The 60948-nt window shown below is 45.2% G+C and overlaps 2 protein-coding genes across 3 annotated transcripts; one reads left to right on the forward strand and one right to left on the reverse strand.

The window, feature by feature from the left end:
• Positions 1–10501: 10501 nt before the first annotated feature.
• Positions 10502–11814, forward strand: LOC308240273 (EOLA-like protein; the record flags this gene model as incomplete). Its single annotated transcript, XM_080653157.1, has 2 exons — positions 10502–10590; positions 11526–11814. The coding sequence occupies 2 exons, from the start codon at positions 10502–10504 to the stop codon at positions 11812–11814; spliced, it is 378 nt and encodes a 125-aa protein (XP_080509283.1).
• Positions 11815–17961: 6147 nt separating this feature from the next.
• On the reverse strand, positions 17962–60167 carry TMEM185A (transmembrane protein 185A). 2 transcript variants are annotated; one of them, XM_080653869.1, is made up of 8 exons: positions 59963–60156; positions 33388–33564; positions 31819–31859; positions 31058–31265; positions 25532–25615; positions 21365–21541; positions 20705–20828; positions 17962–19620 (listed from the first exon to the last, which is right to left on the reverse strand). In XM_080653869.1, the coding sequence occupies exons 2-8, from the start codon at positions 33544–33546 to the stop codon at positions 19376–19378; spliced, it is 1038 nt and encodes a 345-aa protein (XP_080509995.1). In that variant the 5' UTR covers positions 33547–33564; positions 59963–60156; the 3' UTR covers positions 17962–19375. The 2 variants fall into 2 exon arrangements, with proteins under 2 accessions (XP_080509995.1, XP_080509994.1); XM_080653868.1 differs by lacking the exon at positions 31819–31859 and having other exon boundaries at positions 59963–60167.
• Between the last annotated feature and the right edge of the window lie 781 nt (positions 60168–60948).

Consider the following 60948-nt stretch of genomic DNA (forward strand, 5'->3'; position numbering starts at 1 on the left):
TAAGGAAACCCTTTTTACCTTTAAGACACTGTTCAAAAGGCCCTCTTCTCTGAAGCATTCTGCAGCCTCTCCCAGCAGTTCCTTCCTCTCCATGTTCACCAAACCTCATTCTGCCTGGTTTTACACTCTGCAGTTCACAGGTCAGCTTGGAAGGTGCACCCTCCCAGCCCTGAGTAATGTAGAGGGGAGTAGGGGAGTATGCACTTATGTACCTGTACCATCAAGGAGACTCACAGGGAGGGCACCTTCTGACTTTAATCTGCTTGGTCTTATGCTGTGTACCCAAATCTGCCCTCTCCCTTTGGGTACACTCCAGCAAGTGCCCTGGAAAAATATGCACTTCTTGATCCAGCAGTGGCCTGATGCACAAGATGCGGACCACAAGATGGAGCAGGTTCTGCCCATGCAAAGGCAGCTGTTGCCCTATGTGTACTACTTAGCATACACCCACTCCTGGGGCACCAATCCCAGGTGTTGGTTCACCCATTCCATCAATATGGGGAGCAAGGACTCAGACACACTGAGGGTCTGACCCCCAGGCACATTACAGGCCTCTGAAGGTGACCCTGGCTCTGCAGGTACCTGAGGGGCTGGTAGAGACTGTCAGGTTGACGTTGCAGGGTGAAAGGACAGCCTGCCCAACCCTGCCTCCTCCCTGCTCCCTTAGTGGGTGTTAGAGCCCAAGCAGCCTTTGGACCCCTCCCTCTCAGCATCAGCTTCCTGAAGGACCCAACCTAAAATGATGGGTTCTAGAATGGTCCCAAAAGATGGTGGTAAGATGGGGGCCTTGGTGCATGATTACTCCTCACCCACCCAATTGGAAATGAGGAACCCATCCTGGGGGCAGGTGGTGTGCAGATAGCCCTGACACAAAGCGATAGCCCAGTCACTGGACCTGCAAGTGGAGAGGAATGTCTTGGCAGGTGAGAAGATACAGGTAGGTGCAACATGTGTGAATGGGTGGAGGTGACTTCTGTGCTTTGATGACCCAAAGGGGGATGAGAAGCTTAGGGAGACTAACAAAGTGAAAACTAAGGGAGAACCCCTGAGTCGTCTCCATAGCTTATAGAGTAGTCCCCATTTCAGGCAATGGACAAAGGTCAAAGCCAAGATTTGACTGGAGTGGCTGAACTTCAAGGATGTTCAAAGACCACTGAATATTCAATCAAGGCAGTTCTTCCATTCCAACATCAGAAGCTCCCTTGGGAAAACCAACATTCCTGACACAAGAAACAGGGGCAACTGGGCAAAGGCCTGAAAAGATCCGGATTTCTCAGATTTCTCTGGAAGGTCTGAGTCTGTGGCAGCAGAGCCCACCCCTTCCCACAAAGAGCTAGTGTACCCACCCCATGCCTGGGGGAGAAAATGAGGCACATGTCGTTCTCCACGGGGGCCCTCCATCCGTGCAGGGAGGGTGACTAACGGTCCCAATTTGCTGAGGGACTGGCAGTGCTACAATCCAGTCAGTCCCAGAAAAACCAGGGAGAGGTGGCAGCCTACTGGCAGGCAGGACCCAACCAGAATGAAGTCACCACACAACACAGGCAGGGCGTGCAGAGCCTGGAAAGGGAAAAAAGGGACTACACCTCCCCTCTCCAGAAACTGCAAGAGAGATCCCAGGGAGACACTGAAGGAAAGGAGCCAGGGACTCATGATGAGGAATACCACTGACAAGGAGTTCACCACAGGCAGGTGGTGGTGGACAATAAAACATGGCCTCCCTGGGGACACAATGGATGGCCAGCTGACCAAGATACAGCCTAAAAAGGAAACTCAAAAGAGCAAATATGGACAACAGGGGGCTAAGGGCAGCTACCGCAATAAACCAGTCATGATGCCTTGCCAAGGTTCTGCCCCTGAACCATGGACAAGGGAGGTGCCTGGGTCCCCAGAGGAAAGAACCTTGCAGCACCATGGCAGGAAGACACTGGAATGATCCCTCATCCCTGCCCAAAGGGACAACCAGCTATGTACTGGGTGAGTGAACATTGGAAAGTGGGCGACCCAGACAGTTGGAGGCTGGGGAAACTCAGTGCCCAATCTGACAATGAGTTGGGAGACTCAGTAAACTGTGTCCCTGTATGCTTAAGGAAGGCCACCTGTGCTGAAGATGTCACAGGAGGATGTCACTGGGTCCAAGGTATAGTGGGCCAGTCCTGAGGATTTCAGTGGTCTTGTGCAAGGAGAGACTTGCATCCAATATACTCCAGAATGAGGTGTTGAGCCTAGTGATATGTCTTCTGAGGAATCTTTCAGAATTAAGACAAAATTGTATTACAGCATAAACTCAACTGGGTAAAGAGAAAATGTATAGAAAAAGAACTGGGAGAATACTCACAAATTGTAAATGTTCTCGCCTCCTGGTAATGTCTCACAAGCATCCTTTGACCTGATCCTTCATGCACTTTCTGTCCTTTCGATGGTGGCCACAGTAAGCATGCAGATACTCAAGAGTCAGCGGAATAGGACTTCTGCACATGGCCCATTAGTCCACCCATTAGTGCCCTGTAACCATGGTCCTGGGCTGGCAACACGTGCTCCAGGTCCACCATACCCGAATCGCCTAAACACAGCAGCTGGACTGCACAGCATGATGTTTGTAAGCCCAACCAGGAGATAGGGAGGGCCCGGAATGTGGGTCGTGGCTTATTTGCTCAGAGACAGTAAAGAACACATAGAGGAAGAGACCAGGAATGATGGAAATAAGTGGCTCCTAGCCCCCACCCCCAATTAAAGTTAATATAACCATTTATAATATGAATGTGGATGAAGGGCTGCCAGAAGTTCACAGAAACTCCCAAGGTGCCAACTCTGCTGTGCCACATTCTGTGAGCAGGCCCTACAGCTAACCAGGGAGTCCAAGTCACCTGTTCGTATCTGCGGGATCCTTGTAGTGCAGCTTCTTTCCACAGTCTTGGAGTGCCAGGAAGACAAAACCAGAATGAAGTACTGCTCTCAGGTTGGACCACTGGATCTGGGCTGTGCTGAGAGGGACAGAGCCAACCAGAGCTGCCCAGGGGGCAGAGAGGAAGGGGAGCAGGGGAGCGTGCATATTGGAAACAGGCCTGAGGCTCAGGAGTCTAAATGGGAGAGTTGGGAAAGAAGTAAGAAGGCTTGGTGTCTTCCCACACAGCCAAGGCGGCCCCTGCCCTTCTGCAGCAGTCCAGGGCACGGAACTGAGGCCAAGCAGTGACCAAGTGAATTAGAGACAAGGAGCTCTTTGTCACAGGCAGACTGCTGGCCCCAAGGGCACCTCCTCATAGGGGACCTCTCATCCCAGGTGGCAGGCAGCCTCCAGCGGGAGGGGCAGCGGGACAGTATCTGACCTGTGGGGTCGCTTACAATTTGGAAAGTCTAGGTGAACAGTGAGTCCAAAGCAGGCCTTCACGGAGAAGGAAATCAGTCTCTGAGAGGCACAAGGAGGGATCTGAAACAGAAACCATCAACGTGGGATTAGGATCCTAATTTCACAATACCTGCCCACAACTTGACACAAAAAAGACAAGCAGCTCAGGAGAGGGATGGGCCACAGGCAGTTCTTGGAGAAGGAAACAGGAGATACTGAGGAGGGAAACTACGAATTTGGGACAAGCAGTTCTGAGCAGGATGGTTCCAAAAAACCTCTGGCAGGAGCAAACTGGAACCCTCTCAGGGCCTCAGAGCCAAATGATGCACACTGGGGTGAAGAGGGACAGCAAACTACAAAGGCAAGTGCTCAGAGGGTCATGGGGGACAGGGAGTTCTCCAGGGAGTCAGCAGGGGGACAAGAAAGGGAGGCAGACTTTTGGCAAGTGCTCTGTGTTCAGGATCACAGCCCCCTCAAAGAGCAGTGACAGAAATGGCACAGATTTCCTAAAAGGAAGATTGGGTGAGTTATGGGATGGAACTGCAGTCTGGGGAAGAAGTGGAGCTTGAGGAGGAGCCTCTCTTCTGCCCTGGGAGGCAGTGAGCATTGTAGTAGTATGTGTGGTGGGAGGCCTGCAGAGGCATGGCAGGTGGCTAGGAGGGAGCAGGAGGAGTCCCAAGAAGGCCTCACTATCCCGAGAACTGCGAGATCTCCAGGGCACCTGTGCAAGGCCAAGCAGTGGAAGGCAGAAGGGGGCCTGGTCTGGCAGGTGAGGTGGACCTACCTTCCTTCACTGGGCTCTTACCTGCCAGGACTTTGTTCCTGAGAGGGGATGGGTAGCAATTGGTAAAGACAATGTCACCTGGCAATCAGAAATCAGACCGTTTTAGGTTTCTGTGCCAACGTTTTATTTGTACTGACAATCAGGATTGAGTTGCAACTGGGTCCCTAAGACAGTGGCAGCCAACACCATCCCACCCCCACCTGCAACGTGGCCAGGCCACTCTTCCTGAGCCCACCCACCTGGCATGGAATTGACCTTGCAGCCACCACCCTTGGAGGTCCCCATCATTAGACCACCCTCCTCACCTTTACTATTCTGCTCCCCAAAGGAGGATCATACACCCTGTTCTCAGCACAAAAGAGTGACAGAAAAGGGAGTCCTTCTGTAGTGCCATCACTGTCTCCCACCAGGAGCCATAGAGTGTCTCTAGCTCATTGGGCAAGTTCTATTTCTTCAAACAGGAGGATTTGGGAGGAACACCACAAGCTGGCCAGTCAAGAGACCCTCTTTCATGTCTTGAAACTCCCACACGAGGGTCTGGATTCCTCAGTGACAGTAGCTGGAAACCATTTTGGGGTGAGGAGTTGAGGAGGGGAGGCCAGCATGGATGGAGTTGGACCTGGTGGTCATTAAAGCCCCCTGCAGCCCTGAAGCCTAAGTCATATGAAGGTAACCTCTGTCCCTCACCTCATGGACAGCATTCGTGTTACCGCCAGCTTCTGCAAGAAGAGAGTAGGTGCAGTTCACTGGAAAAGAAAGGCCTCTGTTGAGTCAACATTTACTATGCAACTACTGTGGCCCGGGCACCCGGTTTACAGAAACCAGTAAGACACAAGCCTTGCCTTCAATGACCTCAGAGCCCCTGAGGGCTCTCAGCAGCAAGAGTTACAACCCTGGGAGGTAAGAGCCCAGTGAAGGAAGGTACGTGGGAAGGTACAGGGTGCTACCAGAACTGGGACACGAATGCCTGATGCTTGGTTGTGGGGTAAAGAAGGTATGCTAAAGTTGCACCTGGAAGGACAGAAGTTTGCCAGGACAGGAGGAGGCAGGCGCTCCAGGCTTCAGGAAGCACAGGCGCCAAAGGCAGAGTCCTGGTAGAAGGCATGCAGATGCCCAGGGTGCAGGGACTCCGCAGCACTGTGACCCAGAGGGCGATGAGGGAGAGCTGGGACCACTGGAAGGCCCTCCTATGACCCCCAGGTGTTTGCCCCTAATCAAGAGACGACTCCACAGGGTTTCCTGTCTGGGGTTGATGAGAATAGGTGTGCAGTTTGATGGCACCTTGGAGGGCCCACTGGAGGAGGAAAGACAGGGCTGTCCAGGCCAGTGGGGGAGACTTAGGTAATAGCACTGGCCCCAGACCATGAAGCCTGACCTCAGGGAGAAGCAGCGGGGACAAGAAAGTGTAGCACTTTTTCTCATTAGGCATTTTAGAGGTAGGGACATGGGCCTTGGTCATCAAGTAAAACTGAGGAAGCGCGAAGGTCAGTGGTCCGGAGGAGTCAAGTGTGGTGGCACTGAGAGGGTTGAGCACATAACTGAGAGCTAGAAGAGAAGAAACAGCCAATAGGAAAGGTGGTTTTGTTTGAGACATGTCAGCTCTGAGGGTCAGCAGGAAACACAGTGGGGATTTTTTCTTCTCACCTGCAACAAAAAAATGCCAATGTAAAGACCTTAGTTCAAGGCACTACCAGGGGCTGGGGTGGGCTGGGTAGGGGCGTGGGTGATCTTGCAGAAAGCAGAGCTGGCCTGGGCATTCAGACCTCAGGTGCAGGACTCAGTCTAGTTGTCCTGTCTGGGGCCTCCATATCCCCCGGGGTCCATTCTCAGGGTCCCCTTAGGTCATTCAGGCCCTGGGCTGCCACTTTGGCGCATGCCTACTGGTGCAGGGCAGACTGAGGGTAGGTGTCATGGTAATCAAAAGGGCACTGTCTGGCCTTGGCCATTGAGTGGAAAGCCACCTGCCAGATGGTTCCCAGTGCCCAAAGGTACATTCTCCCTGTGGCTCCCCCACTCCCTCAGATGCTAATCCTCTTCAGCTCCCTCCTAGTTTCGCCCTGCTCCATCACCAGCTACGTGCAGTTGAGCCCTAAACCTCCACAACAATCCACCCCCTCTGCCATGCTCCAACCCCAAATCCACCTCCACCCTGCAGCTCCACCCCCTGCTTTCTCACAGTTCTGCCCCCAGCTACTCCTGTAGCTCTTTCCCACAGACCATCCCTGCAGTTCCGCCTCTGTTACAGTTCCTGCCTATCTACTCCCAGAGCTATTTCCCATTGGTCTGTCCCCTCTGTCTCCCAGCTCTCCCCACTACCCGCCTCCTCCTTCACCGCCTCTGAGCTCGGCCTCCCCATCTTCCCTCCACCCACTCCCCCACATATCCTCCCCAGCTTTCTCAGAGCTCAGCCCTCAGCTCCGCCTCCAAGGTTTCACGTAGATCCTCCTCCACCAGCTTTTCCACAGCTCCACCAACCCCTTTCCACAGCTCCTCCCCTGCTTTCTCACAATTCTGGCACCAGCTACTCCCCCTCGCTTTCTCCAATGGTTGTTCCCAGATACTCCTCCCCCAGCACCGCATTCACCCAAGCCCCGCCCCCCTGCTTGCTTAGCCCTGTTCACTGTCAGGAGGTCCCAATTAGCCCTGGTCATCTTGTGAGCCTGTGTCCAGTGAGCCCAACAATGTCTCCTAGCAACCGTGGTCTGCATGCGTGTCTAAGTCTCTACCCGACTGCTTACCTGCGCGCCAGCTAAGTGCCTGCAGAATCCTGGCACGTGTGCTGCTACGTCATGGAGTGCTGCTGTGTCCTGGCGTGCTACTTAAGGATGTATGTGTCTATGTGCCTTTGTAAGCCAGCAAGAAAAGGGGTTTTTGTCTCCGCCAGCGCGGGGTAGCTCACCAACGCCAGTGGATGTCAACAGTCACCTGTTAGCAGTCCTGGAGCAGCTGAGAAGCAGCCAGGATGCTGGCCTGCTGCTCTGTGGTCTCAGAGTCCCAGAATCCTCTCCTCATCAGGTCCTGGGAGGCGCTCTTCTGCGCGCTGGCTGTCTCCCTGGGCTGCGGGGAGGAGGAGGACTGTCCTATGTGGTGGCCTCAGCTGGGTCAACCTAGAGCTGAGCCACCTCCATGGCCAGTGGGGCCAGGAGACCTGAGTCTCCAGAAGGGAGCGGGATGCTCAGTTCTTCTGCAGGCCTGCTGGGCCCTCCTACAGATCATACTCAAGGTTTGTGGTTTGCTGTGAAGCTGGAAGCACTCCTGCCCCAGCTCAGGCCACATTTTTCTGTGTCCTCCTCTGGCTACTTTCACTTGCCCACCATCCTCGTGTGTGTGTGTGTGTGGGGGGGGACGTCTGCTGCCTCTGCTCACAGAAATGACTGTAGTGGTCCACACTCACAGGTCTGTCCTCCCTGCTTCCTGCTTGGCCCTTAGGCTGTCACCACCTCAGCCAGACCCCAGGCTGTGCGGTGCTCAGCTGGTTGCCCATGACAACCCTCCCAGTGGGCCTACCCAGGATTACATTGAGGGGAATGAGATTGTAGGATCCCCAAGTCCTTCCCATTTGATGATGTGAGGGGTGGGGGAGTTTTCTCCTCCTGGAGATGGGGCTCTGCTAGGCTGTAAGAACATGAGCCACTTACATTACATGGTTTTCTGTGCAGCTGGCTGGGCCATCATGTGGTCCCTGAACAGGTAAGGCAGGAGAGAGCCACTGCTATGATTAGCAGAACCAAACCCTGAGTAAGGTGCCACATGTGTTTCCCACCAGTTGGAACCTCCTTGGTCCTGGTGGTTTCCAATCCCTGCTGAGTAGAATACTGTTCTGGTATGTGAGCCAACATTGCTGTCTTGACCCTAATGACCTTGACTCATTATCCCTCTTGTCCTCGTGTAGGAGAAGAAGCAAAGGCAAGTGGAAGAGTGTGTCTTCCTCAGGCCACAAAGCAGGTACTCTGCATCGTGAGGCAGGAGGGCACTCAGCCCCCTTCGTGCCTTTACAGGGGCCTCAGTTCTCCCTAGGGATGCCACCCATGCAGATCAGATCTCCTTGTGATTTTGTGGCTTTGATGAGAAAAGGGCCCAAAACTCCATGGCGGAAATGAGGCATAAACCCCAGTAGAACAAATACAAATGGCCAGGCCACAGGGGGAACTTTCAGCCTCTGCCATAAATAATAAAAACCCAGTGAATAGAGAGACCCTTTGTCACCTGTCAAGTGTGCAAAGGTTAAGCACATAGATGATGCTCACAGCCGACAAGCATATGAGGAAATGGTACCCTGGCCTGTGTTGGCAAGGCATACAAGGTGAACTTCTGTGGAACGCCGTTTATTGGTGTGAGTGAGCATCTCAGATGTGCGTGCATGTGACCCAGGCCTCCTGCTATAGTCAATGAGTGTTTGTGGTAGTGTCCCTTATAGTAGCAGAAAATGCAAAGCAGTCTGTGACTCTTCATGAGCAGGGGAAAATCAGTCAATCTTGGGGTAGCCCACAATGCAATATGCAGGCAGAAAAATATAGGCTAGGAGACAATGTAGACATGAAAGAATGTATTTGATGGGCTGTGGATGTTGAAACCATTCTCTACCCTGTGGAGATGTGCGGGAAAGAGCTATGCCTCTGTGGTCGTTTGCCAGGGTGGTCACATGAAAGCACCACAGCTCTAGTGGCTTAAACAACAGACATGTACCAGTATTGTCTCACTGTTGCAGAGGCTGGAGGTCAGTGATGGAAATGTGGGCCCAGTTTGCCTATACTGAGGTCTGAGAGAGAACATGTCCATCCCTGTTCCCCAGCTTCTGGTGGTTTTCAGGCAAGCTTTGGCATCCCTTGGCTTGTAGGTCTCAGCCTTCATCTTTAGAAGGTGTTCTCATGCGTGCATGTCTGTCTATAAATTCCCACTTTAGGTGAGGATATGGGTCATTGGAGGAGGTCTCATTTTAACTTGATTACCTCTGTAAAGTCCTTTTCTTTATGGATAAGGTCCTGGGGTGAGCAAGAGGTGGGGTCCAGAGACCAGGGATAGGAGACCCAGCTAGAGAGAAAGGGAGTGAATGCAGGGGAGCTGGGCACAGGGACTAGCAGGACACTGAGTTGGGAAGAGAGTGAACAGGTGGCAGCTTTTGTCCTCGGAGCCTTGTCTTTGAGAGTGGGTGTGTTTCATAAACACGAGGACATAGTAGCTGATGTCAGGTTTATGTCCTTTAAGACAGGAGGGGAGAGACAAGCAGAGTGGGGGTGCTCATGTGGAGTGTGGTACTGAGGCTCAGGTTCTATGATGATGTGTAGCCACCAGTTCTGACTGTCCTGTTAGGGGCCAGGTACTAGGACTTGGATGAGACTTCGGCCCAGGTTTCTGCTCCTGCCAATGCACGGCTCTGCCCTCCAACAAGGAGGAAGGACCCCCTTCCTCAGGTACAAGAAAAAGAGGCAAGAACAGGGGGTGAGGCAATCAGGACCCCAAGATCATGGGCCATCTCTTCATCCCTAGGTGTCACCTTCTCAACTGTAGAATGGGGTGACAATGTCACTGTCCCACCCAGTTATTTGAGGATTGAATTCTAGGATCCCTGGATCATGCCCATCCCAGGGCCTGATATGGGCATGGTATGTGGGTACTGGTACCAATTGTTCCTATTACTGTTATTCCTTTCTCTAGGCTGCAGTGGGGGCCAGGAGTGCCTGCTGATGGCAGATAGCAGTGGTGCAGCCAGGGGATGGAGGAGGGTGGCTACCAAAGGGGCCCGAGGGAGACACCTGGCAGGATGATCTGAGCTCACACGGTGGTGTCCCAGCTCCCATCTGAGGTTGCATCCCAGGGATGTGCAGCCCTGGAAGAGGGACCGGGGTGCTTGGAGGCCTGCAGTGGCTTGGGGTGAAAAGAGGAGGGAGCTGACAGTGTTGGGGTGGGTGGGGGTGAGGAGAAGCAGCAAAGCCCAGGAGGGTCTGTGCTGGGAGAGGACTAGAACCCACTCACCCAGTGTGAAGCCTACATGCCCCTTTCTCCCTCCTCTGTGCTCCCCTGGCCTCAGTGACCTCCTTTGTGGAACTGACCACATCCTGTGCTGAGTGCCTCTCCTTAGCTGTCTCCACCTTCTTCCTTGAGCTCCCCAAAGACTCCATCTGATGGACGAGGCATCTGCATCGCCAGCCCTTTCCATAGGGCCTGGCCGCTGACTGCTTGGGGATAGGAAGAAGGAGCCAACACTCTCTGCTCTCCCACCATCCCTGTCAGTGGGGTTCCAGGGCCCCAGGGGACATTGGGGAGAGGTCAGCCCACAGACCATGAACACGGAGGGCTGATGCATGATGCTTATTGACATTCACACTTGTGGGTTTCCCCAGGCCATGTGAGGCCCACGGATCTCTGGGGAGATGGAGTTCTCCTGCCTCTCCTTCCATCAGCCTTATGCAGGCTTTGTCTTAAATGCTGTCAAGACACTGGAGACTTGTTGGCAACCCTTGTGAGCAGCCAGGGGAACTGGCTCTTCACCAGGTGAAAGGAGCTGGTGTGGGACCTCAACCACTGAAGGGGTGAACGAATGGGCCCAGGATGCCATGGGTAGTGGGAGTGGGGCAGGTGTGTGAAGTGAAACCCCAGGCAGATTCAGGCCCTGCTCCTGAAAGATAGAAGTATAAATGAGGAATGATCACTGGCAAGGTGTGACACCCTGAGTGCAGCTCACACCCCTCCAAGAGTACCCCCAGGACCTTGCTCAGGAGTTTGGGGCTTGTTTTCTTTTAAACCTGTGGTGGTGGGGCTGTGGTTTCTGTAAGCATCACACCTTCAAAGGGGCTCAAGCTGGGGTTCCGTGGGCCAAGTTCCTACGACCTGGGGGAACCCTTCTGTCCACACTGGGTCTCAGTTCCCATTGGTGACCTGAGAGGCAGGGACAGGTCCAAATCTGCATGTGGTGTTGCCTGTGTGCACGCATGTGTGTTTATATGTGAGCATGCATGTGTGTGTGCGTGACAGACCAGGGGAGGCTGCACAGCACACATAGAGGGTCGGGTGGCCTCCAGACTCAGGCTGTCTGCCTGACTTCACACACCTGCCCCACCCCCACTGCCCATGGCTTCCGGGGCCCGTTTGCTCACCCCTCAGTAGTTGAGGTCCCACACCAGCTCCTTTCTCCTGGTGAAGAGCTTGGGACCTGATTGCCTGTGGGTTCCCCTGTGCGAGCTGCCCACAGCAGTCAGGCTGGGACCTGCCCGTTATTGGACCAGGCTCTGTCCTCTTCTTTTCCTTTTCTCCCCTGGCCTCACCCAGAATTCCCTGAACAGAGTTTGTCACATTGGAAGTGCTCAGTCAGAGGGACCCAGCTCACTCCGTATCCCTTTGGTGAAATCAGCTTAGCCTCTCGTGGGCGTAACTTTGAAGAACTGTTTCCTCTCACAGGAAGCTTTTGGTTTATGGAAGGAAAAACATCTCAGTGCTTCTCTCATGGTGCACGGGGCTCCTTGACATTGGGGAAACTTCGCATTGCCCAGAAAACGTGGCTCCTGAGGAGGTTGCGGAACTGAAAAAGCAGGCTGTACTGACCAACCTGAAGCAGACGTACCTGACTGCACTTTCAAACCCCAGGTGGTTACTGGAGCACATACCCAGGAAAGGCCAGTTTTCAACAAGAAAACATTCAGACCATTTCACCCCTTCCACAACCTCAGCTCCTCTTTTCATGAACTGAAGCCATCCCCTCTGACCAAGGCCCTGTCCTTCCTGAGTGCCCTGAGACAAATATGAGGAGGAACCACCACTGCAGACCCATGCCAGGCCTTTTCCCAGGGCTGACAGCAGCACAGATTGTGTTCAGGGCACCCATTGTCTGGAGTGTGGTATCCTCCTTCCTGCCCAAGCTACTCATGTTCACTCGTGGAGTGCCTGGGACCTTTCCCTTCTGCTGAACGGAGAATGAATACTGCAGGCCATGTCCACCATCTCTCTGAGACCTCCAAGGTGGACTTGAGGACATACCACATTGACTATCATGCCCGAGTGACCCAGTTGTGCCAGCAGAGGCTATGCCAGCTGGTCCTTGTTTTTACTGGTTTGGGAGGTACTATCATCCTGCCTCAAGTCCCACACTTTGAATACCACCATTGCCTGGGACACCTCCCATTGTTGCTCTGAATCCAGCACCTTCAGGACAATGTCCTCACCTCCCTTCGCCACTCCTCAGGAAGAAGTCTAGAAACAACCCAAATCCACAGGCCCAGCATGAGGCTTCCAGGTGCTGCTGGCAGGAACAGGCACACTGGGGACACTTATGGAACTGGCCAAACCTCAAGCATACTTCAAGGTGTGCTAGGGGGCTTCCTGAGCCCTAACTCGGGTCCTTACCTCATATCCTGGGAGAGTCCTGAAGCCCTTCTTTTCGCTCCTGGAGCCTGACCCCTCAGCCCTCAGGGGGTGGAGTCCCCTCTTCTCCCCGCAGGATCCTCACCGTTACCCTTGGCTGGAGCTGGAACCTCCTCTCTGTCAACCTGAGATGCCCGAGTCAGGAAGAAAGCATGTGGTCATCGACCGGCTGCCTCCCAGGGTTCACAGTAGGGGTAACATGGGGCATCTCTGTTGTGGGGTCCCGGGTCCCTCAGTCTTCCTTTGCATGTTCACCTTGACTCTGGGCAAGACCCGGGTCCTCCCCTCTGCTGCATATATTGTTCCCCCTGAATTCCCAGGGCGGACATCAGGTCTGGGCTTCTGTGGTTCCACTCTGCACGGTCATCCACCACAGTGCCTCCCAAGAGTTTCAGCAGGGCAGACTTCTGTGGACTCCCCTCTGCTTACGGTTCCTGGATTCGTCAGTCCTCCTTTGGGGTACTCCTTGACCCTTCCCTCTGCCCATCTGAGACCCTGCTCCTTACACCAAACCCCAGAGCCTGTCAGACCTGGATGCAGAAGCCAGGAAAAGCACCTTGACTCTGGGCACTGCCTCTGCATCCCATCTGTGGACCTGAGGCCCTACACTTTTTATCAAGTTTCCACTCTCACTCAGACCTGAATGCTGAAGTCAGGAGACACCACATGCGGTCACCCTCCCTGGGGCCTTCCAAGCCTGAGAGCAAGGTGGGGTTCTGTGTGGCCTCTACATTGGGAGTCTGGGTCCCCGCAGTCCTGACACAGGGTCCTCACCTTGACGCTGGTAGGCCCTGGGTCCTTCCTCTGCCGACCTGGGGCTTGTTTGTTATACGAAATCCCACAGGCTCCTAGACCCTGATTTGAAGGCATCTAATGCCACTTGAGTCTGGGCAGTACCTCTGCCCTCCCCTCTGTGGACCTGAGTTTCTACACCTTATACCAAGTCCTGAGTCTCACTCAGTCCTGGATACAGAAGTCAGGAAAGTCTGCACTTGGTCTTTTACCAGGGAACATCCCAAGGCTGATAGCAGGGTAGGTTTTTATGGGGTCCCCTAAAAAACCTGGGGTCCAGGGTGCCCTCGGTGGTCCTGTGGCTGTGCTCCTTACAGTGAACCCCAGCGTATCTCAAACCTGCATGAAGAAGACAGGAGACACCTCAAGGGGTCATCTGACATGGGGTCTCCCATGTCTTGTAGCAGGGGGAGGGTTTTTATGGGGTCCCCTACATTGTGGGGTCCAGGGTCCCGTCTGTTCTCCTTCAGCGGACCTGTGGCTCTGCTCTTTACACCGAACCCCATAGTGTCACAGACCTGATGCAGAAGTCACCCCACCCTGTAGTCACCCCGCCCACTGGTCCTCCCTGGATTGATGATTCTGGTGTCCAAGGTCCCCCAATCTTCTTCAGGGTTCTCAACTTAACAGCAGCAGGATCTGGGTCCCCCCTCTGCTGCCTGAAGTCATGCTCCTATGAAACCCACAGTGTATCTCAGACAGAATGCAGAACTCACAAAGCACAATGTGTGAGATCACCCCTCCCCCACCCCCAGGAGGCCTGCCGGATGGACACTGTTCTGGGGTCCAGGGCCCCCAATCTCCCTTAGGGTGCTCAACTTGACAGCAACAGGATTTGGGGTCCCCCCTCTGCTGCCTGTATCCCTGTTCCTCCTACCACACCCCCATTGTCTCTCAGACCGAATGCAGAACTCACAAAGCACAATGTGTGAGGTCACCCCTCCCCCACCCCCAGGAGGCCTGCCAGATGGACACTGTTCTGGGGTCCAGGGCCCCCAATCTCCCTCAGGGTCCCCACACTGACTCCGGCCACGTCCTGGACACCCTCTGTGGACCTGAGACTCGGCCATGACACGGAGCTCCCCCCAGTGTCTCAACCCGGAAGATGCGGAAGTCAGTCCTCGCCGCTGGTGGTCACCCCGCACCTTGGGGCTCCCAGGACTGACTGCTCTAGGGCCCAGAGTCACCTTGTCTTCCCCCACGGCCGTCACCATGAGGCCTGCAGGTCCTGGGACCCTCCCTCTGTGAACCGGGAGGAGGGACCCCTACATGGCGGCCCTCAACCCCGAGACCCCAGGGGAGGTCTGTGGGCCTCACTCCCCAGGGCTCCCGGCAGGGGCTGAACTAGATCCCAGGGGACCTCCGTCTGGTCCTCACCCTGATTCCAGGCAGAGTCTGGGCTCCGCCGACCTGAGATTGCCCCCCTCGGCGGTTGTCCCCTCTACCGGCCCGAAGCCGGCCTTCTAAAGATGGCGCTCAGCTCCCTCAGGCTTCTCAGGCGGAAGTCAATGACATCACTTCCGGAAAACAATTCTGGGGTAGTGGAGGACTTCTAACAGGGCCGGGGTTCCGCTCCCAGTGTGCCCAGCAGCACTGTCTGGTCCCCACCTGGGCTGGATGGCCTGGGACCCCACCCTGTGCTGACCTGGGTCTGTGCCCCTCAGGCCAAGTGTCGCCTCCCCCAGGTCCCTCTAGGAGGTGGGGCGGGAGTGCACAGCCTGACAACTCTGCCTGAGGTACCCCGATCTGACAGGAGCACCAGAGCTGGGTTCCGGGGTGGTCCCTCTGTTGTGGGGCGGGTAGAGCCCTCAGTGCTTACTTGGAGGGTCTTCACAACCCTGGCGTAGACCACTGTGGTCACATCGCAGTTCCTAGAGGGGGCGCTGCACAGCCAAGGTCCCTGGGGAGCATCAGAGGAGAAGCCCCCTTTCTCACAGTGTCTCTCTACTAGGCAACCAGACTTTTGAAACATTTTGTTCTAAAAGAATTGTTTTCTACATGGAAAACGATGAGCAGCAGGAAATGAAGGTGGAAGGGGGTTCTGCTCTTTTGAAGTTCTCTAATTTTTTATAGTCCAGATGACTGATTTTTGTTTTTTCAAACCCTCAATCGGAGCCAGGAATAAATTTTACATCTTGCCAAGTTTCAGGATTACATTCATACCCACCCTTATTCTGCCTGATTTACTCTGATCTTGACACTCTATTTCTAGTCCTGTCTGCATCTTTTATTAAAATGACTAGAGGCCCAATGCATGAAATTCGTGCAAGGGGCTCGGCCCTCACAGCCCCAGCTATCTTGGTTGGCCCTCGCAGCCCCTCGCAGGCTCTGCCAGCTCTTGCAGCCCGGCTTTGTCCAGAAGGTCATCTGGGCGGTCATTCTGCTGTTAGGTCTAATTAGCATATTAGCTCTTTATTATATAGCATTAGTTTGAAAAGTTCTGCCTCACCCACTAAGGTGATTTCAGGTGGTTATTAATACAGACTCTGAAGCCCTATTGGCTTTTTCCTCCCTTTTACTCATACTGTGCTGGTATTACCCGAGAGTTAGTAGTATCTGTGGCCTGATATGTTGCCTCTGATTTCCACGATGCAGTAGAGGTAGAAGTTTACACTTTTCCTACTTCCCATCCAGTCATCTGCATCTATGCGGGCTATGGATCCTCCCAACTTCCCACTACCTCCACCCCAAACACAAGTAACAGCTCACCACATTCTTCAGTCTTCCCCAGGAGTTTCTTCTGTTTTATTGTTTAGATTACATCTTTAATATGTATATTTTATTTTTTTCTCCTCTTCTTTTGTCTCTTTGGTTCTTTTTCGTGTTTTTTTTTTCTGATATGTATATTTTACAATTTCATTCTCCCTCTATAGTTTGCCAGTGTTGATTTTGGGGACAGAATGCAGAAGCCCAAGATGGTCAGTCATTTTGGCCCTAAACTTAAGGCAATAGATCTATAAATCTGTAAAACCATTTAAAAAGAAAGGATGATTGCTATCTTTACAATATTCTGTTCTTCAATGTATATGGTATACTGCTCTATTTATTTGGGAACTCGTTAACTTGAATCTATCAGTATACTTGTATAATTGCCCCCCTTCTCATGGGGTTTCTTTATCAGCTCAGCTATCACTGTGGGTTCTAAAAGTTAGCTACTACTGAAGAAGCTGAGCAGAACAGGGATTTGGGGAGGTGTTGTGGGATTGTGGTTGTCTGTCTACATTTCCCTTGTCCAATGCACTTTTTTTTCTAAATATATTTTTATTGATTTCAGAGAGAAAGGGAGAGGGAGAGAGATAGAAACATCAATGATGAGAGAGAATCATTGATTGGCTGCCTCCCGCACATCCCCCCCCCCCCCCCCACATTGGGGATCGAGCCCACAACCTGGGCATGTGCCCTTTACCAAAATTGAACCTGGGACCCTTCAGTCTGCAGGCTGACACTCTACCTACTGAGCCAAACCAGCTAGGGCTGATTTCACTGTTTAATCCTTACTCATAGTAATCTTTCTCTGCCCCTGACACATCCTGGGCCCAGCAGCGCCCCCTCCAGCATCTGTCCTGGTACTGCAGTGATCTCTGCAAGAGTTGTGAGGCCCTCCTGAGTGAGGACTTTGGGGTCCACTGGTCTCAGAACAGAGGGTACTATAGAATCCAACTCCTAGTGTTCCTGTCAGCTCTACAGGACCCTGGGTTGGACTCCCAGGATGAGCAATGCCCCCTGCCTCCACATGCCTGGGAAAATCTGTGGGAGTCAAAGCCTTGGTCTGAAGGACACAGACTCAGATAGCAGAGGGCAAAGGCCTAGGTCTTGCTGAGTCCAGGTGGGAATCATGAGGACTTCACCCCTGCCCCAACCAAGCTCTGTTCAGATTATGCTAAGGACTTAGGTGGTCAAGGCATGCAGGGGAGAGTCACCATGCCTAATGAGTCTTTGGGTATAGTCTGAACATGCAGTATGCAGAGCGAAAGAGGGGTGTCATGGAGATACTACTGTTGGCTGGGGAACACTGGCATCTGGACCTAACATTTCCTAGTTGCAGACTCTGGGCCTGTTACTTGACCTCTCTGAGGTTCTATTTACTCATGGGGATAATAGTAGTTGCACCTGCTTCATGGGGTCCTGAGGATTCAATGGATGTACATTAGGTAGCAAAGTACCTGATACTTAAATCATAGCTACTGTGTTTTGTCTAACAACTAATCTGAAATCTACTGAGCTTTCAAAATGATAAATCCGTGGCCTTTGGCTCCCACAGAAAATAATCTGTCACCAGCAAATGGTGTACTTCCTTGATGGTTGATGTGAAGCATGGGCTGAAAAGCCACACAATTTAAATGCTCATTAAACTGCACAGGCAGCTAGAGTGAGCTAGACAGAAATCACAGACTATTTTATTTCATAAGCAATACCCAGCCACTGACGTGACCAGGCAATGCCTTGGAACCACCAAATAGCCAATTTCAGCTTTAAGATTGTCTTAGAACCACAGAACACTTTTGTAAGGCTCTTGAGCTGTAACAATGGCAGAACTGCATTCACACTGTACCAGAAGACTCATTAGGGATGTTCACCCACTACCACATTTCTCAGCCACTTGTGGTAGCTAGCAGTTTCCTTCCCTCTGGATCAGAACAATTTCAGTGTCCTGGACCATATCTAAAGCAAAAGCCATACAGAGTGCATAGAAAATGAGGAACCAGTTTATTGAACAGCTAAAGGGAGCAAAAATAGTGGGCTGATCTACACTTGTTACACACCAAGCAGGAAAGTCTACACAATTCCAAATGTCTCCCTTCCCCCAAGACAGAACAGTCTGGCTGGAGGCCAGGGCGCAACTGGAGTCACATATGTGGTAGACATCAGTAGAGCTCAGTTTAGACAAGTTAGCAGATGCCCACCTTAAACCGTCCACTCTTCTCCTGGGTGAGAATGCCAGTGTCCCTTTACCCTCCTTTTAAAAAATTCCCCACTTGTTACCCGGCAGAAGGCTGTTACCTATAGGATCTGCTTTGACTCATGGTTTTACCATCAGCTCTTGGAGCAACTGCTTTCTTAGTTAAAAGCACAAGCCCAGCCAGAAGCGTTCTTGTTGAAGGCAGACAGAAAGCCTCAGATCTTCTCATATACACAATTCTACTGGTTGTTCCTAGTCTCAGCAACTTTGTCCAGTGTTCTAGTTTTAAGTCATGCTTGATAGTTTTCTGGCAAGCCAATATTCCCAGACTGTTAGAAAAGCACAGATCATTTCTTGTTTTATTTTGGCTGTTCTGGCAGTAGCAGCTACTATGTATGTGCAGAAATTCAAGGGGAAATGGTGATGTCCTGTTAAGGGGTGACACCACAGTGGGTGGGACAGGTGCACCACCGACTTCTACTTCTGCAACAGAAGATGTATGTCTCCAGTACAAGCTTGTAAAAAAATACTTTAACAGAATATACTGTACAGAACTAGGATTTAACACGGTATATTACAATGCTAAAATATTTGTATAAATACTATACAAGCACGGAGTCACTCCATTAGAAAGGGCTCACTGATAGGGCCATTAAAAATTGCTGTCAGCATGCCCAAAGAGAAACTACTTCCACAGCAGGAACACAAACAGTAATGATTGTGTGGATACACACATGGTGCCAGAGAGGATTATTTACAGTTTCCTACTGACTACACCACAACAGAAGAATCTGAGCTAAGCAGCAAGGCTGGCTGGGCTTAAAAATACATTTTCAAATAACACTTTTGATAGGCATTTTAGCACTTTGAAAACCAGCTCTGTAGATGTTACTTCTCTGGCCTAATCAGCCATCGTCAATTGGTCAGAATCAGCTTCATCTCTCCCTCTCACACATGCTCCCTCCATTGCATCCACATCCATTGACACATCCCAAACCACACATGTTCCAGTCACCTGCCCCCTGTGTGTCCCATTGTGATGAGTCACTGGCAGGCATTGAGTGCAAACAAGGCATGAGATGGAAGTACCTGGAGCCTCAGCTCCAGTACCAGTTCTGGGGGATGAACAAAGAGGCAGAGGAAGGTAGAGGAGCGCATGCATCCCAGTGCGCTTATGTTCTGCCCTAGGAAGTGGTGTCTAATCTGGCATTTCAATGTTTAATTTGGGAGGTGGGAGGATGTATTTCCCAGGGCTTTGGGTGATAACTACCCTGGTCTTCTTTCGAAACAGAGGAGCAATTTTAGGAGGTTCAGGAACTGGGGTTTCCTCGGTTTCCTCATTATCTTCATGATGAAGATCATAGGAAATGTTTCCATATTCTCTCAAAAATGGGAAGATTTCAAGGAGAAACTGACAGAAATCTTTGCGAATACCAAACCACCCTGAAAAAGAAGAACGCAATCTTTCAAATACTAGCCTGAACTGAATTTCAAATTATTTTTCCATCCTGAATGAGTTCATCCTGATGTCTTAGAAATGAAGATTGAGCAAGGCCTAAATATCCACTAAGGACAAGAAGTCAGATCTGAGCGTCATGGTTTTCCAAGTGGGGCTCCCACACCAGCTGTGATAGTGTCCCTGGGGTCTTGGTAGGGATACAATTTTGGCCCAACCCAGACTGAGTCAGAATCATAAGTTGGGACAGTCTGCTTGCACAGGCCCTCTCAATGATTCTGAGGGGTGCTCCAGTTTGAGTGCTTGCTCTAGTAAGTCTCAAATACCTGTGGAGTCTAGACTCTGTAGACATCCTCTAATCTTCCCTACCCAGGTTAAACTAATATATGACAAAGAGTGACATCCAAGGAAAGCATTTCTGTCATCCTCCAGAATCCAGGAGAAGAGCAGGCCTGGAAACATCCTGAGCTCATGGGGCCACCTCAAAACTGCTTCTCTGAGGTTCACTCTTCCTGTCTGTTTACCACAGGACCATCAGAGTAGGGCTGGCTCTCCTGGGGCACAACACCCTCCCTCATTGGCTTCCAGAAGGGCATGTTCAGGGACTACATGCAAAGGAGCTTTCAGTCTAGTGAGGAAGGGACCCTTTCCATAGATCACAGCACACAGCGAAGAGGAAAGAGAGCTAGCAGGGTACCACTGACAAGACCTGGTAATGTCAGGAATGACACTGGGGAAAACTAGGAGGAAATAGAACCTATAAGGACTCCTAGGAGTCAATGGGCAATGTGGATTTTTCTCTAATCCTAGGATCCCCTGAAAAGGAGGTACCTTGATTCTAATGTTGCAGTGGATGGGATGGGATCTGACAGGCCACCTGCCAGAGTCAGTCCTACTTCAAACTGGAGTGTACTGCTATGGAGGCTGTAGTACAGGGCAAGGAAAGCAAGGTTGACAGCATGCCCTTCCCTTGGAAGATTCCAGATTTTCCTCAGTGCTAGCTTTCCCATGCAAGCTCCTTAATTGGTGCACACACACACGTTAAGGATTTCTGAAATACTGAGTACATACAGTGGTTTCCTCCTTTCTGTCCAAATGTGGTTGCCATCAGAGTGATCAAGGAAAGCCAAAGGGGGACAAATATTGGGATACAGGAGAATGCATTGTGGCCGTCCAGTTTGTGAACCAGCAGGATCTAAAGAAAGAGAAAGAGCTGAGTTTCTTGGATACAGCATCTGAAAATGGACAATGTCTGAAGCCATAATGCTCCTCCCTCACCAGGTCTCATAAGGGGAAAGTTATCTCCACGAGAAACCATAGAAGCTCTCTACTTTGGGGAAAATAAAATCCATCCACCTGCAAAGTATCCAACAACAGCATTGTTAAGAGGACTTCCTCCTGGTGCTGGTTTTGAGGAGTCAACAGTGCCCATCCTATAACTCTCTACAGAATCATACATGAAATACAATATCCAACTTTCTTCCTAGAAGTAGACAAATTGATGCATACAGATGCATCATACCTAGAAAGATACATTTCTTATTGTCAGTACCTAGCCCTTCCCAAAGAAACAACATTCTGATTTTACTGTCATTCTCTCTTGGTGTACTCTCTAAGAGTTAGCTCATGGTGATATTTAGAAAGAGTGGATTGCTCTTATAGGTATGCAGGATGCTGTCATAGGAAAGGGTGGTTTTCAGGACCTCAGAAATTCTGCTGTCAAAAGCTTACCTCAAATGTAAGGAGAGGCACAACAATGGTCATCCAGCTCAGTGCCATTGTTATGTGTGTCCTGCGCTGTTCTGCAATCACATCCATGGATCGCAGGAACAGGACAGACCACACAATATAATAGAGAACCACCAGGCACAGAAAGGACATGAGAATCCACAGGGGGACACACACAACCTGAGGGAAGGAGAGAAAAAATGTCTTTATAGTATTCTAGTTTCTGCCCTAGAATCTGAGGGAAGGCATAGTCAACCCCTTGCTGGATCACTGTGGTGAAGACAGTACAAGCATGAACAAGGACAGCCTTACATGCTTGGAATGCTGTGAGGACACACAGAGTGCTCACTGTGGGACCTGCTACCTGCCCTGAAGTGCTCCACCGTGGATTACTCTTGGAGTGAACATCTTTGCAGCTGCTTTTCCTAAGGTATGATCTAACTCAGTCTGCACCTGCTCTGCCAACATCATCCTCATGCACACTCACCGCATCTCACCCTAATGTGCCCTTTTCACAGGCCATTTCTCCATCCTGCCAGAGGTACTTTAGCCAAAGACTGGGGAATGTGTGCCCTAGAAGCTTCAGCTGCCCAGGGTGCACAGGTCCTCTGCCAACTTACACACTGATGCTGGGAGGACTCTGCTACCTGGTCCCTGCCTCCTCTCCCATGTGGGTTCTGTGTCTGTTGCTGTCATACCACAAAGGCCCTGTTTCATGTCCATACAAGCCCACAGGCTAAGTTCTAGGGGGGGGGGGCTCATGATCTCTCCTCTGCCTGTACTGCCCCCTTGGACATGTCCGTTAGCCCTCTATCTTGTGTTATCAAACAGTAAACTTGTTTTCTTTGGTGTGCATTCTATGACTTTTCATGCATGCACATGTAGAATACAGGATAGCTCCTTGACCCCACAAAACTCCCTCATGCTGTCCCTTCACAGTGTCGCCTCCTTACTCTACCCATAAACCCTGGCAAACACTGATCTGTTCTCTATCACTATACTTTTGTCTTTTCAAAAACATGCTACAGATTAGCACATAGCATGTCACACTGTTGAGACTCCCTTCTTTAAATCAGTGGAATGTGTTTGAAATTCATCCAAGTTGTTGAGTGTATGAACAGGTTGTTCCTTTTCATTGCTGAGTTGTGTTCCACTGGATGGATATACCACAGTCTGTTCATCCAGTCACTCATGGAAAATTTGGGTATTTTCCTATTTTTGACTATCCCAAATATAGCTGCTATAAACATTTGTGCATGGGTTTCTGTGTGGCTGTACATTTTCACTTCTCTATGGAAAATACCCAGGGTTGGCACTGCTGAGTCACATGGTAACTCCATGTTTAACTTTATAAGAAATTGTCAAACTGTTTTTCCAGAGTGCCTATACAATTAGGCATTCCCCCCAGTAATGTGTGAGTGTCCATGTCCCTCTGCACTTGATAATTGTGTTAGCTTTGCCATTCTGATGTGTGTGTGTGTGTGTGTTGTGGTACCTCATCCTGGTTTTTATTACCTTTCCCTAATGGGTAACAGTGTCCTTTCCATGTGCTCATTCAGTATATGTATATCTTTTTTTGTGAATATTTTGTTCAAGTATTTTGTCAATTTTTAAATTAGGTTGTTTGGTTTTTATTTTTTAAGTTTTAAGAGTTCTTTAGAAGTTTTAGATACAAATTCCTGGTCAGACCTGTGCTTTGCAAATATTTTCTTTTAGCCTGTGGCCTGTCTTTTCATTAATTTCATTTTGCTTTCAAGCTTCTTTTATGGGCCATGTTATTGATGTTATTTCCAGAAACTCTTCACCTAATTCCAAGTCCCAAAGATTTTTTCCTATGTTTTCTTCTAACAGTTCTTTGGGTTTACTTTTATTTTTTTAGACCAATGACCTGAGTTGTATGATTTTTTAGTCCTCCTGAGTGGAGTTCCTCATCATAGGTTTTACTATAGAGTCTATGCACAGTCTCTTCCCTGTGATCAGACTCTCACTTAGTGGCATGTTCCCTGTGGGTGAAATATTAGTGGTCCTAACAGCCTCATTTTGTCTCCCTTGATCACTGTGGTAAATGTGCAAGCATACTACTTCATCTGCTGGGACCTGCACAGGATCAGGCCTAGAAAAATTCTTCTGTTCACCTACAGAAAACATTCACAACTCCAATTCTTGTTTTCCTTCTGATTTACCTAACACTTAGATTTTGGTCTTACCAAAATTTGTTTCCTCCATATCACAACAGAAACTCTGAAACCCAATTATTGTTGTCTAGATACAGTACCCTGAAGATGTAGGATGGGTGACTGGACAATATTTTCTATTATGAATATTTTATCAAAGACTTTGGGCAGAAGTGATGAGCCTTGTCTTTAGCCATTGTGAAGGCAACATATGTACCCTTATTTTCTTCACTGTTGCCAAATTAATAGTTTCTCTTTTTTTTCTCTATTTTTTTCTTTTGGTTTTTCTTTTAAAGGTAAACCATGTGAATTAAGAAAATGTCTTGTATGAAAAAATACACAAGCTCTAGATGGTTTGGCTCAGTGAATAGAGCACCAGCCTGTGAACTGAAGGGTCCCAGGTTCGATTCTGGTCAAGGGCACATGCCTGGGTTGTGGGCTTGATCCCCAGTAGGGGGTGTGCATCTCTCATCATTGATGTTTCTATCTCTCTCTCCCTCTCCTTTCCTCTCTGAAATCAATAAAAATATATTTTTAAAAAATGCACAACAAGCATGGGGGCGGGGGGGTGGGGGGGACTGGCATGACCATTTCCCAGAGGCAATGGAGCTCCTCTACCTTTATTCTCATTTTCTTTCTATGCATTAATAATAGAAACCATATTGTATTCTCTAATTTATAGCTTGCCATACACACACACACACACACATACACACACACACTAGAGGCCCGGTGCATGAAAATTCATACACTGAAGCGGGGGGGTCCCTCAGCCCGGCCTGCCCCCTCTCACAGTCTGGGAACCCTCAGTGGTGGGAGGCAACCCAGCAATCAGGGGAAGGTGACGCCCCATCACACCTCTGCTGCTGCCACTGCCAGCAGTGCAAGCATTGGGCGGCCCTGGTTACCTGTGCCTCGGGCTGGCCCTGGGCAGCTGGGCAGCCACCATCCGAGGCTTGCCTGTTCCTCTGGCTGGCCCTGGGCGGCTGGGTAGCCGCCATCTGAGGCTTGCCTGCACCTTGGGCCGGCCCTGGTGGCTGGGCAGCTGACACCTGAAGGCGTGGCAGTCAATTAGCATATTCCCTCCTTATTGGCTGTGGGCACTGGCATCTCTGAGGGCGGGGCAGTCAATTAGCATATTCCCTCCTTCTTGGCTGTGGGCACTGGCATCTCTGAGGGCGGGGCAGTCAATTAGCATATTCCCTCCTTCTTGGCTGTGGGCACCACCATCTTGTGATGGTGTGAGGGTCAATTAGCATATTCCCTCTTTATTAGATAGGAGATATATGTGTGTGTGTGTGTGTGTGTGTGTGTGTGTGTGTGTGAATGTATCCATCCATCAGTCCTTCTATCTATGCACAGTTAATATTAACCAAATATACATTAGTTGAAGCCACAGGTTACAAGCATGACTTAGACCTCACCCTTGGCAGGAGTATAAATTGGCACCACTTTTTTGAAAAGCAAATTGGCAGTTCAGTTTTTATTTCAAAATCTCAAAGAGTTCCCACCCTCTGGTCTACTAATACTGTTTCTGGAGTTTTTCCTACAAAAACAATGAAAAAATTAGGCAAAAATTTTATGCACAAAAATATATGCTGCAGCATGATTTATAATGCTGAAACACTGGTAACAACCTCAATAGTTAGAAATAAGAGGATTGTTTGATAAATGCATTTGAAGAATATTTTCCATCAATTAAACTTTAACAGTTATGTTTTTAAAGACCTTTTATTGACATGGGAAAATGTTTATGATACATTAGGACAAAAAAGTCAGATATAAAATTATACATGTGGTATGCTCTCAACTATCATTATGAAACAATAAACCACAAAACAAGAAAAAAATATTCTAAACATCTTATCTCCCAGTAGATTATGAGTTGTTATTATTCTATTACTTATGCTTATCTGTCCTTTCTAAGTTTTCTACAATGAAGACAAATTATTTTCATAATAAAAAAGTTTATTTAAAGATTTAAAATGTTACATACAAGCCAGGGCCAGTGGATGATCTTGTCCAGTCTTAAGGCAATGAATATAAACTGGAGAATGTTGACAGAACACAGGATTTCTAACTAAAAGTCAAGAGAAGATCAGTTAAACAAAGTAAAAGTAAATACTGCAATTATTTGGCTAACATACTAAAAGGCAATGCAAATTACGATATAGTAAAAGTTTTAAGTTGCACGGGGACTGCCAGATTTTCAGCACATAAGAGCACAGCAGTTCTATGACTAGGAAAAACCTGTCCCTGGCTTCCTGCCTTGACCCCTCTGCTCAGTGGCCACCTTGCCCTTTATGCTCCCCCCAGGCAATGACCTTGTTTCCAGGATCGCTGAGTATAAAGGCAATCTATGGGACTCCCTAAGCTTCCTCCCTGCCCCTATCCACAAACACCTCTATTCCTAACCACACCTGTATTTCCTTCTTGTACCCAGGACTCAGCTCTGCATCCACCCCTTTCTTTCTGGCTCCTTGAGCACCTGTCACATCAAGGTATCAATTATAAATACTTTATTGCATCTTTAACTCTGCCCATTCCACTGATCTTTCCCAGAAACACACAAACAAGTTCATCTCCTTTCCATTACACACAAAAGAACCCAAAGACCAAAGGAACTCATCCTTTCCTTTATCCAGTATGTCCCCCTAGTTCAGGGGTGGGCAAACTTTTTGACTCGAGGGCCACAATGGGTTCTTAAACTGGACCGGAGGGCCGGAACAAAAGCATGGATGGAGTGTTTGTGTGAACTAATATAAATTCAAAGTAAAGGAGCGGAGGGGAGAGCAAGAGAACCCTCCGCTCTTTCGGCTCCGCAGGCCGGATAGAACAGCCGAATGGGCCGGATCCGGCCCGCGGGCCGTAGTTTGCCCACGGCTGCCCTAATTCTAGCTTTCTCTTTCCATGACCATCAAATTTTATGAGACATCAGGGATACTTAAGCCCCATGGCCTCCCCTGCCATTCCAAGCTCTACACACTGTGATCCGGCCTCCACCCTGATGACCACCCAAAAACTGCTTTCATCAAGGTGGCCAATAACCTCTGCAGCATCAGACCACTTCAGTTCAAATCTTATTGGTCATCTCTGCAGCATCTGATGTTGCTGACCACCCCTTCCTCCTTCTAAGGTCTCAGTGCACAGTCTTGCCCACCTCTTGGTACTCTGACAGTTATTTTCAGTCCTTTTTCCTCTCCTTAAATGGTGATGCTTCCCAGAGCCTTAAACTTGGTCTTCTCTCTCCACTGGAGACATAGACACAAACACATGTTTTCACTCACTTGCTCTGCCCTAGTGGTTGGGGAGAAGAAATGTCATCCACACCCCTGGTTTGCATTACCTACAATTGGTTGGTCCTGTAATCTCTGTTTTCAATCTAGTCCTCATGCTGTGGCATGGATCCAGCTCTCCTTGAGGCACCTCAAATGAAGCCAGTCCCAAACTGAGTTCATTGTTCCCCATATCTTTACCCCTTTACCTTGTCCCACCCCTTTTGATAGCCTCCTATCTTGCTGTAAAGTACCACAGTGGCCTAATTATCCAAAGCATGATGCTATAAAGCACCCTATATTCCTTTTCCCAGATTCTTCTCTTCAGTCACCACATTCTATCTTCTCTACTATCCAGACTTTTCTTGAATCCCCTGCCTGCTCTCCATCCCAACTGCTATTGCCTAGTTAGTAAGGCCCTCCTCATCCCTAACCTTCCAAAGCACTCCAACAGCCCTCTAACAAGCTGCCCAGCATTTAGTCCTGAAGGCCCACTCGTCCCCATCCAGATTGTCTGCCTTCTGCCTGTAGTGCTCACTGCTCTTCAGTGACTCACCAGTGCCTACCAAAGTAAAATCATATAGGCAATTGGATTTGGGCCAGAGCTTCTCAAAAGTTCTCAGTTCATAGGACATTTAGTGACTCAGAAATTCTTTAATAGGCTTCTGGACCAAAAAAAAGTACCTAACAGTTCCATTTATTTAAGTAATTAGATCTAAAATTAGTATCTATATACTAAGTAGGCATTTAAAAAAAAATCTCACACAGCTTTTTAGGGGAAGACCTTTGCTTTGCGTATCTGGTTTTTGCCTTCAGTCAAGATTCCAAATAACTTGATTTGGGGAAAGAAGAGGAGCCGCCTCACCTTTTTGGCAGTTGATAATGCTTTTTGGGTCCTCTAAAGTGATAGCTACTTTTGGAAGATAAGTAACTGCCCTTTGGAATAAAAAATGAAACAGGACAGAGATGTAAATTCTCAGTCAATAGCCCCAGGTCTACATTAACTGGTAGACTAATAGAATGTTCCATTGGCCAGGTGGCCCATTGAAATTCATAAGTAATTACAGAAGGCACTGAGCATGGGCAGGTATATTAATATAGTATGGTCCCTGGACCTAGAAGGACCAGATAACTTTTCAGAATGTATAGGCAAAAAAATTGAGACGAAAATGGTACTTAGCCTTTTTCATCCTCAAAGTTGGTTTTCTAATTGCATAGCTTAATGAACGGAGAGCAGAAGCCCATGAGAACCTAGATGCCATTTTTAAGGTCCATTTCTAATATATTTATGAATTATAATAAAGGTTATTATATACTTTTAAAAAACCTCACATAAATCAAAATCATTCTTAAATAAGCACAACTAATTGCTAATGGGATAGGTGTGCCTGTTGGGTACTGAATGATTTCTCAACAATTTCCACCCTTGTTACCTTTTCCCCATACCAATTTTTGCACACTAATACCTTCTCATCACAGACACAGCCAACAACCCAGCTTCTTCTTTGATGTTATCAAAAGGAATGTAATGTGACTAAAACCGTAAACTATTTGGAGCTAGTAGTTCCTATGGTGTCCCCACAGATATCAGCTATCACTGGTTTTCCCTAAAAAATGACCACTACCTCATAGTGCCCTGTGAGTTCACTATGGAACCAGGGGTAGCTCAGCACATGCTTTGAGGACTGAAGATCTGGCCCCTACTCAGCCTAATCCCTCTATGAAGCCTCCCTTTTCACCAACTACCACAATGTCTTCCTTTCCACTTTATATTCCAGGCATGTATTTTTTTCTTGTGGTAAAATACATACAACATAAAACTTGCCATCTTTGCATTTATATTGTTGTGCAAATATTACCACTATTCATCTCCAAAAACTTTGCAGCTTACAACACTGTGCTCCGGTTATATTGGAGCCACCATAATTTGCTCAACATGACAGACTTTCTCATGCCTCTGCCTTTATATGTTTTGTTATTCCCTCTACTTGGAAAATACCATCTCCTCCCCTACATGCATAGGGCCAATCCTAACTCTTTTTTTACATCTCTGTGTGAGCCTATTCCCAAACAACCCTTAGCAAATGTAGGTACTCCTTCTTCTGGGACACAAGAACCAAGGGGGAGATCAACTCTCCCAATCATGTTTTTTCTTGTAGGCAGGAATGCCAAGAGTGTCACTATATGAACAACTGACTTTCTATAACTCTGCATTAGGAAAATATTGTTTCATGCTCAATGCATTCCTAGCCCTCATATATGCTTTTACTTTTAAGAAACAAAGTAACAAATTTTTAGTTTCCTTAAACCTCCTTCTCAGCCTCTATCCAACTTGGTACTTTTCAACCTAGGCTACAGCTGCTCCCTTGAAGTGGCAAGGCCTGTGTAGGGGTACTATTGAATGTCACAAAGACTAGGGGAAGAGGTCCTGCAATGCATAGGACAGTCCTGTTCAACAAAACATTTCCTATCCAGAAGGCCAACTGCGTACCCCATCCGCCACTGAGAAATACTGAACCAAATAGGCAATATCTGGAATATTTTAGCTCAGTGATTTTATTTAATGTAATTTTTTGCAAGTGACTTTTAAAGCTTGGTTTTACTTCGTTTTCTCTGGTGATAGAAAAATGTGCAAAGCAAGAGAGGCATAACGTAGAAAGATAGGATTACTGGGTAGGAATGGTGCCTTTAACCAATATAGAGAATACATATTTGGGTGAAGCTGAATATGGAGTCTAGAGCTAGAGGGAAAATCTAAGTTTAGAAATATGAATTTAGGATCTGACAGCACATAAGTGGCAGTGGAAACAAGAAGTGTACACATGATATTTAGACAAAGTATACACAGTGAGGACAGAAAATACCCAAGACTAGAACCCTAAGAAACAGCAATGGAGCAGAAGATGGAGGTGACCGAATGGTCAAAGGACCAGGAGCTGCAGAGTGGATGGTGATCAGAAAAAAATAAAGTGAGGATTTGGCTAGAGGGTGTTAGTGCCAGTTTTAGGCTGTGCAGGAGCTGAATAGGGAGCGCAAGGTTAGAACAGAATTGTTTCAGGGAGCCTTTTTGAAAATTGAAGGAAAAGGCACAATAGCCAGAGGACTGAGTGGGTTTTGCAGCTGTCATTTTGTTTTCTCATTCAGATGAGAGAGACCCAGAGAGAATGTGGATAAGTTCAGGAGCAAATGCTTAGAGGAACAAGAAGGGGAGAAGTGCTGAAGCACAAGCATGACTGGCTTGCCTCAGGAGAGAGGATGGACTGGACAGGCAGGGAAGAGAGAGAATAGGCAAAGGTCTCCAATGACTCCTGGGGAACAAGGGGTGGGGAGGGGTGCCATACAGAGATGACCAGGTAACAGGTTGCAGGGGAGAAAGGAGGATTCCACTTAGAGCTTCTCAACCTTGCTCAAATTATTGTTTCCTCAGGAGTCTTTTTAGACATTTTTTTCTTAATCATATTCCCTCCTGAAATTGTAATACTGATGGCAAGCAGCCACAGGGGGCAGTGCAGAGAAGTGGCTGGATTGGTCCATCTTGGGGAAGTAAGTGGATGGTAAAAATGGGCCTTCAGGGGTACTCTGCCTCCACAGTCCACCCAGCACCAGAGGAATCACTCTCCATGTTCAAGATCAAGCTCTTCCTGGTGATTAGGGTCCTGTTACCTCTTTTTGTCACAGACCCACATTCCATCACTCCCTCTCCATAGGCACCTTCTTCTCCAGGTTCACACATCCTAAGTAAGCCACTCTCCAGCTTCCTTCCAACCCAACTGCCATCTCCTTCTTCTACTTTTTACCCACGAAGCTCAAAACAGTGTCCATAGTGTCCAATTTTCCCCTGAACCAATCTGTATAGGACTTCGGACCCACAGCTTCTATGCACTTCAGTTAACATGAACTGAAATGCAATCCTGATCCTGCCCTGAATGAGCCAGGTCCTTAAACTAAATCTTATATTTATATTTATATCTATAGCTACAACTATATCTACATCTATCCTGTTGGTTTTGTTTCTCACGAGAAGCCTGACTGAAACAGGTGGATAGGCAAAGATGTGAAGCTGGATGAAGGCTGATGACCTGGGTGAAAAATCAGTGTTTTAACTCAAGAAAGTAGAATGTGATTATTTCCCTGGTCTTTTCTTTCCTTATATACTGTGATCTAGAGTTAATGATTAATCTCTCCATAACAAAGGGTAAAAATTTACATTACAATAACTAATCATTCTTAAATATAAGAAATCTTACCTCCAGTGACCTGTCATGTCGAAAGCCCCAAACACAAGCTGCAACAGACACGGGGGAAACAAAGAACAGCGGCATGAAGACCAGAAGCCAGAAATGGCTGCCTCGCTCAATCCTATCACAGACCAGCACTTCAAACATCAACAGGAGTAAGTGGATGCCCACTGCAATTAGCATGGCTTTAAATTCCACACATGTTTCTCCTTCTGCTCTAAAAAGGGACAGAAGAAGAAGAAAAACACCCTCAGTTCAGACTCCATAACAAGCAAGCAGTCCATGGAAAATACCAACTTATGTTGATAATGTGAGTTGTATTTGTAAATTTGACAAAAAGCAAAGGAAATATCAGGTAGAAAGCTAACTTAAACTTAATATTTAATAGGTGATCTTTCAAAAATAGTACTGCATGATAAGAAATAAACATTACAATCAAACCAGACTTAAAGTTTTAATTATATAAGGATATTATCAGAAGTAACAGCACAGTTATTATTTCCCTGACAGGGTACAAAACACTTTTGTTCATAACTTTAAACTACTTGCAAGATTACTGAAGCTGATTGTGTCTATTGCTAAAAACTGACAAATATTCCTTAAATTTTATGATCCTCATTTCTTAACGAATTAAAAACCATGTACATCACATTTCATGCAATGCTATAAAAACAACTTTAGCTTTATGAACAAGTGTGGGTTATATTTCATGAAAACACATTAATTATGGTTAGGTGCTATTTTAAAATGCAAGTAAAAAGTATTAATGCCTTTTTATTTTCCTTTCTATTCCAATAGGATGAATTAACACCTGCAGATGAAAGAGAGAAGAGCAAAAGAGTTAAAACTGTTCTTAAACATAATCAGTTTAATTAGCTGTCTAAATATCATGCATGAACTTACCAGATGAACAACAGAAAAATAATAAGGCCACTAATCAGGAAAACGCTTCATAATACATTTGGAAGGCCTACAATGTTTCATTCAAAATACAGATGAACATTTATGAAGTGTCTTGATGATGATAAATACAACTGAGTTTAGGACACAGAGAAAATAAAATTATTTCTATAAAACCCAACAATGTTTCCTTGACTATTGTTGACACTAGAACAACCACATATGTATACTCAGTACATTAAAATACACACATACAATTCATTTCTTTCCTCTAAAAATCTTAAATTGAACAAAGACAGAAAAGTTCAAATAGCTTCTAAATCTCAATTAGTGGAACCCAACATGTTCGGTGATTTAACTTTTTATTTTTGGAGTAGTAAATGTAGATATTGGAAAGTATCTCATTAGAAAAAAAATTGCAGCCACACAAATAATCTGGAAAAAAAACCACCCCAACAACATTAAAATAGCTACACTTGAATGTCCCCCATCTACCAAGGCTCTTTGTGTGGCTATGTTTAAGTTTTTGGACATGTATGTGGCAATATGTTTTACATAATCTAAATCTTATTTTAATGTCAATAACCAAGAATTAAACAAGTTGAGATGTCACAATGTCTACACTTTTCTCACACAAGCAGCTGCATGTGTTCTTCCCCTACAGGGCATTCCTTCGCTTCTCACCATCCTGGTGAGGTTCAGAATAGCCCTCCTCTCAATTCCCCCTTTTTATCCTTTCTGAAGTTCCAGTATCTACAAGGTAGAAAAGAGAGACTCTAACAGGTCACAGAGCTCCAGGCTACATATTGGAGTGAGTCAAGTCCAGGCACTTGAATCAGCTGAGCCATCCAGGAAGAAAGGCACAGAAGAGCTGAAGGTAAAGGTCACACACCTGCCCAGCCCTCAAAGGTTCTGCTCTCCTGCACGGCATCTGGGCCTCATCTCTCCCTGTTTCAGGACTCACTGTTTCCTGGCCAAACTACCTCCTCCACATTGATTACAGTCCTAAAACCCCTGGACTAAGAGATTGGACAAGGAGAGCCCCAGTTCCATAACTGAATTAGAGAAGGATATATCCCTGATGATCAGAGCTAGAACTTTGGTTTGTAGAACTGCTCCTACAAATATGGTGGTTTCATACTTCCTAGTCTAGCATGGCTATAACAGTTCTATATTTGGCATGAACTTTAGATCACATAGACTTTTGTGGGCTAGCTAGGAAATGAACCACCCAAAATAACACTGCTTTTGCAAGAAAAATGCATGTTGAATACCTTAATTTTTAAAAACTTAAGACTGGAACTCAGTGTGCCTGTATAATAGTTCTAATAAAACCTTGGATAGGTAAAAAAGAAAATAGTCTTTAATTTATTCAAAGTGAAAAACAAGATATTGCTCCCTCAGGATAGAGACCGATGGGTTTTATAAAGCAGTATTACCGATACTGGGGATTTCGTGCCCAGACTCCAGTTCCAACGGAGGCTCCAACAATGACCATTAACTTCCACAGCCATATTGGTGCAAAAACAGCCCAGTAACTCCACTGAATGATGCCATCCAGACGAAGGGCCAATAGCACAGAGAATAGCAGCAGACATGCATAGATGAGGAATTTACTAGGAGAAAAGTAAAATTATTAAAGATGATTCACATTTACAAATATGTGGTACTGAAATGGGGAATAATAACAGCAGTATTTTTCAGCACATGAAAAGAATCACTAATTCAACAATCATTTATTGAAAAGTTCTATGTAGAAGACATACTATGTTAAGAGGTAAGAAAAACATAAAGAAGACTAAAATCAGTTCCCTGCTTTCCAGGGCTTCCTGTAAGGGGTCCATACAGAAACATATCATTGTAATACAGCATGAAATATGCCATAATGGTGCTATGGAGCAGGGTATGGATGGGAGCCCATAAGAGAAAATATGGGCCCTGGGAATCAGAGGTGATGACCCTGGAAATGGTTCCTGAGGATATGTGGAAAGCTGCCAGGCAGGAAAGAATGTGAGATTAGGAAGCATTCCAAGCCAAAGGAACTAGCCATACCAAATCATGGACACTGGGAAAAAATGACATGTTTAGGAATGGTCAAGTTCTGTCACTACTAATTATTTGATTCAATTTTTTAAAAGGTTGCCATCTCATAAATGCATAACCCATGGACACAGACAATAGGGTGGTGAAGGCCTGGGGTAGGGGGCAAGGGAGGGCTAGAAAGGGTCAATAAAGGAAAAAGGGGACATATGTAATACTTTCAACAATAAAGATTTAATTTAAAAATAAATTTTAAAAGTCTGCCATCTGTCATGATCATATACAGTAACATTTTAGTACATGTATTATACTTTTAATGACTAAGTAAATTTCTTCTCTCTCTCTCTCTCTCTCTCTCTCTCTCTCTCTCTCTCTCTCCTCCACACACACATAAAAGGAACTTCCTGAGGAGTATATCCTTCAAATATTAATTAGAAATTACATTGTTGATGACTTCTATTTTTTATGTAATAAGAGGTATGGGGTTTTCCTTCCCATCTTAAATAAGAAACTAGGCAAAATATGAGAAAAAAACTGTTTTCAAATACTAGACAACAGGCAGTGAAGGACCTTGATGGCAGAAGGAAAGAAAGAAAACAAAGAAGAAAAACAAACTCTATTATTGTCCCAGCTTACTGTCTGGAGGCAGTTTCCAGGCTGTAGCAGAAAGTAGTAATTAAAACCCAACCCAATGAGCAATTATATTAAATGTAAATGATGTAAATACAAATTAAAAGTCAAAGCCTGTCAGATTGGATTTAAAAAGCAAGACAGCTGTATGCTATCAATAAGAAACCCACTTTATCTATAAAGTCACATATAGACTAAAAGTAAAAACAAAAACACAGAAAAAGTTATACCAAGCAAACACTAACCAAAAGAAAGAGTGAATGACATTAATATCTGTTTTAGTCTTCTATTACTGCTGTGACAAATTACCACAAACTTAGAAGCTTAAAATAATACAAATTTATTATCTCACAGTTGTGTATGTCAGAAGTCCAGACAGGCTTCGTTGGTTTCTCTGCTCAGAGTCTCATAAGGCTGAAACCAAGATGCCAGTTGGCTGGGCTCTTATCAGGGGACTCTGGGAAGGATCTCCTTCATTCAGGTTGTTGGCAATCTGGTTTCTTGTGGTTGTAGTACTGAGATCCCAGGTTCTTTGCTGGTTGTCAGGTGGGGGCCACACTTGTATTCTAGAGGTCTCTCTCCCTCTGATTCCTGCACATAGGCCTTTACATCTTAAAACCAGCAGCAGCATATCAAATCTTTCTCAAGCTTGTCAGGCCGACATTGCTCCGTGGGTGAGCGTCAACCTATGAACCAGGAGGTCACGGTTCAATTCCCGGTCAGGGCACTTGCCTGTGTTGCTGGCTTGATCCCCAGTGTGGGGTATGCAGGAGGCAGCCAATCAATGATTCTCTCTCTTTATTGATTTTCCTATCCCTCTGTCCCTATCCCTTTCTCTCTGAAATCAATAAGAATATTTTTTAAATAATCTTTCTCATGCTTGGAATTATTCTGACATTTCCTTCTGCCACATTGCTCCTGCTTCTTGAGAAAGTTCTTTGCTTTTAAGAGCTCATGTGACTAGATTGAGTCCACCTGAATAATCCATGGTACTATTCCTATTGTAAAGTCTGTAACTGTGGTAGGCAGAGAATTCTAAAGATGTTCCCCAAGATTCCTGTCCTCTGGTTATTCAATCAAACACAAATCTAGTTACTACCATGAAGTAACTTTGCAGGTGGAAGTATGGTTACTAATCAGGTCATCAGCTCACCTTAAAATAGGGAAATGATTCTAGATTATCCAAGTGAGTCCAATGCAATTATATGTGCACTTAAGAGCAAAAGGCTGCATATAGGTAAGTCAGAGAGATGAGGCAGAAGGTGAAGTCAAAGATTTCAAGCATGAAAAGGACTTGACCTGCCTTCGCTAGCTTTGAAGTCTGAGGAAGAGGTCCATGAGCCAAGGAATGCAGGCAGACTCTAGAACAGCCGTGGGCAAACTACGGCCCGCAGGCCGGATCCTGCCTGTTCGGCTGTTCTATCCAGCCCGCGGGGCCGAAAGAGTGGAGGGTTCTCTTGCTCTCCCCTCCGCTCCTTTACTTTGAATTTATATTAGTTCACACAAACACTCCATCCATGCTTTTGTTCCAGCCCTCCAGTCCAGTTTAAGAACCCATTGTGGCCCTCGAGTCAAAAAGTTTGCCCACCCCTGCTCTAGAAGCTGAGAATGAATCCTGGTTGACAGGTAGCAAGGAAATAGGTTCCTTAACCCTACAACCACAAAGAACTAAATTCTGACAATTTGAATGAGTCTGGAAACAGATCAATCCCCAGAGACTCCAGAAAGGAATATAGTAAGTCCTTAGTTAATATTGATAGGTTCTGTAACTTTAAGGGAAAGGATATAAACAAAACCAATTTTACTATAGGCTAACTCAGTGGTCGGCAAACTGCGGCTTGCGAGCCACATCCGGCTCTTTGGCCCCTTGAGTGTGGCTCTTCCACAAAATACCACGGCCTGGGCGAGTCTATTTTGAAGAAGTGGCGTTAGAAGAAGTTTAAGTTTAAAAAATTTGGCTCTCAAAAGAAATTTCAATCGTTGTACTGTTGATATTTGGCTCTGTTGACTAATGAGTTTGCTGACCACTGGGAAAACTGGTATAAACAAGAGCTAATGAGTTTTTTAATTAATTTAATACGTTATTTTATATATACACACACACAAAAACTTATTATCTCACAGTTCTGTAGTCAGAAGTACAGATACAGCATGGCTCAGTTGGATCTTCTGCTTAGAGCCTCACAAGGTCAAAATCAAGGTGTCAGAAGGGCTGTAAGCAGAATATCCAACTAAGCCACGCTGTATCTGTAGTTTTTGTAGTCTAAGACACTAAATTTGTGGTAATTTGTTCTGGAAGCAATATAAACTAATATTGCAAAACTAAGTACATCTGCAAAATCCCCTTTGCCATGTAACATAGCATATTCATAGGTTCCAAGGCTTAGGGCCTGGATATCCTTGAGGGGACATTCTACCTACCACAATATAAGATAAGGTATATTTTTTAACAAGGAAAAGTACCAGACACAAACAGGGGCAGTTCATAAAGAGGCCAATTTTTCAAAAAGGATCTAACTGTAAATATTTATGTACCTAATAACAAAACTTTAAAATACATGTAGAAAATATTAGTATTTACTAGTAAAATATTAAGGAGAAAAGAAAAATCCACAATTATTATTGGAAATTAATATTTCTCTCTCAATAACTGATAAAACACACAAAATTATTAAGGCTATACAAGATGATAATAACATTATCAACCAACCTCATCTAATTTATATTGATAAGGCATTCCTTCCAATACCAGCAGAATACAAATTCATTTCAAGTATACACGGAACATTCACCAAGACAGACTGAATTCTGGGCTATAAAACAAGCCTCTACAAAATTAAAAAGATTGAAGTATATCAAAGTAAACATCTAAATACAATGAAATTAAAGTAAAAAATCAATATAAAATAGATATGGAAAATTTTCATAAAACTTGTAAATTAAACAACCCTCTTCTAATAAATCATAGGTGAAAGAAAAAAACACAAGGAAAAAAATCTGAAAAATTCTGGACTAAATAAAAGTGAAAATACAATATACCAAAATTTGTAAGATGCAGCTAAAGCAACATTTAAAAAAATTTTGTAGCATTGAATGCTTACATTAAAAATGATATCAAGTCAATAATCTAAGATTCATTTCAAGAAACTAGGAAGAGAAGGAAATTTAAAAGAAGTAAACAGAAGGAAGGAAATGATAAATGTAAACACAGAAATCAATAAAATACAGTAAAAAGACATTAGAGAAAAATTGATGAAACTAAAAGCTGGCTCTTTCAAAAGATCAAGAAAATTGGTAAACCTATAACCAGAGTGACTAAGAAAAAATAGTATACACAAATTACCAGTATCAGGAATGAAAGCAGAGACATCACTACAAACCCTACAAACATTATAGAGATTAGAAGGGGATATTATGAACAACCTTATACTAGTAAATTTCTTGAAAGAAGGACATTATCAAAGTTCACACAAGAAGAAATAGATATTTTAATATCCCTATAGCTATTAAAATAACTAAAATTATAGTTAAAATTCTTCTAACAAAGAAAAAGTCAGGCTCTGACAAAATCTACCAAACACATAGCACCAAGGAAGAAATAGCATCATTTTTTTCACTAACTCTTGCAAAAATAGATAAGGACGAGACATTTCACAATTTATTTTATGAGGCCAGCATTACCCTGATACCAAAACCTGACCAAGAAAGAAAACGACAAACCAGTATCCTTCATGAACATAGATGCAAAAACCTTTAAAATTAGCAAATTGAATCCAGCAATCCTATCTAATAAAGAGGGAATATGCAAATTGACCATCACACCATAATGGTCAAGATGGCTGCACCCACAGCAGAGGCAGGGATTCCATAACACAAGATGGCTGTGCCCACAGTGGAGGCAGGGATTCCATAACACAAGATGGCTGCACCCACAGTGGAGGCCAAGTTCCAGTAACGAGCCTTAATGAGAAATCAGCAGGGACCTCCGGCCACGCCCCCTGCCCTGGCACCAGGCTGGGAGATCTCAGGCTGTGCCCCCTGCCTGGCAGGGCTTGATGGGGGACCTCAGGCTGCATCCCCCGCCGAGCGGAGCTTGACGGGATACCTCAGGCCACGCACCCCGCCTGGCAGGGCTTGATGGGGAACCTCAGGCTGCACCCCCAGCCTCGGCGCCAGGCTGGGGACCTCAGGCTGTGCCCCCCACCCGGCAGGGCTTGACGGGGGACCTCAGGCTGCATCCCCTGCCTGGCAGAGCTTGATGGGGGACCTCAGGCTGTGCCCCCCCACCTGGCAGGGCTTGAGAGGGACCTCAGGCTGCACCCCCCACCCCAGCACCGGGCTGTGGGACCTCAGGCCACGCCCCCAGCCTGGCAGGGCTTGATGGAGACCTCAAGGCATGCCCCCTGCCCCAGCCTGGGCCGGGGGACCTCAGGCCATGCACCACGCCCTGGGCGGGGGGACCTGAGGCTACGCCCCCTGCTTGGAGGGGCTTGACAGGGGACCTAAGGCCACACCCCCCGCCCCAGCACTGGGCCAGGTGACCTGAGGTCGCACCCCCCACCCGGTGGGGCTTGACGGGGGTGGGGCCAGCCAGGTCTGGATCTAGCCCAATGGGGGTGGGGCTGGCCAGGTCTGGGTCTCACGCAATTTTGAGGCACACATGGGTGGGCGGGGACTTGACTCTGGTTCCCGTGCCTCTCCCCAGATTCTGACAGGAGGAAGATTTTCATATACATTTTACTAATTTTCTTTCATCTCTGACACTTCTATTATAGAGAAAGGGCAAATAGCAATATTAAAATATTTCCTCTAATTAATTCCCTTTTAATATGCACAAATTTTGTGCACCGGGTCACTAGTATACATATAAAAAAAGATGTCACATTATGATCAAGTGTGGTTTTTGCCAGGATTGCAAGCTTGACTCAACATTTAAGATCAATTTTAAAATTTGTAGTATTAATAGAATGAAAAAGAAAAAAACATGATTACCTCAATAGCCCTAGAGAAAGCATTTGACATAATTCACTACCCATTCAGCTTAAAAGTTCTAAACAGCCCTAACCGGTTTGGCTCAGTGGATAGAGCATCAGCCTGTGGACTCAAGGATCCCAGGTTTGATTCCAGTCAGGGGCATGTACCTTGGTTGCGGGCACATACCCAGTAGAAGTGTGCAGGAGGCAGCTGATTGATGTTTCTCTCTCATCAATGTTTCTAACTCTCTATCCCTCTCCCTTCCTCTCTGTAAAAAATCAATAAAATATATTAAAAAAAAAGTTCTAAACAAATTAGGAGTAGGATATCTATTTAAAAACCCTACAATTATAATACTTAGTAGTGAAAGACAATAATTTCCCCCTAATATTGTGAACAGGCAATTGTGTCCACTTCAATACATCTATTCAATATTGTACTAGATGTCCTGGCCACAATGATAACACAAGAAAAAAGAAATAAAAGGAATAAAGATTTGAAAGGAAGGAATACATTTGTTATTTGCAGATAATGTGACTGTATATGTAAAAATTCCCAAATCAGCTACTAAATCTAATAAGTGAACTAGGCAAAGTTGCAAAGTACAGAGTAAATGTACCAAAAATATTATTTCATTTTTATATGCTAGTCATTGAATACTGAAAAATTTAAACTATCATTTATTGCAACTTTCCTATAAATCTAAAACTATTCTAAAAATAAAATTTATAACATCAAAATATCAAATACTTATAGATAAATGTAACAAAATATGTGCAAGACTTGTTCACTGAAACCTACCAAACACTACCAAGAAAAATTAAATATCTAAATAAATGTAAAGATATATCATGTTTATAGATTTAAAATTTCATTATTGTTAAAATTTACATCCTCTGTGTATTAGTTTCCTATCTATATATATAAAAGGCCAGAGGCCATAAGCATCATGACAGGAATGACCGCTCAACCAGTCACCATGAGGTGGCATTGACCACCTCTCGGTCCCTCCTCCCACCCAGCCCGCAAGGGGGGGTGGGGTGGGACTGGCGACTGGCGAGTGGGCTGAACGGCTGACCTCTCAGTCCCTCCCCCTGGCCTGCAGGCTCTGATGGGTCAGCAATGATGAACGGGAGAATCGGGGTGGGTCGCGGGAGGACCAGGCTGGCTGTCAGGCCATTGGGATCACCAGCTCTTCCCTGGCTGCTTGGGGGCTCAGGCCTATGAGAAAATGGGTGCCAGCAATTTCACCTCCATGTGCATGTACCGGGCCAGTTGCTGATGGAATGTGCTGCCCACTTGGGGTCACCCATGCCAGGGCAGGTAGGTCGCAGGCGCGACCCACAGCCTCCATCAGCGCCTCAAGTTCCAGCAGCTGCAGCAGCGGCAGTGGCAGCGGCAGTAGTGGTGCCTGCGTGAGTGGCCCCCAGTGGGCAGTGTGTTCTATCAGCGGCCAGCCTGGCACACACGCATGGAGGTGAAGTCACCTGTGCTCGCTTTCCCGCAGGTCTGAGCTCCCGAGCAGCCGGGGATGAGCTGGTGATCCCAACGGCCTGACAGCCTGGTGGCATTAGGCCTAGGGACTGGCAAACGGGCAGAAGATGGCCCTGATTGCAGGAGGCTAGGCCTAGGGACCCTACCCACATGATTTCATGCGCTGGGCCTCTAGTGTTTGCTGTAACAAATTACCACCAACACGGTGGCTCAAAACAACACACATTTATTCTCTTATAGTTCGGAGGTCTGTAATGGGTTTCACTCAGTTACAACTAAGGTGTCAGCAGGGCCCTGATTCCTCCAGAGACTAGGGGAGAATTTATTCCTTGGTTTTCCCAGTTTCTAAAGCTGCATTACTTGCACTCCTTTGGCCCCTTCCTCCATTATCAAATCCAGCAATGTAACGTCTTCAAATCTCTTTCTCTGCTTCCATCAAATTGCCTTCTCCTATGAATACATTGTGGTCCACCTGGATAATACAGGATACTCTTCCAATAAGAGATCTTTAATTTAATCACATTTTGGCACATAAGGTAATTATCACCTTTTTGCCAAAGAAAGGTAATATTCACAGGTTCCATGGATTAAGAAGTGGATATCTTTAAGGACCATTATTTACCTTGCACCACTCATCAAATTCTATTCTAAAGATTCAGTGCAATCCCATTGAAAATTCCAGCAGTCTCTTCTATAGAAATTGGCATACTGATTCTAAAAGTTACATGAAAATGCAAAGAACCTAGAATGCGCAAAACAATTGTAAGAAAGAACCAAGTTGGAGAACCTATACTACATGCTTTCAAGGCTTAGTATAAAACTACAATAATCAAGACAATGGTATTACACAGAGAATAGAATAGAGTCCAAAACAGACCCATACATACATGGCCAGTTAACTTTTGTCAGGGCAACTCAATGGAGAAAGAATTGTGTTTTATTTATTTTTTTATTTTTTTTCTTATTAAGGTATTATATGTGTACATATCTTACCATTGCCCCCGAGAATTGTGTTTTAAGAAATACTACTGAATCAACTGGATAGATGGGAAAAATACACCTAGACCCTTAACCTCACAGCATATACAAAAATTTACATGAAATGGATCATAGACCTAAATGTAATCACCAAAACTACAAAATGTCTAGAAAACATAGGGGAAAAAATAATTGCCACCTAGAATTAGGTAAAGATTTCTTAGATGGGATACAAAATTGGACTTCTTCAAAATTAATAACTCTTACTCTCCAAAAGACACAATTTAAAAAATGGCAAAACAAGCCACAAACTGAGAGAGCATATTCTGAAAACATATCTGACAAAGTACCTGTAGACAGTATACATAAAGAACTTTTATAACTAAAAAAATCTGATTAAAATAGCAGAAAAATAAGAATAGACATTCCATCAAAAAGTTACATAAAAGGCAAATAAGCACACGAAAAGATACTTAATATTTTCAGATAGTAAGGAAATGCAAATTAAAACAACAATGAGATAAAACTACCTACTCACCACAATGGCAAAAATTAAAATGATCAATTATGATAATTGTTGCTAAGGATGTAGAGCAACTGGAACCCTCATATATTGCTGGTGGGAATGCAAAACAGTACAGCCACTTTAGAAAACACTTCTGCAATTTCTTATATAATTAAGTGCATACTTACTTTATGACCCAGCAATCCCATGCCTAGGTATTTACTCAAGAAAAACAAATGTACACACAAAGACGTGTATTCAAAAGTTCAAAGTAGCTTTATTTATAATAGCCACTCAAAACAACCCAAATGTCCATAAAGTGGTAAACAGTTAAACCAATTGTGGCTTATCTATTCAATGGAACACTAATCAATAGTAAAAAGGAACAAACTAGGGATGCATGCAACAACATGGATGAACCTCAAATGCACTATGCTAAGCAAAATTACTCGGACTGAAGACACAATATACTGTATGACTCCTTTTATTTGACATTCTGGAAAGGCAAACATACAGATGCAAAAACACAGATCAGTATGGTTACCAGTGGCTGTGTTGGGGGAAAGATTGACTACAAAGGACATGAGGGAAGTTTTTTCAGCAATAAAATTTTTCTATATCTTTGGGTGGTGGTATTACAAGTGAATGGATTTATTAAAACTCATAGGACTGTGCACTAAAAATGGGTACGTTTTACTGCATGTAAAATTTACTTTGATAAACCTAGCATACCTATTGATCTACCTACACACATATGCAACATCAACAGCTAACATTTACTAGATGTTTGTGGAATGTCAGGTACTGTGCTGTTTCTCATGCATCACAGCAACCCTATAAAGGAGGCACTTTCACTATTTCCATTTTACAGATTAGGAATGAAAGCAAGCTTCAGGGGTCCTCAAACTTTTTAAACAGGGGGCCAGTTCACTGTCCCTCAGACCGTTGGAGGGCCGGACTATAGCTTAAAAAAAAAAAAAAAAAAACTATGAACAAATTCCTATGCGCACTGCAGGCCCGGGACGAGTCGGCTGCTAAGCAGGACAGGCAGCGGCACCCGGCGGGCTGGATAAATGTCCTCCGCGGGCCGTAGTTTGAGGACGTCTGGCAGATGCTAACTTGTTCAAGCAGCTAGCAGCTCTGGGGAGAGAAACATGGATGGGCTGCCTCCCCTAAGCTCGAGTGGACTGGGGATTTAACCTGCAACCTTTTGGTGTACTGATGATGCTCCAACCAATTGAACCACCCAGCCCAGGCTCCAAAATATTTTCAATTGAATACTATACACAAGTAACTTTATATTGATAATGCAACATTTTTGGAAAAGCATCCAGATAGATATACACTGTGGATGAATAGCGATCTCCAGCAGGGAAGATTAAAGACAGTCTTCACACTTTTTTACGTATGATTGCTGATTTTTTTGGAACAGTTTATGCACTGTGTATTACATATACTTTGTATTATGAAAAACACCATAAGGAATGTCAATTGGAAAAGGGGGGGGGGTGTAAGGAAAGGAGACCTACAAAATTCAATTCTGAAGCAAACCTCCAAGAGTGTAAACTGCAGTGATTTGGAGAAGTTGCTAACATTATATATATATATCCTTTTTGTGTTGTGGTATTCTGCTCTACAAAATCTGGATAATATGTACCCCATAAGGTGGTTTTGAATGTAAGATCATGAGTATGAAAAGTGTGTTGTGTAAAGCACTAAATGAGTAGTTCTCAAAATATTTTGTATCAAGATTCCTTTACAATCTTCAAAATTGATGAGGATCCCAAACAGCTTTGTTTTTATGCATTATACCTATCAAATTTTTAAACTTTTGTTGAAAAAACATTAATTAAAAATAAATAATAGCCCTGGATCAGATGGTTGAGTGTAGTCCCATGCACCAAGAGGTCCTCAGTTCGATCCATGGTCAGGGCACATGTCGCACATGCCGGGTTGCGAGCTTGATCCTTAGTGGGGGGTGTGCTGGAGGCAGCAGATGGATGTTTTTCTCTCTTCCTCTCCCTTCCTCTCTCTCTCTACAAATCAATAAAAACATATTTAAAAATACAAAAAAATAAAAATAATGTTTTAAAAATAAATAATTCATATATTAATACAAGTAAAATAATTTTAATTAAAAATTTTCCAAAATTGTTTTTATAGTTTTGCAATATTTTTAAGTGTCTGGATTCATAGAAGACTCCTAGATTCTAATATCAACATCTGCATTCACTCTGTTGCAATATGTTGTTTTTATTCAAGCATATGAAAAAAAAAATCTGGCCTCACAGAGATATGTAGTTAGAAAAGAACTAAATATTTTGCCAAAACCGGTTTGGCTCAGTGGATAGAGTGTTGGCCTGCGGACTGAAGGGTCCCAGGTTCGATTCCGGTCAAGGGCATGTACCTTAGTTGCGGGCACATCTCCAGTAGGAGGTGTGCAGGAGGCAGCTGATCGATGTTTCTCTCTCATCGATGTTTCTAACTCTCTATCCCTCTCCCTTCCTCTCTGTAAAATATCAATAAAATATATTTAAAAAAATAAAAAATAAATAAATATTTTAATAGCTCTTTCAGATAATAGTAGATATTCTTCTTTGATAGGATATCAAAACTGAAGCAGTGATAATTTCTTGAAGGTTGACTGTGGTGTGGAATTTTAAACCCTATCAATGAGCTCCTAGAAAATACTGGCTCACTGAGTAATAAAGAACATTCAAATGTTGACATATTTCACTATACAATAGTAAAAAATCATATTAGTTATTATCACAACCCACTTTATCAGAAATATTTTTATGTATTAGGAGACTCTCAAGCTCATGGTGGTGGATATAACATTTCAAAATTTCTAATTTTCACTTGAAAGCTCAAATTTTACCATTTGCAAAAATACCATCAGCTGTTTTCCTTAAAGTGACAGGTTCATTTGCATTTTTGAGTAAATTTCTGTCAAATACCCTAATACAAACAACTACAGTCCCAGATTAAAATGATGTTCCATGAAAATAGCAGCTTGCAACTTAGATACAAAAGTGTTTTTCCTTGAGTCAACTACTGTATTTCAGTATACAGAAGAGGGCCTTTATGTATTCTTTCTATTTTGTCACATGGAATACGAAAACAATGTATATACAAGGGCTAAGATTGAATGAGATTGGTATTATTTTCTGTTTTATCAAGAACATTCCTAAGTAAAGCTGCCTTTTTTTTTAACTGCAAGCACACATGATGAATAATCCAGAGAGGACTTGTACAGTTTCCTCTCACCAGTGTGATTTGTGCTCAGATGCCAGCAGTTTACCCACCACTGCTTTTGCACCATCAGTGTAAATGTCAACCCAGAGATGGAGGCAAAGAATGTCTTAGTATTATTATGCAAACTAGTAGCCTGGTGCATAAAATTCATGCACATTAAAAGGGGTTTAATTAGAGGAAATAATTTAATATTGCTATTTGCCCTTTCTCTATAATAGAAGTGTCAGAGATGAAAGAAAATTAGTAAAATGTATATGAAAACCTTCCTCCTGTCAGATTCTGGGGCACACCACGGGACCCAGAGTCAAGTCCCCGTCCACCCACATGTGCCTCAAAATCACGTGAGACCCAGACCTGGCCGCCCCCCCCTCACTGGGATAGATCCACACCTGGCTAGTCCCACCCTTGTCAAGCCCCGCAGGGCAGGGAACGTAGCCTCAGGTCCCCTGGCCTGGCGCCAGGACGGGGGGCATGGCCTGAGGTCCCCCAGCCCAGACTGGGGTGGGGGTTGTGCCTTGAGGTCCCCTGTCAAGCCCCGCCAGGTGTGGGACATGGCCTGAGATCCCCTGTCAAGCCCCACAGGGTGGGGGGCATGGCCTGAGGTCCCCCGTCAAGCCCCACCAGGCAGGGCGGGGCGCAGACTCAGGTCCCCCGGCCCGGCACCGGGAGGGGAGAACAGCCCCAGGTCCCCTGTCAAGCCCCATTGGCAGGGGGGTGCAGCCTCAGGTTCCTCCTGGGTGGGGGGGCGTGGCCTGAGGCCCCCCCGTCAAGCCCCACCTGGTGGGGGGCAGGGCCTGAGGTCCCCTGACCTGGCGCTGGGACGGGGGGAGCAGCCTGAGGTCCCCTAGCCCAGCACCAGGACAGGAAGTGCACCTTGAGGTCCCCTGTCAAGCCCTGCTGGGTGTGGAAGGTGGGCTGAGGTACCCTGTCAAGCCCCATGGGGGCGGAAGAGGGCGTATCCTCAGGTCCCTGCTGATTGCTTGTTAAGGCTCCTTATGGGAAATTGGGTGCAGCCATCTCTGTGATGGAGTGATGGTTAATTAGCATATTCCCTATTTATTAGATAGGATAGTTATGACATGTGGACCCCTGGAAAGGTTCTCAAGGGTCCCCAGGTGTCTGTGGAAAAACAGTTTGATAACTGCTGCACTAGATGTATGTTACTTATGATTATTAATGCTCAAAGGCTTTTACAAGCTGCTGCAAAGAAAAAGAGAGCTACCACTGAAAGATGCCAAGTGAACAACTTCATCCCTAGACTTTGGAGAAGAAAGGGGGGATCCACAACTAATAAAAATGGAGTGAGCACCACAAATAGAGAAATAACCAGTTGAGATGACTTTTTCTCTCTGAAAGTACAGGGGGAAATTGGAAATTGCAAAGTCTAGAACAGCCGTGGGCAAACTACGGCCCGCGGGCTGGATCCGGCCCGTTCGGATGTTCTATCCGGCCTGCGGAGCCGAAAGAGAGGAGGGTTCTCTTGCTCTCCCCTCTGCTCCTTTACTTTGAATTTATATTAGTTCACACAAACACTCCATCCATTCTTTTGTTCCAGCCCTCTGGTCCAGTTTAAGAACCCATTGTGGCCCTCGAGTCAAAAAGTTTGCCCACCCCTGGAATCAGAGCCCATTTGTCAACCAAATTCAGCAATACATATCATTACCAGAAACAATGAACTTAAAAACAAATAGTATTTAAAAGAAACACAGTGGAACCTCGGTTCTCGAACATAATTTGTTCCGGAAGGCTGTTCCCAGAAGCTGTTTGTTAGAAAACTGAATCATTTTTCCCATTTGAAATAAAGTAAATTGAATTAATCCGTTCCTGACCCCTAACTGATTCCCTATTTTAACCTTTCTTATATACAGTACATGTCTAATGCACTGTTAAATCTATAAACAAACACTTCTTTTCTTAAATTTATGGAATCACACCCTGCTAGCCTTAAGCAAATCACTTTCAGCACTGGCCATAGCATCTTCCTCTTTCACATATCATTGCCCCAGAAATGCTGTCACCTGCCTATTGCTTTTCCTTTCATCAAATCAACAAGTTTTTCCACCTCTTCATTTGCCTGTGAACATTGTTCCTTTCACACCATTAGAAACATTAGCACTCTTAATGGCCTCTTTATGTTTTAAAATTGTGCTAACTGTCCATTTCACCAACAATAAAAGCAAAAAAAAAAAAAAAAGAAAGAAAGAAAACAACATGAAAATATTCACAGGATGGTAAACTGACTCACATTCTCTCCTTTGTTAGTGGCCTGAGAGACGCTTTTTGTCATGCTGATGTGTCAGCATTAAAGGGTTGTCAGGTCAGAACTGAAGTTTTGTTCAAAAAATGGAAGACATTTTTTCCATGAACAACTTGGTCGAGAACTGAATTGCTCAAGATGGGAGACATTCGAGAACTGAGAACCGAGATTTGACTGTAAGTGAATATGCAGCTTGAAGTGGAGCCCTGGTCCTCTTTTCAGTAACTAGAACAGAAGTTGTGGGCTGGTGATGTCATTAACTCTCTTGTTCCCTGTGGCTCCATTCCATTTTTCTTTCTGGGCACAAATCCCTATCCAGGCAATCCTATTTAACTTTATATAGAAACAAACCTCTCCCTTCATATTTTAGATTAAATCACTGTGGGATCCTGAAATTAAAAAAAAAAGAAATAAGTGATTTAGAATATCAATAAATGAAAGGAGAATGATAAACATAGGATTCATAACTAAATTAGATAGATAATATGTAGAGGTAAAACTTTTCTAAAGGAGTTTCAGACTTAAAAAAAAATAGATGAGTTAGGGGGAGATAAAACCTGTAAGCTAAATTCATTATCTTCCCTAAAAGAGGGTTTTCTTATTTAATAATAAAAAAAAGAGTAGTGGAATGATAAAAATATAAGTACCAAAATGTGTAAGATGTTGTAAAAGTGATTACTTTATTATTTTTTGAGATAGCCTAAAGGAAAAATAAGAGTTCTGGGCCTATTACATGAAAAATGAAAAATAGGAATGATACAAAATGAACTTACAAGAGGACAAATAGTAGTACAAAATATAATTCCCAATTCAAATACTAGGGCTGGAAAATAGAAATAGGGTGGAATGTCCTTTTATTAGTTTTCTATTGCTGCCATACAAAATTGCCACCCACCTAGTGCCTTAAAAAGCACAAACTTATTAACTTTACAGTTCTGGATATTAAAAATCGGAAATGGGTCTCACTGGGCTAAAATAAAGGCGTCACCAGGGCTGTGAACCTTCCGGAGACTCTAGGAGTTTCCCTGTCTTAACTTGTCGAGGCTGCCTCATAGCCCTTTGGCTCATGGCCCTAGGCTCCAGTTTCAAAGCCAGCAGTGGAGAATCCAGTCCTCCTCACAATGACTCACTCTGACCTAATCTTCTGCCTCCCTTTTCTTCATTTAAGACCTGTGATTATGGTTCCAACCAGATGATCCAGAATGATTTCCCTATTTTCAGGTAAGCTGATTAGCAACCTTAATTCCATCTGCTTAGTTTCTCTTTGCTAGGTAACAGAACATACTTCCAGGTTCTAAGGATTATGATGAGGGAATATTTGAGGGGGAGGGGTGTCATTGCTCTGCCTACCACAGTCCAATAATAAGAAAGGTCACTTGCTGGATTAAACAATAAAATCTAAATCTATTGCATTTAAGAGTCACACTTGCAACCAATGTGAAATGTCAAACCAACTACAAGAAAAGAGATGACAAAGGTGTATCATGCCTGGGTAAGGAAAGAGAAGCAGTTTACTAGTACAGTAATTTAATAATTCAGATTTTAAAGAAAAAGAATTAAAATATAAAAATGATTAATAAGGAAAATCTAAGTAATAATAAACTAACAACATGGCCATAGAATATGAAAATAACCTGACAATTTTTATTTTAGAATATATACAGAGATATTGCAGGCTTCTACATGCTACTATTAAATCAAAATAGATGAAGTAAACAAAGTTCCTAAAGAAACTATGGAGCCCTAACCGGTTTGGCTCAGTGGATAGAGCGTCAGCCTGTGGACTGAAGGGTCCCAGGTTCGATTCCGGTCAAGGGCATGTACCTTGGTTGCGGGCACATCCCCACAGCAGGGGGTGTGCAGGAGGCAGCTGATAGATGTTTCTCTCTCATCGATGTTTCTAACTCTCTATCTCTCTCCCTTCCTCTCTGTAAAAAATCAATAAAATATATAAAAAAAAGAAACTATGGACATGAACACTCAAGTAGATAAAAATAGCATTGTTCTATCGAGAGAATTAAGTAGCAGGACAAAAAAAATGCTTTCTTTACATGCATACAAATTTTTCCAGAAGGGGATAAAGAATCATGGGGCACTGATACACAATAAACACAAATCTAATTTAAAATTTAAAAAACTGTTGGAGTGCCTGCAATGTGTGAGATATACAAAGATGATGAAAAAACAGTCTCTGCCCTGAAGATGCTCAAAGACTAATAGGAGCAGAGGGGGACTACCGATCAACAGTAACTATATTTACCATGATAAATAAAGACATGGAAGGAAGATTAACTTCCCTGGGAGAGCTGGGAAAGGAGGTGGGACTGGGTCAGCAGGTTGGGGATAGGGAATTCTAGGCAAAGGGATAAGTAGGAGACAGTCTTTTGTATCCAGGAGACTGGAACACATGGAGTACATTCTGTGAATTTTGCAGGGTAGGGTGCTGGGGAGGCAGGAGAAAAGATACCTGAGGAAATAAGGGAAAGGTAGGCTCAGGTAAGAAGGTAGGGAATTAAATAACAAGATAAACTCCTCTGAATTTATTAATAGGCAATAGAAAGCCACTGAAGATTTTCTGGGAAGAAGGGTGACAGAAGGTATAGAAGAGTGTGCAAGTTAGACTGTAATTGGTAGAGATCGTGAGGCAGAAATTCTACGCAATTCATAATAAACTGACAAAAACAGACTGAAAATGGTCTAACTATACGGGTCTGTTAAGCAGAATAGTAGTGTTGAAGAGATTATTTGTGCAACTTCATTTGAACTTCAGGTTTCTCACAAGCAAAAGGCAGATAATACAACCTCTACTACCAGGCAGTGCTGAGAAGGACTATAGTAAATAACTATCAGAAATCATTTATTGCAGGGTTTGGTGTCAAGCAGGTAATAGTCAATGAATGTTAATTTCCTTCTTTAAATAAGGACTAAATCAAAGATGAAATACAAAACTACCAGAGAATATTTAAAATACTGCTAAAATACAACTGAAATGTCAAAATACTTAGACTGCTGCCAAAGCAAAACTCAGAGAAAATGTGTCCACTCCGAAAGTGTAAATAGAAGCAAAAAAAGAAAAGAAAGAAAAGTGAGGCAAAGGAAAAACGAGTGAACTGAGTTTCTAAGAAATTTAGTGGGGGGGTGGGGGGACACAAAGAAGCCAAAGAAATAATAAAACTAAAAGTAGAAAGATAGATACAAAAATGGAATTAAGGTTCTCTGAAAAAAAATGAACAAACTACATATTTGATTGAAAAAACAATACAATCACCTTTAAAAAATCTTTATTCATTGATTTTAGAGAAAGAAAGAGAGAGAGAGAGAGAGAGAGAGAGAGACATTGATATGCTTTTCTACCCATGCATGCATTCAGTGCTTGCTTTCTGTATGTGTCCTGACCAGGGATTAAACCTGCAATGCTGGCATATGGGGACAACTCTATAACTAGACTCTGGATTCCAATAATTACAGGCTGTTGTTGTTCCTTGTGATTAAGCCCCTATCCCAGTGGTCGGCAAACTCATTAGTCAATAGTTTGCCGACCACTGCTCTAACCAACTGAGCTACCCGGCCAGAACCAAGATTTTTTTAAAAAATACGGCATACTAAATAGGAAATTACAAACTTGACAGGCAAGAAGAGAATACGATACAGCAATAACACAGTGATAAGAAAATTAATTTTTTAAGAAAAAGTCATGGTCAAATCCAACACTATTCTGTGTTACTTTGCAAGAAACATTCAGACCAGAGAACAAGTATAAAATAAACTTTGCTTGGTTCTCCACAAACCAGCAAACGGAGGTTCTAATGGATATTCTGTCATTAACCACTATTTCCTGATTTTCACTTTTTCAATTACACCTTTAAAATAGATTTTTTTCACTCTTCATCTGAATCAGTAATGATAGCATGTGATCATTAGTAGCTTCACATGGATCAAACTATAAAGTTAGTATCCTCTCTAAAATCTATATGGAGCTTTGGCTTGAGGCTCAAATTCCCTCTCCACTTTGTGGGGAGGGGAAAGGAATTGAGAGAAGGAAAGAAGAAGGGAGGGAATATACTTAGTAAAGAGATGACTCTATGAGTGTAAATGTTCTAGTAGTATCTGTTTTCTGCAAATCCAAAGAATGCAACTGAACTCTTTTTAGACCCTTCAGTTTTCCCCAGTGAAAGCTGCTGGCTTAACTAGAGCAGGCACACATGCACACACATGAATGCTCTGGGTGACACATCCCTGTGAGTACTTCTACATCTAACACTTCAGACAATGACCCCAACTGACGATCTGCTGACACTGTCCCAAACTGTTAAAGGGACTGTACCTCTCACACTGAGCATAATCTTACTAACCAAATTTAATGTCTTTTAGTGGCAATTTAAACTGTTTTTTTAAAGATAAAAATGTTTAAGAACATCTAACCAATAGATATAAGGAAGCACAAAAGCCAAATAAAAACAAATCACTTTTAAAGAGAAGTATAAGGAGCCAAGGACTGCACAAAACTGTGTGGTCATGGGTGGAACAACCTGGGCCTAAGCCTGTCTCCTCATCAGGCTGCTCATATACCAATCAATATGTTAATATAAAGAAAGTGAAAGCCCTGAGCCATTTATCAATTTTACTTAGTTTAGTTGCTACTATCTATCTATCTATCTATCTAAAGAGGCAATATGCTAATTGGTCCTAATGGTGTCCCAGTCACGACCGGTCAACAGGCTGCGTGTGCACAGGAGCCACAGGAGCTGGTGGGCGGGGATGGGGGCAGGGACTTCTGCGCCTAGCAGAGGTGTGCGCAGGCCTGCCCAGCACTAATGTCATGCTGCCTTGGAGGCGGAGGCCGTTCCCAACGGAGGCACATGCAGGCAGGAGCTGGTGGGTGGGGACACAGACGGGGGGCATGCCCGAGCCGCCACGGCACGGCTTGAGCAGGCCCGGAGCGGACACAGGCATTTTTTCGTGGTAAAGGGACTGGGGTCTGTGTTGATGAAAACACCTTGGTGGCTGCGGCGGCCAGCAGTGGCTGCAGCAGCGAGGTGATGGGGGTGGTGCCTTCCCCTGATCAGCCCAGTCGCCTCTGGCAAAGGGAGGCCAGACTGCAGTTTAGGACATCCCCTGAGGGCTTCCAGACTGTGAGAGGGGGCAGGCTGGGCAGAGGGACCCCCCTCCAGTGCACGAATTTCATGCACCGGGCCCCTAGTTTTTTATAAAACAGAACGTTGTAACAATCTCATTTAGCAATCATTTTTCTCACTGTCAGGTCTTAGTATGACCAAGAGATTTTTCTCCCTATTAGGACAAAGTACAAATCATCAGTTATAAAGACCCCATCTCCAGAGCTTAAGTCAAGGCTTTCATGTTAAATTCTAGTCACCTTGTATGGACATGAACTATAACCAGGTAAGGCAATTAGAAACCCAAAGCTCAATATTGGCAAGCTTAACCCCAGAGTGCTAGGAAACCATCTAAAACTCCTCCAACCCACTCTTTCTCCCCTACAACAAAGTCTCCAGTGGTACATGTCTATTTATACTTAATATCACTCATCAGTACATTTGTTGAATGCCTCAACATCCTGGCCTTCAAATAACTCACAGCCAAGAAAAATATGTGTGTAATTGCCAAGTATAAGAAAAATATTTTTAAAACCAGAAATTATGCATTCAAATGAGACTTGTCTCCTTTAAAAAATTCCCCTGGGCTGTAATGCACTATTCCAATTCTTGGCTCAAACCATCTTTTTAAAAAAAAAAAAAAAATATATATATATATATATATATATATATATATATATATATATATATTTCTTTATTGATTTCAGAGAGGAAGGGAGAAGGAGAGAGAGACAGAAACATCAATGATGAGAGAGAATCATTGATCAGCTGCCTCCCGCATGCACCCTACTGGGGATCGAGCCCACAACCTAGGCATGTGCCCTTGGCCGGAATTGAACCTGGGAACCTTCAGTCCACAGGCTGATGCTCTATCCACTGAGCCAAGCCAGCTAGGGCTCAAACCATCTTTAGAGTGTGCCTCCTGGAATCACTTGAAAGAATGCAGTCTGTTCTTCTGAATATCTTCATTGCTGTCAAAACTTGACCAAGAGGATATTCAATTTTTGGAAACAACCAAAAGTCAGAGTCAAGTTTAATGAATAAGATGCGTGATCAAACTAGATGGCATTACTTGAGTTCAAAATTATATATGATTACAGAACAACAAAACATTTCCTTATATGATTTGTAATCTGACTCCAAAGGAAATTTCAGATATGTAACAAGAAGTATGAGCAATGGAATAGATATATGTACAGGGTGGGGCAAAAGTAGGTTTACAGTTGTGAGTACATAAAAAAGTTTATTCTTGTATCATTATTTACTAACTAGAGACCTGGTACATGAAATTCATGCCCTGGGGGGGGTGGTCCCTCAGCCCAACCTGTGCCCTCTCGCAGTCCGGGAGCACTCAGGGGATGTCCCACCGATGGCTTAGGCCCGCTCCCGGCAGTCAGACGTCCCTCTTGCAGTCCTGGGCTCTCGCAGTCCGGGACCCCTCGCTCCTTACAGCCCACCTGTAGCGGAGGCGGGAGAGGCTCCCACCATGGGCGCTGCACTCACCAGAGCGGTGCTCCCCCTGTGGGAGCACACTGACCACCAGGGGGCAGCTCCTGCGTTGAGCATCTGCCCCCTGGTGGTCAGTGTGCATCATAGCGACTGGTCATTCCACTGTTTGGTCGATTTGCATATTAGCCTTTTATTATATAGGATTATTGTATTATTTCCCATATGAACTGTAAACTTACTTTTGCCCCACTCTGTATATATTTCTCTTTTCCCTAAGTAGCTTCTTTGAAGGATGATACACATATGGATGTGTAAACTCTGAATAAGGTTCCCTTTATTTAATCAGTTACAACTCATAAACAGAAGGCTCCTTAGTATATTGGACATACTATGTCATGGGGTAGGGAGACTGTCACTAAATTAGAGATTAGCATGGCATGCAGGAATGAACACAGCCTTCAGAAGGAGATCTATTTGTGTTAGAATCCTGACTTGGCCCCTTATTGCCTGTGTGAGTTTAGGGAAGTCACAAGCTATCTAAGACTCTGTAACATAAGGCTGATATCTAACTAGCAAGGTTGCTGTAAAGATTCAAGATAATAGATACAAAATACTGACACTGTGCCTGGCATATGGTAGGTGCCCATAAGTCACAGCTATCTATATATATAAAACCCTAAGTGACCGGAATGACGGGTCGCTATGATGCGCACTGCAGGGGGCAGGGCCAGCCGGCCAACCTCCTGCAGCCCCTCCCCCTGGCTGGCCCCGGCCCCGATCGGCCCCCCACCCCGATCAGGGGTGGGACCAGCCAGACCCCCACCATGCACGAATTCGTGCACCGGACCTCTAGTTACTCATAATAACCTCAGTATAATCAAGAGACTTTTCTTACTACAGGTGCTTTGAGATGACAGAATGACAGGTAAACAGACATTTGGGTGTGAGTAGTTCATTCACAGTACTGACATACACTTAGTGCTGTGTTTTTAAAAAATAATATGTGAATAATATTTTAAGTAATTGTTAACACTGTGTACAGTATTTTTAAATTACATGACATGTGTAACTAGCATTGTTCCCAGTACACTGACCTTTCACCACTGTCTGAACATACCATGCCCTCCCATGAACCTGTGCCTTTGCATACTTTGTACCTTTCTGCCCTCTGGGCAGACAAAACCCTATAATTATACCCTTCAAGATCAAGCTGTGGAACCTTCCCAGCATGCTCTAGACAGAGTTAGTGGCTCTGTCCCTTGTGCTTCCACAGCATTTGGTTCCTGTCTCTGGAATGCCTCATCCTGTGTTGAACTTTAATTTCTCTCTCCATTTCTGCTTCTTCTGGGCTTGAGCATGGAGAGGGACTATGTCCCATTTCTTTTTGTACTTAGAGCACATAGCACATGTCTTGGCACACAGCAGGAACTCGGGAAATATTTGAGTAATGAATGCTTTAAATATGAATCCTTTACAAACAGACTGTTAAAGGCCAGGTAGCTGCCTTTTGTTAACAATTACCAGCAATCGCATTTCATTTTTTCCTGACTTCAAATAAGAGATAACATAACTTAGACTCCAGAATAATTTTGTAAGTTGAAGCACATGGAAGTTTTTAAACACTACTGACCTCCTCAGTACTCCACACCCACTGGAAGGAATCCCCTAGAGCAGTGGTCGGCAAACTCATTAGTCAACAGAGCCAAATATCAACAGTACAACGATTGAAATTTCTTTTGAGAGCCAAATTTTTTAAACTTAAACTTCTTCTAATGCCACTTCTTCAAAATAGACTCGCCCAGGCCATGGTATTTTGTGGAAGAGCCACACTCAAGGGACCAAAGAGCTGCATGTGGCTCGCGAGCCGCAGTTTGCCGACCACGGCCCTAGAGCAAGGTTCCTCCGCTTTTCTCTCAATCCAGCACACCTGTAGGATGCACCACTCTCCGTCAGGAGCTCACTGCAGACGACTCAGAATGCCTAGCAGAGTCCTCACAGCCTTCAAGCACTGCCTGGCTACCAGGGCTGAAGGTCCTTCTCTGAGCCAGTAATTCCACCAAGACAGCAGAAAATCCCAGTGCTTCATGGGGAGGGCAGTGTGCCAACTTAATGCCACCTACTTCCAGATCTCTACCTGTCAGGAACACCTTGGAGTCAGTTTGCCAAACCTGTATACTTCTAAAAGTTTGCTAATTCAATGAATAGGCTCCCTAGCCATTAGGAAGCCTCAGGCATGCAAGGAAGGACTTGGTGGGTCCAGTGAATCTGTTTCAGCAAGTCCTAACCTGTGTACCTAAGAAGTAGTTCATGACCAACCAGTTCTATGCCAGATGGAAACAGGCAGAGGGTCAGCAGTCTTATGCAACTGAGTGTTGACACTTGTGAATCATTCTCTACCACTGTAGTTTTTTTCAGAGTGTTGGCAATACAGCAGCGAGTTCAGACTGACCAAGATCAAAAGGTTGGAAAGGAGATCTGGAGCCATGGCCCATGAATTGGGACCATCAAACCATGATAGTGACTATTTCTGTGACACACATAATCCAAGAAGCAAAGGCAGTCACGTCCTTCCTTAGTGTCATCATCTTTCCTGTCTCTGCAGTGGAATGGCTGCTTTCTAAAGGAGGGAAGAGGATGAGAGGAAAGAGAACCAAGCCACAGACCATCAGGAAAGCAGTGACTGAAAGAAGCAGTTCTAGACTTCTCTCATAGGCTCTGGAGAGTAATTCATTCGTTCATTCCACAAATATTTATTGAGCCAGATACTAGTACTATTCCAGGTATGCATGGTACCATAATGAATGGAGTCCTGGCCTGGCCCCATGGAGCTTATAGGAGAGGACTATAGTAGGGGATAATTTAGTAGGGGAGACAGACATTAATCAAATAAACACAAATATAAGGGTACAAATAAGTACTATGATGGAGGAATACAGCATGCTACACAGATAGTACCAAGAGGAATCAATGGACCTGGTCGGGGAAGTCAGAAGAGCTTCTAAGTGAGCTGAGATCTCAAGGATAAATAGGAATTAACCAGGTCAGGAGGATAGGAGAAGAGAGGAGAGGGAAACATCTCCAGCAAAGAGTACAGTATGTGCCAAAATCCTGGGGTAAGATGTTGAACTGGTTCTGAATTAGAGGCAAGGAGCAAGGCAGCAATGATAAGGTTTGAAGTCCTAGCACAAGATATCTCTTGTCTAAACACCTCAGTTTGCTTTGTAGCCATCTGGAGGGCCCTCCTTCTCATGGAACAAGACTAAAGAACAATGTCAAAAACTAGATGTGCCCACAAGACATGACACACCACCAGCTAATTATATATATATATTTTAGCTGATATTCCCTGGCCACTGTCTTAGCAGTCACCACTGTGGGGTAACACCATTCACTCCCACTGATTCAGGAAAATGGCACCCTATAAAAGATTTTTAAACTTTTCAAGTAGAATTAAAGTGTTGATAAATATGCTGATGATTACTACAAAACTGTTTAGATACCTAATCTTTCATTGTAATTTTCACATACTATTTTTTTTTTTTTTTTGAGGGAGAAAGATGCTAGAGGGAAAAATAGTTAAAGATGGTATCTGTGCAGCACTATTTTGCTTTGGCAACTTTGAAAGCCAGTTAGATTACTCCTAAAGTTCTTTGTGGCTTCTGAATTATCTATCAGTTTATAAAATAGTCCTGAATCTTTCTATTTGTAAAGCACTTTGTACTCAATCATTAATTTGGCCTCTCTATCCTGATAAAAGATTATACTCATTATACAGATAAAATGGATAAATGAGTGGTCCAAGGATGCAAAACAATTCAGGTTTGACATATCTTATCACCCTCACCAAACAATGCAAACAATGTCCAACTCCAGCACAAATCCTGAAACCCAGCCCTAACTCCTACAAGCAGCAGAGGAAGACACTGCAGTTTGTTTTCAGTAACTTGCTCTCAACAACACCCTGGTGCCTTCAAGCCAAAAAGATCATGACTACAGTGATTGGGACTTTGTCACTACAGACCCAAATATGAACTCAGTAGTGCTCAAAGTGGAACAAAAGCACCTAGGAAGTCACAATGGCTCGTAGCTTAAAATGTTTCCGTCCCTAAGAAGACTGCACTCCCAACACACTCTATGTCTTTCTCCCTCCCACCTCAGACTTTCTTTCATCCCCCAAAAGGGGCCCAGATAGTGGGCTCCACTAGGCTCCCACAGTACAATACTGAACAGTGCTGTAAACTGTCTACTAGTATTTACATGCCCTTCTCCACCCCCAAGCTGGAACCTCCCAGCATCTGAAGCACCTGGCATAAGACTGAGCATACAAAAGGTTTATTGAGTACATGGCTTCCCACCAGCAAATAAGGGAAATAAGTACACCCTTCATAGAGTAGTGGACTTTAGAGATCAATTAGGCCAACCCCTTATTTTTCAGATGAGCAGAGAATCACCTAGTTACATATGGCCTTATCTCCAATCCAGGTCTGATGGCCCTGTTTAGTTCCCTGATATTTCATAAGTGGGTACTATTTGTCAGACATGATGGGAGGTGCTGGTATAGTGAAATGATCAGGAGATGGTCGCTGCTTTAGGGAGCTCATAGCCTGGAGGAGGGAACAGTTACAGAACATTTGGGCAAGTGGAGGGACAGATGCTTGATTCTTTAGCCAGTGTTCTCTCCATATTGTCCACTGTTATTCCCCCACTGGGAAATAGGACAGCAATATATACTTCCTGCAAATAAACTTATAGTGAACATGTGAGAAAACCCGTATGGAAAACTGTCAGGTTCACCCCCAAAGGCATTATGTAAGGTATTGCCATACCCTGGCACCGACTCCAAGGATTCAACGTTTCAGATATCAGATATCGGCCCCACAAAGAAGCAAACAAGAGAGAAATGGGCTTACCTCCAAGGAAACCTCAAAGGCTGAGAAGACATGTGGGATAGGGGTGTGCGGGCAAGTGAAATGGCCCTTGTGAGGAGAATAGGGGGAAGGCAGAGCAGTGCGAAAAGCTGGAACTGAGAGGGGGGAGTTGGGACAGCAATAAGAGGACCCGCCAAGAAGAGCGGGGTTCCCTCAGGGCCAGGCGGGGGCCCTGGCCGGGAGAGTCTACTGTGCCGCAGGCCAGAGGACTGAAGGTACGGGGCGCGGGAGGAGGAAGCGGGCCAGAGCCGAGACAAACTGTTTTCCCACAGAGTCTCTCGCACCCGCAGGGAAGCTCAGGCAGGCGCCTGGGGCTGCAGGTGCCCTGCCTCTCGCTGCAGCTTAGCGCCGCTGCGCCTCCCTAGAGCCGAGCCCGCAGCGCCTCACCTCGGGTTGAAGTCCTGGAAGAGGCCCCTCAGGTTCATGGCGGAGAACTTCACCGCGGAGGCCTCCTCCTCCTCCCCCCGCCCCCCCCTCGCAGCCTGCGCTTTACAACGGGTTCATGGTGCCCGCGCCAGCCGCGTCCCCGCTGCTGCCGCCGCCACCCAGAGAAACCAGAGCCACCGCCTCCTGCCCCTCCTTCCGGGCTGCCGTACAGCAGTCGCGCATGCGCTCTAGGCCCCTCCCGTCGACCCTGTGAAGAGCCTGGGTCTTGAGCTATGCCAGTCCCTGACCCTTTCCCTTCCTGGCGGGCTGAGGACACTGTGGGGTCTAGAGGCTGGTGGAGACCGGGGTCCTAGGGAGAGGCGGAGAGCCCAAGGAGGACGCTGACTAGATGCAGACATGCGGGGAGGGAGCGGCCGCTTAGGAGGCCTACAGTGAGGTCTTCCAGGACGTCTGCCTTGACCCATGCTGCCTTCTGGACATTTCCTCTAGTGAGTACTAAGCCTCCTGGGGGAAGGGAAGAAGTGGCCAAAGGTGAGAAGTTGCATGTTGGCGATCTTATCCCAGGCTTCACTACTCAGATGTGTCAGTGACTCCAAAGTCTGCTTCTCAACTTCCCTCCCAAGGCACAGACCAGCTCAAAGGGATATGCTGGTCTACCTAAACTCAGGTTACCCTGCACCAGTTATCTTCCCTAAGGCCTTCCCCTATTAGGTTGCCTCTCCTTTAGCAGCAGATATACACGGGTGGGGGTGGGGGATGCCCAAACTGGAAATCTGGGAATCATCCTTGCTTTGCTAACCTTATTCAGAAACTCCTTGGCTCCTGCCTAGACTTTTTAGTCACCTTATATCTGGCCTCTTTCACCACTGCAGACCATCTATTTAAACTCCCAGGTTCATCTTCATTGGACAAATCAACATCTTTGAGCCTCAATTTTTCTCCTCTGCAGAGATAATAAAACCTACTTTCTAAACTTGTTGGGAACA

The sequence above is a fragment of the Plecotus auritus genome (assembly GCF_963455305.1).
Source record: "Plecotus auritus genome assembly, chromosome: X".
NCBI classification, from domain to species: domain Eukaryota; kingdom Metazoa; phylum Chordata; class Mammalia; order Chiroptera; family Vespertilionidae; genus Plecotus; species Plecotus auritus.

Excerpts from the sequence above, each read along its gene's own strand:
- TMEM185A (XM_080653868.1), bottom strand. The coding sequence starts at position 60,000 with ATGAACCTGAGGGGCCTCTTCCAGGACTTCAACCCGAG. Across the intron at positions 31,266-33,387 it reads GCACGAAATCCCCAGTATCG|AGCAGAAGGAGAAACATGTG; the intron begins GTAATACTGCTT and ends GTCCCTTTTTAG. Across the intron at positions 25,616-31,057 it reads GACATGACAGGTCACTGGAG|TTAGAAATCCTGTGTTCTGT; the intron begins GTAAGATTTCTT and ends CTTGACTTTTAG.